This window comes from Salvelinus alpinus, chromosome 13 (assembly GCF_045679555.1).
Source record: "Salvelinus alpinus chromosome 13, SLU_Salpinus.1, whole genome shotgun sequence".
Taxonomy (NCBI): domain Eukaryota; kingdom Metazoa; phylum Chordata; class Actinopteri; order Salmoniformes; family Salmonidae; genus Salvelinus; species Salvelinus alpinus.
Genome location: NC_092098.1, coordinates 21,601,906 through 21,673,241, shown reverse-complemented (window position 1 = coordinate 21,673,241; position 71,336 = coordinate 21,601,906). Strand labels below are relative to the sequence as shown.

General features: G+C 42.4%; 5 protein-coding genes across 14 annotated transcripts in view; 2 read left to right on the top strand and 3 right to left on the bottom strand.

The window, feature by feature from the left end:
* The first annotated feature begins 18,980 nt into the window (after positions 1-18,980).
* On the top strand, positions 18,981-30,358 carry hsd20b2 (hydroxysteroid (20-beta) dehydrogenase 2). 3 transcript variants are annotated; one of them, XM_071338567.1, is made up of 11 exons: positions 18,981-19,164; positions 21,178-21,224; positions 21,351-21,426; positions 21,545-21,655; positions 23,427-23,494; positions 25,266-25,310; positions 25,764-25,798; positions 25,894-25,975; positions 29,328-29,393; positions 29,504-29,653; positions 29,810-30,358. In XM_071338567.1, the coding sequence occupies exons 1-11, from the start codon at positions 19,083-19,085 to the stop codon at positions 29,912-29,914; spliced, it is 867 nt and encodes a 288-aa protein (XP_071194668.1). In that variant the 5' UTR covers positions 18,981-19,082; the 3' UTR covers positions 29,915-30,358. The 3 variants fall into 3 exon arrangements, with proteins under 3 accessions (XP_071194668.1, XP_071194666.1, XP_071194667.1); XM_071338565.1 differs by having other exon boundaries at positions 19,062-19,428; XM_071338566.1 differs by lacking the exon at positions 29,328-29,393 and having other exon boundaries at positions 19,115-19,428.
* A 327-nt stretch (positions 30,359-30,685) lies between these two features.
* Positions 30,686-38,951, bottom strand: LOC139537348 (solute carrier family 12 member 9-like). 3 transcript variants are annotated; one of them, XM_071338562.1, is made up of 14 exons: positions 38,583-38,951; positions 37,859-38,114; positions 37,499-37,633; positions 36,532-36,669; positions 36,038-36,337; positions 35,721-35,828; positions 34,861-34,972; positions 34,558-34,715; positions 34,355-34,437; positions 34,136-34,260; positions 33,756-33,948; positions 33,318-33,492; positions 32,892-33,038; positions 30,686-32,672 (listed from the first exon to the last, which is right to left on the bottom strand). In XM_071338562.1, exons 2-14 carry the CDS (start codon positions 38,058-38,060, stop codon positions 31,822-31,824), a joined length of 2,727 nt encoding a protein of 908 aa, XP_071194663.1. In that variant the 5' UTR covers positions 38,061-38,114; positions 38,583-38,951; the 3' UTR covers positions 30,686-31,821. The 3 variants fall into 3 exon arrangements, with proteins under 3 accessions (XP_071194663.1, XP_071194664.1, XP_071194665.1); XM_071338563.1 differs by having other exon boundaries at positions 38,587-38,951; XM_071338564.1 differs by lacking the exons at positions 36,532-36,669; positions 37,499-37,633.
* Positions 38,952-41,558: 2,607 nt separating this feature from the next.
* On the bottom strand, positions 41,559-44,361 carry LOC139537347 (uncharacterized). The gene is made up of 2 exons (XM_071338561.1): positions 42,987-44,361; positions 41,559-42,885 (listed from the first exon to the last, which is right to left on the bottom strand). Exons 1-2 carry the CDS (start codon positions 43,609-43,611, stop codon positions 42,140-42,142), a joined length of 1,371 nt encoding a protein of 456 aa, XP_071194662.1. The 5' UTR covers positions 43,612-44,361; the 3' UTR covers positions 41,559-42,139.
* Positions 44,362-50,810: 6,449 nt separating this feature from the next.
* On the top strand, positions 50,811-67,166 carry gnb2 (guanine nucleotide binding protein (G protein), beta polypeptide 2). Its single transcript, XM_071338560.1, has 10 exons — positions 50,811-51,657; positions 60,387-60,490; positions 61,149-61,187; positions 61,330-61,436; positions 61,567-61,630; positions 62,043-62,205; positions 62,654-62,720; positions 65,078-65,279; positions 65,489-65,705; positions 65,963-67,166. Exons 2-10 carry the CDS (start codon positions 60,434-60,436, stop codon positions 66,067-66,069), a joined length of 1,023 nt encoding a protein of 340 aa, XP_071194661.1. The 5' UTR covers positions 50,811-51,657; positions 60,387-60,433; the 3' UTR covers positions 66,070-67,166.
* A 795-nt stretch (positions 67,167-67,961) lies between these two features.
* The window catches only part of mink1 (misshapen-like kinase 1), a 58,106-nt gene continuing 54,731 nt past the window's right edge, over positions 67,962-71,336 (bottom strand). For all 6 annotated transcript variants that reach the window (XM_071338550.1, XM_071338551.1, XM_071338552.1 and 3 more), the window contains one exon: positions 67,962-71,336. This exon is cut by the window's right edge and continues 5,966 nt beyond it. The gene's annotated coding sequence lies outside the window, so the exon portion shown is untranslated.

Sequence of the window (71,336 nt, the reverse complement as noted above, 5' to 3'; positions counted from 1 at the left end):
AGTTAAACAATTTAAAAGGCAATGCTTCCAAATACTAATTGAGTGCATGTAAACTTCTGACCCACTGGGAATGTGATGAAAGAAATAAAAGCTGAAATAAATCACTCTCTACTATTATTCTGACATTTCACATTCTTAAAATAAAGTGGTGATCCTAACTGACCTAAGACAGGGAATTTTTACTAGGATTAAATGTCAGGAATTGTGAAAACCTGAGTTTAAATGTATTTGGCTAAGGTGTATGTAAACCTCCGTCTTCAACTGTATGTCATGACTAAACACATCTTGCTTTCACAATTTCATATTTGCTAAACAGCACCCGCTTTAGGGTTCTGCAGCCTCACTCTAGCCGTGATAAAGTTATTTTTGATAAGGTGCGAAAATGAAAGAAGCGATTTGGTATCATTTTTATTGTGAAAGATTGAATAAGTGTGCTTCAAACTGTTTGCTTGAATGAGTTGTGAAAGTGCATCCAACTGAGTTCCCCTACCAGAAAACACGTGATATCGTAAAGTGTTGTGTATTCGGGTACTCAAATTCAGGAGGAGACTGAAGCGCGGATGACTTGACTGCTTTTTGCAAATGTCTACTCACTTTACCGCAATGATATTTGCAGCTTTTACTGCTGGACTTTACCTCACTATTCAGCCTATTGTGCGATTTGGACATTCATATTGCAATGTACAGACTTAGCTATGAATCTTGGGTCCATGAAATGGGGTATCACGCTGTACATTGCAATATGAATGTTTAATACACATAGGTGTCACGTTCGTTATAAGGAGTGGACCAAGATGCAGCGTGGTATGGTTCCATCCTCTTTATTTGGAAGTGAAACTCACAGAAAACAATAGGGCGCAAAACGAAACGTGAAGCTAATGTAGTGCTGGCAGGCAACTATACATAGACAAGATCCCACAAAGCACAATGGGGAAATGGCTGCCTAAATATGATCCCCAATCAGAGACAACGATAAACAGCTGCCTCTGATTGGGAACCATACGAGGCCAACATAGATATATAATCACCTAGATAACCCACCCTGGTCACACCCCGACCTAACCAACATAGAGAATAAGGTACTACGCCCCTTTGCGGGGCGTAGTACCCACTCCGCTCGTGGATACGTCATCTTCAGTGGCGGCTCTGGTGCGGGGATCGTCGCCGGGAGCTCCGGACCGCGGATCATCACCGGAGGAACCGGACCGCGGCTCGTCGCCGGAGGAACCGGACCGCGGATCGTCGCCGGTGGAACCGGACCGTGGATCGTCGCCGGAGGCTCCGGACCGTGGATCGTCGCCGGGGGCTCCGGACCGTAGATCGTCGCCGGGGACTCCGGACCGTAGATCGTCGCCGGGGACTCCGGACCGTAGATCGTCGCCGGGGACTCCGGACCGTAGATCGTCGCCGGGGACTCCGGACCGTAGATCGTCGCCGGGGACTCCGGACCGTAGATCGTAGCCGGGGACTCCGGACCGTGGATTGTCGCCGGGGACTCCGGACCGTGGATCGCCGCCGGAGGCTCTGGACTGGGAACCCTCACAGGAGGCTCTGGACTGCGGACCGTCGCTGGAGACTCTGGACTGCGGACTGTCGCTGGAGGTTCCGGACTGCGGACCGTCGCTGGAGGTTCCGGACTGCGGACCGTCGCTGGAGGTTCCGGACTGCGGACCGTCGCTGGAGGTTCCGGACTGCGGACCGTCGCTGGAGGTTCCGGACTGCGGACCGTCGCTGGAGGTTCCGGACTGCGGACCGTCGCTGGAGGTTCCGGACTGCGGACTGTCTCAGGAGGTTCCGGACTGGGAACTGTCGCTGGAAGCTCTGGACTGGGAACTGTTGCCGGAAGCTCTGGAAGCTCTGGGCCATGGATCATCACTGGAGGTCTGGAGCGTAGAGCTGGCACAACGCGTCCTGGACCAATGACCACCTTCGCACGGCAAGCGCCGGGAGCTGGCATAGGACGCACTGGGCTGTGAAGGCGCACTGGAGACACAGTGCGTAGATCCGGCACAGGATGTACTGGACGGTGGAGGCACACTGGAGGTCTGGAGCGTAGAGCTGGCACAACGCGTCCTGGACAAATGACCACCCTCCCACGCACGGACTGTGAAGGCGCACTGGGGACACAGTGCGTAGAGCCGGCGCAGGATGTACTGGACCCTGGAGGCATACTGGAGACCAGGAGCGCTGAGCCGGCACAACCCGTCCTGGACAGATACCCATTTTAGCACGACTAGTGCGGGAAGCTGGCACAGAACGCACGGGGCTGTGGAGACGCACTGGAGACATGGTGCGTAGAACCGGAAAACATGGCACCTGAACGGTGACCAACTCCACACGGTGAGTACAGGGAGTTGGTTCTGGTTCCCATCTTGGCTCCGCCAACCACCCCGTGTGCCCCCCAAAAATGTTTTTTGAGGCTGCCTCTCGGGCTTCCGTCGTGGCCGCGAACCCCGGTGTCATCATTGTTGCTCCCTCGCTCCTTCCGCCTGCTTCCATGGCAGGCTTCTGTCTCCTGCCATAATCTCGTCCCACGTCCAGGATGTCCTCCACTCCTGGCTTTCCTCCCAGGCCCAGGATCCCTGCTCCTCCTGGGCACGCTGCTTGGTGCGTTGTTGGTGGGATCTTCTGTCGCGTTCGTTATAACGAGTGGACCAAAACGCAGCGTGGTATGGTTCCATCCTCTTTATTTGGAAGTGAAACTCACAGAAAACAATAGGGCGCAAAACGAAACGTGAAGCTAATGTAGTGCTGGCAGGCAACTATACATAGACAAGATCCCACAAAGCACAATGGGGAAATGGCTGCCTAAATATGATCCCCAATCAGAGACAACGATAAACAGCTGCCTCTGATTGGGAACCATACGAGGCCAACATAGATATATAATCACCTTGATAACCCACCCTAGTGACACCCCGACCTAACCAACATAGAGAATAAAAAGCTTTCTATGGTCAGGGAGTGACAATAGTTTGATTTATGAGCTTAATGTTGATAATTTCAGTGGTTTCAGAGTCACGCAATTAGAGCTATGATGCTAATATTTGTGAAAACTCTTCACAGTTGTGCTCTGTGGGAGAACTTCATTTCATGGACCGAAGATCCATAAATTAGGCTGAACATTGCGCACAATAGACTGAATTGTGAGGGGAAAGTTAAAGTCCCACAATAAGAGCACACTAATATTTGTGTAAACTCATTACAATTGTAATCTGGCACTGAGTAGGCTGATACTCAGGAGGTACAGTGTGGCAGGCAGGCTCGAGGTCAGGGCAGGCAGAATGGTCAGGTGTCACGCCCTGGCCTTAGTTATCTTTGTTTTCTGTATTATTTTAGTTAGGTCAGGGTGTGACATGGGGGATGTTTGTGTGTATTTGTCTCGTCTTGGGTGGTTGTATTGTATAGGGGGTTTTGTAGAGTGTATGGGGTTGTGTTCAGTGATGGTGTTTAGGAAAGTCTATGGTTGCCTGGTTTGGTTCTCAATCAGAGACAGCTGTTTATTGTTGTCTCTGATTGGGAGCCATATTTAAGGCAGCCATAGGCATTAGGCTGTTGTGGGTAATTGTCTATGTCTAAACGTTAGTAGCTTGTGTGTGCACTTTTGTTTTGTAGCTTCACGGTCGTTTGTTGTTTTGTTAGTTTGTAAAGTGTTTCGTTTCATGTTCATCTTCTTCGTATAATAAAAAGAGGATGTATTTATATCACGCTGCGCCTTGGTCCACTCTTCCTCATCAAGACGATTGTGACAGAATTACCCACCATAACGGGACCAAGCAGCGTGATAAGCGGCAGCAGGAGCAGCGCAAGGAGGAATGGCAATGGGAGCAAAATCTGGACTACACTACGTGGGAGGAGATCGACAGGTGGGCGATCGACCCAGGGAAAATGCCGGAGCCCGCCTGGGATTCTCTGGCGCAGTGTGAGGGATACCGGCGAATGGAGGCAGCACGACGACGTGGTAGGAAGCCTGTGAGTCAGCCCCAAAAAAATTTGGGGGGGGAGGGCTACAACGGAGTGTGGCGAAGTCAGGTAGGAGACCTGCGCCAACTCTCCGTGCTTACCGTGGGAAGCGAGAGTACGGGCAGACACCGTGTTATGCGGTAGAGCGCATGGTGTCTCCTGTACATGTGCATAGCCCGGTGCGGGTTATTCCACCTCCCCGCACTGGCAGGGCTAGATTGGGCATTGAGCCAGGTGCCATGGAGCCGGCTCAACGCGTCTGGTCTCCAGTGCGTCTCCTCGGGCCGGCATACATGGGACCTGCCTTACGCATGGTGTCCCCGCTTCGCCAACACAGCCCAGTGCGGGTTATTCCACCTCCCCGCACTGGTCGGGCTACGGGGAGCATTCAACCAGGTAAGGTTGGGCAGGCTCAGTGCACAAGGGAGCCAGTACGCCTGCACGGTCCGGTATATCCGGCGCCACCTCCCCGCCCCAGCCCAGTACCACCAGTGCCAACACCACGCACCAGGCTTCCAGTGTGTCTCCAGAGCCCTGTTCCTCCTCCACGCACTCGCCCTAAGGTGCGTGTCTCCAGCCCGGTACCACCAGTTCCGGCACCACGCACCAAGCCTCCTGTGCGTCTCCAGAGTCCTGTGCGTCCTGTTGCTGCTCCCCGCACTAGCCTTGAGGTGCGTGTCCTTAGCCCGGTACCTCCAGTTCCGGTACCACGCACCAGGCCTACTGTGCGCCTCAGCCGGCCAGAGTCTGCCGTCTGCCCAGCGCTATCTGAGCTGCCTGCCTGCCCAGAGCCGTCTGCGCTGTCCGTCTGCCCAGCGTTGCCTGCGCTGCCCGCCTGCCCAACGCCGTCTGAGCTGTCCGTCTGCCAAGCGCTGCCAGCGCTGCCCGTCTGCCCAGAGCCGCCTGAACTGCCCGTCTGTCCTGAGCCTTCAAAGCCGCCCGTCTGTCCTGAGCCTTCAAAGCCGCCCGTCTGTCCTGAGCAGCCAGAGCCGCCCGCCAGACAGGGGCAGCCAGAGCCGCCCGCCAGACAGGAGCAGCCAGAGCCACCCGCCAGACAGGAGCAGCCGGAGCCGCCCGCCAGACAGGAGCAGCCGGAGCCGCCCGCCAGACAGGAGCAGCCGGAGCCGCACGCCAGCCAGGAGCAGCCGGAGCCGCCCGCCAGCCAGGATCTGCCAGAGCCGCCAGCCAGCCAGGATCTGCCAGAGCCGCCAGCCAGCCAGGATCTGCCAGAGCCGCCAGCCAGCCAGGATCTGCCAGAGCCGCCAGCCAGCCAGGATCTGCCAGAGCCGCCAGTCAGCCAGGATCTGCCAGAGCCACCAAAGCAGGTATTGACTATGGTGGAGTGGGGGCCACGTCCCGCACCCGAGCCGCCGCCGTAGGAAGGCCCACCCGGACCCTCCCCTTCTGTGTCAGGTTTTGCGGCCGGAGTCCGCACCTTTGGGGGGGGGGGGGGGGGTACTGTCACGCCCTGGCCTTAGTTATCTTTGTTTTCTGTATTATTTTAGTTAGGTCAGGGTGTGACATGGGGGATGTTTGTGTGTATTTGTCTCGTCTTGGGTGGTTGTATTGTATAGGGGGTTTTGTAGAGTGTATGGGGTTGTGTTCAGTGATGGTGTTTAGGAAAGTCTATGGTTGCCTGGTTTGGTTCTCAATCAGAGACAGCTGTTTATTGTTGTCTCTGATTGGGAACCATATTTAAGGCAGCCATAGGCATTAGGCTGTTGTAGGTAATCGTCTATGTCTAAATGTTAGTAGCTTGTGTGTGCACTTTCGTTTTGTAGCTTCACGGTCGTTTGTTGTTTTGTTAGTTTGTAAAGTGTTTCGTTTCATGTTCATCTTCTTCGTATAATAAAAAGAGGATGTATTTATATCACGCTGCGCCTTGGTCCACTCTTCCTCATCAAGACGATCGTGACATCAGGCAGGTGGGTACAGAGTCCAGAAAACAGGCAAGGGTCAAAACCGGGAGAACTAGTAAAACAGAATAGAAAAGGAAGGAGAACGGGAAAAACACGCTGGTTGACTTGGAACATACAAGACGAACTGGCACAGAGAGACAGGAAACACGGGGATATATACACCAGGGATAACAAGCAACGCCTGAAGGGGGTGGAGACAATAACCATTACAGGTGAAACTGATCAGGATGTGACAGTACCCAATGCAATTCTGAAGTCTAATAAATCCACAGTGCCATATCAACAGATTTGTTACATTATTTTTGTGTAAAATTAATTATCTTTTATTGAATTTATTCAACAACATTCCAACCTACAAATGCATTATCTAGTCCAATTGTGGCATGCTTCCACTTTTTTTTATCTGTTTGCATTAGTTTCAATGGGGACTTTTATTTTGAATGCTCTTTTAATTCTGAAGTCTGAAGTCTAATACATCCACAGTGCCATATCAACAGATTTGTTACATTATTTTTGTGTAAAATTAATTAATTATTATCTTTTATTGAATTTAGCAGTAATAAGCGTACAGATTAAATGTAGATACCTTTAAATCCATAGGAAGCAAATAATCCTGTGCTAAAAATAGTGGCGACGTCCTGTTAGTTCAGATGTATAGGCTATTTAAAGTGCCACCACCAGGAGTCAGTTATGTATGATAGTTATAACATGGCTGTATATAGACATGTCAGAGGCCAAAAATATGACCACTCTCAGAACACTAGTCAGATGTAATAAGACTGGAATGGAGGTTCCACCATCTGTGGATGGGAGGAGCGTTTATAAATGGCCACCTGATTATAGACTGTCTGTGATATGATTCCTGAACCCATCATAGGCCACAAAAACATGTTAATCTCCTCCCCCCTGATATTCCGAAACTCATGACTGGTCTCAGAACACAAATTATAACTTTGGGATTTATTCATCTTTTACTTGAGTAGCATGCAGACAACTGAGGAAAAATGGACAATAATGAAGCATAGCAATTTACTGTCTTTGTACAATATATTTATATTTCCAGGAGTAATTACAATCAATATGGTTTCCTTTTGCAAGTGATAATGAATGAGGCATTAATTAATGTTCCAAAGACCATGTGCCATAGCCTCTACATTCCCAACTCTCTGAGAGACTGACTGTTACCCACCACAGTGCATTGTAGATGGGACTCAAAAACATAATCATACTCAAAATAGCACTTCAAGCAGCGGAAGCAGAACACTTTATGGCAGTGTGGACAGATGATATTGGGACATCCCTTTCCGGTGTGAGTGAGGAGGGCCTTGCAGCCAGGACAGGCCCTGAAGAAGGGGCATCCCTTGGCTGAACTGCAGGGATCAGCTATGACCTCTGGGGAGAGGAGGGCAGTCCTGAGGGCACAGCCTGGCAGAGGGCAGGAGGAATGGCTCCCTTGGCCCTCCAGGGTTCCTCCTGAGGCCACTCCCTCCCACAGGCCCAGCAGAACTGGTAGACACGGTGCAGGGCCTCGGGGCAGCGTTGACACACAGCACGCTGACCTTTGACCTTTCTGGCCCCAGCCTGGTGGCAGCAAGGGCACTTCAGTGGGGATGGAGGAATGGACTGGTGAGGAGTGGGGAGGGGAGAGGTATACAATGTCATAAACCATTATCTGTGAGATTACCTGTTATCTACAGTGCATCTGGAAAGTATTCAGACCCCTTGACTTTTTCCACATTTTGTTAAGTTACAGCTTTATTCTAAAATGGATTAAATAAAATAAGGTCCTCATCAATCTACACACAATACCCCATAATGACAAAACAGAAACAGTTTTTTTTACATTTTGCAAATGTATACATTTGTCAACACAGTTGACAGTTCATGTCAGAGCAAACACCAAGCCATGAGGTCGAAGGAATTGTTCGTAAGGCTCCGAGACAGGATTGTGTCGAGGCACAGATCTGGGGAAGGGTACCAAAACATTTCTGCAGCACTGAAGGTCCCCAAGAACAGGGCGGCAGGTAGCCTAGTGGTTAGAGCGTTGGGCTAGAAACTGGAAGATTGCTAGATTGAATCCCTGACCTGACAAGGTAAAAATCTGTCGTTCTGCTGCTGAACAAGGCAGTTTAACCCACTGTTCCTAGGCTGTCATTGTAAATAAGAATTTGTTCTTAACTGACTTGCCTAGTTAAATAACAGTTTTTTTTAAAGAACACATTGGCCTCTATCATTCTTAAATGGAAGTTTGGAACCACTCAAGACTCTTCCTAGAGCTGGTCGCCCGGCCAAACTGAGCAATCGGGGGAGAAGGGCCTTGGTCAGGGAGGTGACCAAGAACCCGATGGTCACTCTGACAGAGCTCTAGAGTTCCTTTGTGGAGATGGGAGAACCTTCCAGAAGCAAGAAACTTCCATCTCTGCAGCATTCCACCAATCAGGCCTTTATGGTAGAGTGGCCAGACAGAGGCCACTCCTCAGTAAAAGGCACATGACAGGCTGCTTGGAGTTTGCCAAAAGGCACCCCAAGACTCTCAGACCAGGAGAAACAAGACTCTCTGGTCTGATGAAACTAAGATTGAACTCCTTGGCCTGAATGCCAAGCATCACGTCTGGAGGAAACCTGGCACCATCCCTATGGTGAAGCATGGTGGTGGCAGCATCATGCTGTGGGGATGTTTTTCACCAGCAGGGACTGGGAGACTAGTCAGGATTGAGGTAAAGATGAACGGAGCAAAATACAGAGCTCCTTGATGAAAACCTTCTCCAGAGCGCTCAGGACCTCAGACTGAGCGAAGATTCACCTTCCGACAGGATGACCCTAAGCACACAGCCAAGACAACGCAGGAGTGGCTTCGGGACAAGTCTTTGAATGTCCTTGAGTGGCCCAGCCAGAGACCGGACTTGAACCCGATTGAACATCTCTGGAGAGACCTGACAATAGCCGTGCAGCAATGCTCCCCATCCAACCTGACAGAGCTTGAGAGGATCTGCAGAGAAGAATGAGAAGAACTCCCCAAATATAGGTGTATCACGCTTGTAGCATCATAACCAGGAAGACTCGAGGCTGTAATCGCTGCCAAAGGTGCTTCAACAAAGCACTGAGTAAAGGGTCTAACTTATGTACATGTGATATTTCAGTTTTGGATTTTTAATAAATTAGCAAACATTTCTAAAAACCTGTTTTTGCTTTGTCATTATGGGGTATTGTGTGTAGATTGATGAGTAAAAAAAACTATTTCAGCAATTTTAGAATAAGACTATAACGTAACAAAATGTGGAAAAGGTCAAGGGGTCTAAATACTTTCCGAATGCACTGTACCTCGTAATAACTTAATGCTGTCAAAAAAACAGGGAAATCAGTTTTCATAGACGATAGTAGGCTATAATTTAGGTGCTGTATTTTGGATACACTTGTATGTTGTAGTGGAGATCAATATATATATATTGTGTGTTATCAGTGGTGGGAAAAGTACTTAATTGTTAATACTTGAGTAAAAGTAAAGATACCTGATATAAAATAACTCAAGTGAAAGTCACCCAGTAAAATACTACTTGAGTAAAAGTAAAAAAATATCTGGTTTTAAATGTACTCTGGATTTAAATGTAGTTAAGTACAGTGGTGGAAAACGGAAAAAGTAACAGTAAATGCTATAAATCAAATTCCTTATATTAAGCAAACCAAACGCCCAATTTTTGGTTTAAAAAAAACATTGTATTTATGGACAGCAGGGGCACACTGCAACACTCAGACATCATTTACAAACGCAATATTTGTGTTTACTGAGTCTGCCAGATAAGAGGCAGTAGGGATGACAACACGTTATACTGATAGGTGTGTGAATTAGACCATATTACTGTCCTTTCTGAACATTCAAAATGTAACTTGTAGGCCTACTTTTGGGTGCTAGGGAAAATGTATGGAAGTAAGAAGTACATATTTTTTTTTGGGGGGGGTGTAGTGGAGTAAAAGTAAAGGCTGTCAAAAATATAAATAGTAAAGTGAAATACAGAAAACGAAGTAGTACTTCAAAGTATTTTTTCTTAAGTTACTTCACTCCACTGTGTGTTATTAAGCTATATAAAATGATGGTTGTTGATGTGTATTGCCGCATTTCAGATACATTTTTGTACATTTGAATGTCGCAGTAGTAGGACCTACAGTAGTAGGACATTTATTATGTCTGGTACTTTAGCGTTAAATCGAGAGAGAAAGAGTAAAAAGAACTGCAGGTTTTCACTGGATTTATGTAAATCACGAGGCTCATTTGAATTTCCTGAAGCTCAGATAAAATCATAGTGACAACAGAGTGATGAAATTAAGAATCCCCAACTGTGACAATCTCTGACACCTCAACTACTGGCACCTCAACAACCTGTTTAGGTGCCAGTAGGCTCCCTATCAGTCTCTCTGTTGGCTGCTTCTTGACTGAGGTGCCAGTAAAGGCAATTCTGCTGGCTCCCTCTAGTGTTATATAGCATATATGGTCAGATGTTTAGATTTTTTTTGTGAATATTAAAACATACAATCTACCTGCAGTGAAGCCGCTCAACATTTACATTACAGTCAGTCATCTAACTTGACTCCCATTCAGAGCGACTCTCCCTCCATAACTGTTTTTATTTTTATATTGACTTTATTTTTTACTTTTATCTTTGACCGTCATAATGATCTAACTTTGATTATTATAGTAATAGGCCTACATAGCATTGTGCAGTACTGTATTAATTTGACTGAACAGAGCTTCCATTCTTCATTCCACTATTTCCATACATTAATACACACTCCATACTGCAACAACACTTTGAATGTTATGTAAAAGCCCTATCCAAACCATAGGATTGACATCTGATTGTTTGAGGGACTGGCAGTACAATCAGATTCTATCACATTCTCTCTCTCAACATGAACTGCTCCACTAACATGCACCTATAGGCTCCAGTAGTAGCATTGCCAAAACTTGAATATCCTGTCCCTATTAATTCTTCTTCATTAACCTTTACCCGAGTGCAAACGTTCTTTTTTTCAAATATAGTGCTTAACAAATGTTTCATGTCAACCTTTTGCAGGGGGCAGAGGGTATCCATGTTTTAAGAATATGAAACATCTCAATGATATTAGTAGGCCTACAAGTGTATTACCTTATCATAAACCAAGGACTATGGGGGTTATTATAAAACTATGGAGATTGCATGGAGGGGAAGCACACAGTTTGTACAGTGAACAAGCCCTAAAGCTATCACAGGGATGAATGTACAGCAGAGGAGAGACGTCACACTCTCAATTATGATAATGAACACTTACTCATGCACATTTTTAGCTTATCTATAAGCATAACATAAACATGTTGTTTTTAAACATCACCGCACACAATGAGTTAATCTGCCACTATTGCGTTTGGTCATTTATCTGCATGGGACAAGCAAGTGATACAAAGTACATAACAAGCACAGCCTCTACAATGGAGCCACGCAACTTACAGATAACTGATTGCTTGTTACACTGTATTGATACGACTGCAATGCCACATGTGTAGATGATGTGAAAGAGCCCATGTTGTATGTTCCCAAGTTTTAAACACGGTCAAAACTATTTCAAAGTAGTTCTGCTCTCACCTACAAAAGGTAAAATTGTGAACTTTGAACATGACATTGTAATTGATGTCATACCAATAGAGCTCGCCAGCTTGAAGTCCAAAAAAACGGATATGAGTTACCTCTGGTTCATTCAGCCATTCATATGGGGAAAAGGAATGGGGAAAGAATAGGGTTTTGTAATAAACATCATACGTTTTGTTCTATGAGATAATATCAGTCAGTTAACATGGACTTTATGAATTATGAAGCCTTTTATGTGCTTTATGTCCTTTTTTTATTACATAAATGCTTAAAATAAAAAAAATAAAAGTGAAGTTAGTTGATTAAGATTATCTCATAGATCAAAACAGATAAGATCTTAAGCCTGTGTTTACCACAGACATTATTTTCAGCATTTATTCAAAAACACTATAAAAACTCCATTCATTTCCCCCAGTGGTGTATAGTATTTAAGTAAAAATAGTTTAAAGTACTACTAAAGTAGTTTTTGGGGGTATCTATACTTTACTATTTATATTTTTGAGAACTTTTACTTTTTGTCCACTACATTCAGGGTTGGGGGGGTAACGGATTACAAGTTACATGTAAGGGATTACAAAAAACGGTAACTGTAATCTGTTACATTAGCAGCAAAAATATTGTAATCAGAAAACGGATATTTTGGAAAAACTAGATGATTACTTCGTGGATTACTTTTAAATTCTGAAAAAAAATATTTGACAGTTCTGTTTTCTCAAAGACATTCAAATCAGCATTGAAAAAAGGCGCAACTTTAAGTTTGTTCCACCTGAGCGAGTCTGACCACAAATCAGAGACCACTGATGACACACCAAATGTGTTTGATGGATCGCGGGAAAAGAGCAGGAGTAGGCTTTTGTAGGCTACACAGGGGCGAAAATCTGATATCAACTTTGGAGGGGACAATTACATGACATTTTCTCAAGAGCAATTCCTGAGGGGGACACCAAAAGTAGTGCTGTAACACATAGCCTACGTTGTAAAATGTAAAATGTATATTGAGGAACCATAATCACTACTACTGGATAATTGATAGGTACAGTAGTTAACTGAAGGGTTGTCCCAACTTGTTCAAATGTTTAAATCATTATAATACTACTACTAATAATAGTTATAGCAGTGTTGCTTATCAGTCCAGTATGTATGCAGGTATTTGTACTTAAAACCAGCAATACCAAGAAAGGCCAGTAGGTGGCAATGGTACTGTACACTGTATGGGTGCAGTTTTCGTAAATACAATAAACATGGTGTGATCTCGTCTTAAATAATCTCCATTGAGAACCATCACAAAGTTGGTCTCCACTGGCCTGAGTCTACTACAATAGTTTTACAAGAACAAAAAGATACAAATAAGTACAGTTCTAAAAGCAAAATAACTACTTCAATGAATAACCCAACTAAATCAACCAAAATATCCTTCAGTCAGTGTCTCAACTCTTCAAACAGCAGCTATGTACAAGTATGTCACACAAAGTATGCAATTTTAAATAAAATAACATTAAATAATTAGTAAGTGTACTGTCATGTACTAAAAACTGAAAACTACTAAACAAAAGAACAAATATCATACTATACACCAGGGGTTCTCAAACAGGGGTCCATGGACCCCTAGGGGTCCCTGGTGTAATTGAAAGGGGTCCGTGAAATAAAAAAGTGTAATGAACGTATTCAGTACCACAAGGGTTCCAGTAACTTTACATATAATAGAGGGGGTGGAGGTCCCTGAGGACCGCTCAAAACCTTGCCTGCCTTGCCTCAAAATATGCAGGGGTTCCAGTACCCCAAAAAAGGTTGAGAACCACTGCTATACACACTACTGAACAAAAGAACTGAACATATGTTTGTGGGTTTCAATGGATCCAACAAATTGCTGGCAGATATTTTCCCTCTTGAGACTGTCCAGCCTGTCTTTATGTACATTACAGACAACTACGCCGTTCAGTATCTCTTGGCCCATGCTAGCCCGTAGCCAAGTCTTTAACCTGCGGAGTGCACTGAAACTCCTCTCAGCCTCACATGAAGACACTGGCACCACAAACAAAATTCTGATCAGCACCTCAACTTGGTCAAACAACCCCCGCACCTCCACTGAAAGCCTCCTGAGGACCTCTGCTGCCTCTCCACTGCTGCTACAGGGGTATTTGTTGTGAAAGAGAGGGATCTGCACTGAAAGAGAATCTATGTTCAGCTCTGGGTACTGATCTAGAGACTCATCCAACTCCCCCGTGAGAAGCGCTCTTTCCAACTTTTGCAGGACGTTTAGACTGTCCTGGTCAAAACGGTCGACAAACTGAACCTCCACACAATCCAACACTTAAAAGAATTCTGCCCTATAGTGATCCACTGCTTTGCCAGCAAATCGTCTTGAGTGCGTCTCAATGGATTCAATAGTCAATCAATGCTGTTGCTTTCTCATACAGTCAAAGGTAGCTTTCGTCATTTCTCTTGCCCCTAAGAGATGACCACACACACTCGACTGCAGCCTGCATACCAGAGACAGTCTGAGTTTTCTTCTGCAGTGAAATGTTTAGACATTCAAGCTCTCCAAGAACAGCAGAGGCAAGTGTGAGGCCCAACACAGTCTTGCCTTTGCTGAAGTGCTCGAACAAGCCACTGGCAGTTGAAGCTGTCTTGGATGCAGTTTTTGCCATCTCCTCTAGGCTGCTTAGTACCCGCTCATACTGCCCTAGCACAGCTCTAATAGCAGTATTCCGCACAGTCCACCTTGTTGGACATAGGGGTTTCAGGGTGGTCAGATTTGTATCTTTGGACGTGACTATTGATTCAAACATGCTCTTAAACTTTCCTGACTGGCCATAGAGGACACCTAACTGATGGACCCAAGAAAGGGAATCCCGGATCAGTGGGGAGGCTGAGCAGCCAGCCCGTGTAATCAGATTTACTGTGTGCTCCACAATGTACATAGAGGGCTAATGGCTGCTGCCTCCTCACAATTTCCTGTGCACCTGTGTATTTTCCTGCCATGTTTGAGGCACTATCATAACTCTGCCCACGTAAGCCAGACATGGGCAAATTGAGCCTCAACAACACATCAGTTGCCACTTCCGCAATGCCCTCGCCTGTTGTCTCCGACACCCTGTACAGCCCAATAAACTCCTTGTGAGGGACAAGGTCATGGTCAACATAACGCAGACAGACACTCTCCTGTTCAGCACCAGAGACATCTTGAGTACCATCAACAATTACTGAAAATTGTACAATCGGAAGAGACCTAATCTCAGCTGCAATGGCTCGAATGACTGTATTGGCCATGATGTTCAGAATTTCATTCCGTGCTTTGGGGCCTTTGTACATTGTGGTACGCTCTGTTAACCACTTCAGTAAAATGGGATCATCCTCTTCTGCCCTAAGTTTCAAAAGCTGGTATAAATTCCCACTGTCATCCGTGTGGCCTCTAAAGGCTTGTACCTGTCTTACTACATGCCGCACCGAACTAACAATTTTCATCAAGCAATGCCTTGCGTCATCCTGCTGTTTACCCCACGCGCTGGATAACTGGACACTGATTGGATTTAGCTGGTGTGCTGTTACAATTACAAAGTGGCAGTGGGTTTGGCAGTTTTGATGTGCTGTGAATTTTTCAATGGCTTTTCTCCAGTTCCTAAATCCTGCACTAATGAAGGCAGCATCTGCTCTTTGGCCAAAAGATGGCTGGCTTGAAAACCCTTTGCTACAGTGAAAACACAACACTCCTTTTATTGATGGATTATAATGTAGCCAGGGGAAATCGCGAAACTATCTCTCTTGAAACGTCAACACTCTGTTGGCAAGAGTTTGCGGTTCTATAAATTGTGGGTGTGGCTGATATAGTTTTGTGCCATCACTGAGGTAACTGGACAATGCTGTGCCACTGTCCCCTATACTGGTGCTGCTGGCAACAAGGGTGACACCTGGTCCTGCCGTGGCTGTGACATTGTTCTCTGAAGTCTCTCTCCCTGGCTCTTTCCCTTTCACCACCCTCAATGACTCACAGTCTGTCTCCTAGAAAATAAATAAGGTGTTTGCCGTACTCATAACTACCGGTACCCAAAACAACACAATTAATCACAACAGCAATACCATTGCCTTAAACTGGTGACTGAACTAAGATTTGTTTAAGTTGAGAGTGGGGGTATCCATAGCATTTTCCAATTATGTCCCTATTTACAAAAACAAAAATGGAGAACCTTTCATAATGTTGCCAAACAAAGACTCAACAAACTTACCTGAGACGCCCTGTCTCTGCCAGTCTGTCCCTGCATATCTGTCCCCAACTCTGCTGTCTGTGTGCCATCTGTTGCCTGCTCTGCCTAATGACATCATTGTGAAACATTTCCATTAGCATTTCACTTCTTTCTTATGAACATTTTATCAACTAGTCTTTGAGATATTAGGCTACTAGGGTTCTTACTTTGTGTTTTGGTGTACTGAAAAATACTCTGATGTCCGTCTTTTTTCTGCCATTTTTCTACCTGGCTGGCTGGCTACACACACACATTGTGTAGGTTATTTACAGTAGGAGATGGGCTTCTATCATCTTATCTTCTATCATTCTATATGTGCTTCGATCTAAAAGGTAGCTAGCAAATGTGAAACGGATTGCAGTGACTAGAGTTGACAGCTGTATGAGTTCACCATTTACACAACATATGCTGCAACCTTTCGTAATTTTAATATAGTTTGTTTCATATTGGCTGGCTTCCAACAATAGCTGAATTTGCAAAGCGAGCGAGCACCAATTCCGTTTCTGTGGTGTTTGCTATAATCTTTGCTACCTGGTTAAATAAAGGTGAAATAAAAATAAAAAAGTTCACTAGCGACAATTTAGCTTTTGCAACGAGACCATTAAATATATTTAAGACAATGGTAGAAGAGAGTGTAGTTCTGTTCTGTTCAGTTTGTACTTCAGTTTATCGCTAACCTTATCACGGGGACTTTGAAGCACTCCAGCTGCATGCTAATCTCGGAATAAACTGACGATAGCAAAGATTCCATCTTTGACGACGCCACATAAATGGAATAGGTACTAGCTAGCTTGATGGTTAACGTTTGCTTTAGTTTGCGTGCTAGCTCTGCAAATTCAGCTAGTGTGTGTGTGTGTGTGAACCCTGTGTGAACCCTGCCAACAGAAAAAAAACATTGCTATGGCCGATTGACTAGATAAACCTCACGTCAGTTACGTGCATTGAGTGCCTTTCACACAGTAGATATGAACCCTCTTTCTTGGAGGTAAGGATGACAATAGTGGTGTAGTCTACGACGATACGGATTTTACTTATTGATATTTACATAACGTTAGCGCATTGGTGTGAATCACACTGCTGCTCTCTCATTTAGCTATTTGCGCCTTACGGATTGTGGATGGCTCTTCACAAATCTAAATGTGTATTTGAACCCAATAATGGTTGAATTCAAAAAGTTTAAGCTGCCTATTAATCATTGTTTTTGAAACCAGTGGACAGCCAGTGAAAAATGCGCTCTTGCAACAGCTGCATATTGCGGATCCAAGCCTATGGAATAAAAGCGGGGCTTTTATTGCTCAACCTAATTCATGCTGATAAAAAAAAAATCCATAGGCCTAATGGACACATTCTCAAACTTGCACACATTTGATAGACTTAAATTGGCAATCTGTAGTTGCTACATTTATTTTTGGACTTATAAATTATATATACACTACCGGTCAAAAGTTTTAGAACACCTACTCATTCAAGGGTTTATCTTTATTTTTACTATTTTCTACATTGTAGAATAATATTGAAGACATCAAAACTATGAAATACCACATATGGAATCATGTAGTAACCAAAAGTGTTAAACATACAAAATATATTTTAGATTCTTCAAAGTAGCCACCCTTTGCCTTGATGAAAGCTTTGCACACTCGCAGCATTTATTTTTCAACTCGAATCAATGAACCCAATCAGTCCTCCATGACATCAAAATCATAAACAACAGAGTAGGGCTAGCTAAAAAGTCCTTAGTTTTGGGGTCATGCTCAAGTAAAACAATTAATCTAATCTATACTTCCATATTTCCAAGTCCTATTCTTGAAGATCAAGGGGTATAACATTTATTGGAATGACTGGAATTCTGATAGACTGGTTTTTAATGTAAAGATATAATTTAATCGTATTATTATATGTAGTAGAAAGCGATGGGTTAGAAGAAGCCACATAACCAACCCATAAAGTACATTTTAACATCCATGTATGGCCAGCTATGTAAACTTTAACATTGATTTATCCTGCAATAGATGTATTTCAATTTGTAACATACATTTTTGTCTTCTTCTAAAGCCGCTTAAGAGTAAAGTAATCTAAAAGTAATGAAATGTAATCAAATTCATTTACTGAGTTTGGGTCATCCAAAAGTTACGTTACTGATTACAATTTTGGACAGCTAACTTGTAACTGTAACGGATTACATTTAGAAAGTAACCTACTGTAACGGCCGTCTGAAGAAGAAGGTGACCAAAGCGCAGCGTGGTAAGTGTTCATGATTTATTAATAATACTGAACACTGAATAACAAAACCAACAACGAGAACGACCGAAACAGTTCTGTCTGTTGCAGACACACAAAAAAAACAGAAAACAACTACCCACAAACACAGGTGGGAAAAGACTACCTAAGTATGGTTCTCAATCAGAGACAACGATAGACAGCTGCCTCTGATTGAGAACCACACCCAGCCAAACACAGAAATAGAAAACATAGAACACAAAACATAGAATGCCCACCCAAACTCACGCCCTGACCAAACCAAAATAGAGACATAAAAAGGATCTCTAAGGTCAGGGCGTGACACCTACTCAACCCTGACTGCATTCCTAAAGAAAATAATGTACTTTTTACTCCATACATTTTCCCTGACAACCAAAAGTAGCCTACTCCTTACATTTTGAATGCTTAGCAGGACAGGAAAATGGTCCAATTCATGCATTTATCAAAATAACATCCCTGGTCATCCCTATTGGCTCTGATCTGGCGGACTCACTAAACACAAATGCTTCGCTTGTCAATTATGTCTGATTGTTGGAGTGTGCCCCTGGCTATCTATAAAGTAAAAAAACAAGAAAATCGTGCCTTTTGGTTTACTTAAAATAAGACATTTGAAATGATTTATACTTTTACTTTTGATACTTAAGTATATTTTTGCAGTTACATTTACTTTTGATACTTAAGTATATTTAAAAACAAGTGTTTTTAGACTTTTAGACTCAAGTAATATTTTACTGGGTGACCTTCATTCTTACTTGAGTGACTTTCTATTAAGATATCTTTACTTTTACTCAAGTATGGTAATTGAGTAATTTTTCCACCACTGATTTTCCCATTGGCTTTACAAAACGCCATTATCATTACTCTCTATACGGTTCAAGTGGCGTAGAAGGAGGCGGGAACATTGGACAGGAAGCTATAAACTGTAGTATTTGTATAGCCAGAGCTCTATAAATATCTATATTTTGGGGCCAGAGTAAAACCTCTCGCGTCGCATTTTCCTCTTTGGTATTACTCTTGTGGGGGACGATGAATACCGTGCGGGGAAGCGTCATACTGCTTTTGCCTATTGATTTGCTGAGATGACGCACCAGGAAATATTCCTGACCAATGCGCCGATTAGATTAAGATTCTTGGGCGGAGCGTTGCACGTTGTATGTCTAAGTAAGCATGTTCATTTCTACTATAAAACCAGCCAAAGTTCATATTTTTGAAGAACTGTCTGCTAAAGTGTGAGTGAAATTTGCCCAGACATGGATACTGTCACTGTATCAGACTCGATACTTGTGAGGGGACTGGTGTTCATAGGTGGCTTCACAGTGCTGTATTACATGCTAAAATGGTCCTGGATTTGCTGGTGTGGATTCAGAGTGTACGTGCTGTCAAAAGTTTGGCAAACTGATTTAAAGGCATATGGACAATGGGCAGGTAAGGCAGGCTACATGCTATGTAAAGGAAGCTATTTTTACAGTAGACTGATATTTGTTTATTTATGAAAATAAATGCATTCTCTTTTTAGTCATAGTAATGGCTATGTTACATGATTCTTTAGACGTTCTCTACAAGATAAAAAAAAACTACAGTAGACTGAGGGTGGGTTGCACCAACATGGATGAACTCTTAAACTGGGTTAAATCAAGGTGTATCTATTAATATTGTTGCACCAAATGTTAAACCTAGTTTTAAATTAATCCTAGTTAAATTACATCCTTCCTCTAATCTAAGTTTAATTTTCACTTTAAACCTAGATGAATTGTAAGCCTGTTGCTCAATTAATTAAAAAAACTATATACATTTAGATTGGAGATTAATTCTAAACTGCCACTTGAGGTGGTTTAACTGATTAAATGACAGCATATCTACTGCGGAGAGACCATAACGAGTTCCTCAGAGAATAATTAGAGACCTGTTGAGTTTTCTGATAATTAACTCATTATTAGTAGGCTATTTATGTGCCCATTTTGTACAACAATTGAATTGGGGTTTATGATATTGCCTTGGTACGAATGATGATGTTATGCAACATGCTGTAACGGGCCTGACAACGGTAACATTGTAGCATTAACGTTAGTTTTAACGTGTATTATAGGCATTGATATTTAACAGTTATTTATGCTTACTAAATATTGGTGGGTCAAGTTGTCCGTCGTCATCATAGGGGTTATGGAGAGGGGCAAACTGCTGAGGAATCATCTCGCATATCTTCTGGGAGAGAGGACCAATTCCATTGGACCGATGCTCCCCTCCGGTCTGAAAGAGCCCCCGCCTCTCCGCTGCAGCATCCTTTTTGGCTTTCGCCTTTAATTGTTTTCCAGCACGCTTTCATCCAATTTGGGTCCCTCTTCTCTTTAATCCGTGCCGATCCATTACATTTGTCGCATAAAATGGCCCAGGCGTCTCACTTCTTTTTGACAGTCGTGTTGTCTGTCTTTATATCCTCCAGTATGTTACTAAATTCCTCCATCAGCTCAATAGTTTTTTTTCATAAGCGGGGAAATTTGAACTTCTTTGACGTGCCATGATCAGGTGGCTAGCGGACAAATAATAAATGGGTCAATAATGTTAAGTAACGACAATAATAAATAATACAAAAAACAAAACCTACATTAATTTAAACCATGTTGGTGCAACCCACCCTGAGTGTATCATGTGTCCCCTGTGCACCTTACCCTAGCCCTGTTCAATGGAAGACTGAGAGAGGCAGGTCACATTCCACTTTACAGCTCACTATTTTGCCCTGTGCCCAAGATGATATCTGCTGTTAGGTGGAACAGGATTTGTGTGGGCACTGGTCCACTTCAGTCTCATTTGGAAACATAACTTTCCTGTTGGTTATTGCAGCACATAATTTTACACTTTTGGCAGCAGTTGGAGAAAAGTTGTTGCCAGTGCTTGACAATGGCCACTATAAAACAATTTTACAAGTATCTGATGACAAACGATAGTATGCTTCCACCGAGCAGACCAGGATAGCAGCATTCCTGCCAGCATTGTGAAAGAAAGGAAGAGAGAGTGAGATCCTTAAATGTTCCTCCATCCTGCAGTCACATCCAGTGTCCGACCTGACCTCTCTGAGACCTCTCACTGCAGAGGATGAGGAGACACAACAATAGTAGTAATATGTAATTATGGAAGTCTGCAGACTAACTAATTCTGACCATGATCTCCTTTCTACAGTTGTCACAGGGGCTACCTCAGGGATTGGCAAAGCTTATGCAAATGAGGTGAGTCTTTACTGATTCTCGCCTGTGTACAGACAAGATTGATGCATGCATAAGCATGTAATTCAAGTGCTTTGTAAAATGAGTCTTTACTCACGTAACAGTTGCCTTTCTTCCTGGACACTACAGTTGGCCAGAAGAGGTCTGGACATTGTACTGGTCAGCCGGTCAAAAGATAAACTCCACATTGTCGCCAAGGAAATTGGTGAGTGAAGGGCTGAGATGGAAAAACAGAACTAAATGAAGAGTTGAGGTACAAAAGATCAATATGCAAATGTAATTGACCCTTTAAATGAAATTGTACGTCAATATGTTTGTTCCAGAGAGCCAACATGGACGCCAGACCCAGATCATCCAGACAGACTTCACAGAGGGCCATGACATCTACCCTGTTATAGCTGAGGCACTACGGGACCTGGACATAGGCATCCTAGGTAGGGAACCTATGGCAATGATATATAGGAGGAGGAGAACAAGGAGTCATTAAGGGAACGACAATCAGGAAATGAGAAAGGAACTAAAGCTAGTCTGCAATTAAATGTAGAATGTGCTCTTATTACCGTCAACATACAGTGCCTTCAGAAAGTATTTATACCCCCACATTTTGTTGTGTTACAGCCTGAAATCGAAATTGATTTGAAAAAACACAATACCCCATTATGACAAAGTGAAAACATGTTTTTAGAAATGTTTTCAAATGTATTGAAAATAAAATACAGAAATACATAATTTACATAAGTATTCACACCCCTGAGTCAATACATGTTAGAATCACCATTGGCAGTGATTATAACAGTTCGTTTTTCTGGGTAAAGTCTCTAAGAGCTTTGCACACCTGGAATGTAAAATATTAGCAATTTTTTTTAATTCTTCAAGCTCTGTCAAGTTGATTATTGCTAGACAGCCATTTTCAAGTCTTGCCATAGATTTTCAAGACGATTTTAAGTCAAAACCGTAACTAGACCACTCAGGAATATTCAATGTTTTGGTAAGCAACTCCAGTGTGTTTGAGGTTATTGTCCTGCTGAAAGGTGAATTTGTCTCCCAGTGTCTGTTGGAAAGCAGACTGAACCATGTTTTCCTCTAGGATTTTTCCTGTGCTTAGCTCTATTCTGTTTATTTGTTTCATTAAAAAAACTCCCTAGTCTTTGCCAATGATAAGCATACCCATAACATGATGCAGCCACCATGATGCTTGAAAACAGGAATAGTGGTACTGAGTGATGTGTTATGTTGGATTTACCCCCAAAAACACTTTGTATTCAGGACAAAAAGTAAATTTCTTTGCCACAGGTTTTGCAGTTTTACTTTAGTGCCTTATTGCAAACAGGATGCATGCTTTGTAATATTTTTATTCTGTACAGGCTTCCTTCTTTTCACTCTCATTTAGGTTAGTATTGTGGAAAAAGTACAATGTTGTTGATCCATCCTCAGTTTTCTCCTATCACATCTCCTTAAACTCTGTAACTTGTTTTAAAGTCACCATTGGTCTCATAGTGAAATCTCTGAGCTATTTCCTTTGTCTTCAGCAACGGAGTTAGGAAGGACGCCTGTATCTTTGTAGTGACTGGGTGTATTGATACACCATCCAAAGTGTAATTAATAACTTCACCATCCTCTAAGGGATATTCAGTGTCTCCTTTTTTAACATTTTCACCCATCTACCAATAGGTGCCCTTTGCGAGTCATTATGAAAACTTCCCTGGTCTTTGTGGTTGAATCTGTTTTAAATTCACTGCTCAACTGAGGGACCTTACAGATAATTGTATTTGTGGGGTACAGAGATGAGGTAGTCATTCAAAAATCATGTTAAACACTATTATTTCACACAGAGTGAGTTCGTGCAACTTATGTGACTTGTTAAGCACATTTCTACTCCTGAACTTATTTAGGCTTGCCATAACAAAGGGGTTGAATACTTATTGACTTGAGACATTACAGCTTTTCATTTTTAATGAATTTGTAAACATTTCTAAAAACATAATTCCACTTTGACGTTATGGGGTATTATGTGTAGGCCAGTGACAACACATCTCAATTTAATCCATTTTAAATTCAGGCTGTAACACAACAAAATGTGGGAAAAGTCAAGGGGTGTGAATACTTTCTCAAGGCACTGTAGCTTTTCTCTCTTTCAATGGATGTTAGTAGTGAAATTTAATAATCAATTACATAGAAATATATTCTGACACTCCACATTTACAGTTAATAATGTAGGCATGAACTATTCTGACAAGTTGGTACATTTCCTGGACATTCCCAACCCTGAGCAGGTAGGATTCACACACACCCCACTCACATAAATGGTCTATGTATACAGTTGAAGTCGGAAGTTTACATACACTTAGGTTGGAGTCATTAAAACTCGTTTTTCAACCACTCCACAAATTTCTTGTTAACAAACTATTTTTGGCAAGTCGGTTAGGACATCTACTTTATGCATGACAAGTACATTTTCCAACAATTGTTTACAGGCAGATTATTTCACTTATAATTCACTGTATCACAATTCCAGTGGGTCAGAAGTTTACATACACTAAGTTGACTGTGCCTTTAAACAGCTTGGAAAATTCCAGAAAACAATGTCATAGCTTTAGAAGCTTCTGATAGGCTAATTGACATCATTTGAGTCAATTGGAGGTGTACCTGTGGATGTATTTCAAGGCCTACCTTCAAACTCAGTGCCTCTTTGCTTGACATCATGGGAAAATAAACATAAATCAGCCAAGACCTCAGAAAAAAATGGTAGACCCCCACAAGTCTGGTTCATCCTTGGGAGCAATTTCCAAACACCTGAAGGTACCACGTTCATCTGTACAAACAATAGTACGCAAGTATAAACACCATGGGACCACGCAGCCGTCATACCGCTCAGGAAGGAGACGCGTTCTGTCTCCTAGAGATGAACATACTTTGGTGCGAAAAGTGCAAATCAATTCTAGAACAACAGCAAAGGACCTTGTGAAGATGCTGGAGGAAACAGGTACAAAAGTATCTATATCCACAGTCCTATATCGACATAACCTGAAAGGCCGCTCAGCAAGGAAGAAGCCACTGCTCCAAAACCGCCATAAAAATTCAGACTACGGTTTGCAACTGCACATGGGGACAAAGATTGTACTTTTTGGAGGAATGTCCTCTGGTCTGATGAAACAAAAATAGAACTGTTTGGCCATAATGACCGTTGTTATGTTTGGAGGGAAAAGGGGGATGCTTGCAAGCCGAAGAACACCATCCCAACCGTGAAGCCCGGTGGTGGCAGCATCATGTTGTGGGGGTGCTTTGCTGCAGGAGGGACTGGTGCACTTCACAAACTAGATGGCATCATAAGGAGGAAAATTATGTGGATATATTGAAGCAACTTCTCAAGACATCAGTCAGGAAGTTAAAGCTTGGTCGCAAATGGGTCTTCCAAATGGACAATGACCCCAAGCATACTTCCAAAGTTGTGTCAAAATGGCTTAAGGACAACAAAGTCAAGGTATTGGAGTGGCCATCACAAAGCCCTGACCTCAATCCTATAGAAAATTTGTGGGCAGACCTGAAAGTGTGTGCAAGCAAGGAGGCCTACAAACCTGACTCGGTTACACCAGCTCTGTCATGAGGAATAGGCCAAAATTCACCCAACTTATTGTGGGAAGCTTGTGGAAGGCTACCTGAAATGTTTGACCCAAGTTAAACAATTTAAAGGCAATGCTACCAAATACTAATTGAGTGTATGTAAACTTCTGACCCACTGGGAATGTGATGAAAGAAATAAAAGCTGAAATAAATAATTCTCTCTACTATTATTCTGACATTTCACATTCTTAAAATAAAGTGGTGATCCTAACTGATCTAAGACAGGGAATTCTTACTTGGATTAAATGTCAGGAATTGTGAAAATGTTTTTGGCTAAGGTGTATGTAAACTTCCGACTTCAACTGTATATATCATGTTTTGGGTGCCATTTTGATTCTAACAAGGTAATAATGTACTATGGTTGGATTTAAAGCTTCAGGTAATAGTTGAGTTAATTTGTGTTTTCATTCCTCCCTAACACAGAGAACCACCCAGGTGATCAACTGTAACATCCTCTCTGTCACCCAGGTGAGATGATCTGACGGTCCCGTGTGGCTCAGTTGGTAGAGCATGGCGCTTGCAACGCCAGGGTTGTGGGTTCATTCCCCACGGGGGGACCAGGATGAATATGTATGAACTTTCCAATTTGTAAGTCGCTCTGGATAAGAGCGTCTGCTAAATGACTTAAATGTAAATGTAAATGTAAATCTGTCAGGACTTATATAGACTCCCTCTGTGAAGTTCTATGCATGGTCCATGTCTTAGTTTTTGTTTCTAAACTAGTGTATGGCTCATACAAAGTCATAGCTTTTAATATTTGGTCATTATGTGAAAAATATAATGGTAACGTTTAGGAGATTAATGTTGGTGTTGTTGATCATGATGATCATGATGCGGATGATGATGATGATGGGGGTGAAAGAGGATTCTGGTGATTATGGAGATGTTGGTGATGGTACTGATGGTGTTATCATTCCTCAGATGACCAGACTGGTTCTCCCACGCATGGTTGCAAGGTACATATGCATCATGGTGATATCAATGAAACGTGAATCTTAATGATTTCAATCTATGAAATTGTCCCTTTATTTACCTGTCCTGTCTTTCCCAGAGGGAACGGTCTGATCATCAACATGTCTTCAGAGGCAGGTGCTCAACCACAACCCATGCTGTCTCTCTACTCCGCCACCAAGGTGCCTCTCCCTTTCACTTAACTTTCTCTCACTCAAGCATACACAATGTATCACACACATACACGCTCAACCTCATGTACATACATACACTGAACAAAAATATAAACGCAACATGCAACACTTTTACTGAGTTACAGTTCATATAAGGATATCAGTAAATTGAAATAAATTCATTAGGCCCTAATCTATGGATTTCACATGACTTGGATGGGGTGCAGCCATCGGTGGGCCTGGGAGGGCATAGGCCTACCCACTGGGGAGCCAGACCCAGCCAGTCAGAATGAGTTTTTCCCTACAAAAGGACTTTATTACAGACAGAAATACTCCTTAAAACCCCCTCCCCCCTCCAACGATCACGCAAGTGAAGAAACCGGATGTGGAGGTCCTGGACTGGTGTGGTTACACGTGGTCTGCGGTTGTGAGGCCGGTTGGACATACTGCCAAATTCTCTAGAACGACTTTTGAGGCGGCTTATGGTAGAGAAATGTTGTGGAATATTCTAATCAAGTGAGAGAGACTTTGTCATTTTTTCAAACAATCATCTTTATTCAATATCGATTAATTATTGCAATAATGAAGCTGGTCGACCCAACACCTTGAGTGTTGGACTGAGAGTCTAACCTTTACAAAAAATGCTGTTTCTTATATGGCTGACACTAAGAATGCTGGTTATAGCTGACACTAAGAATGCTGGTTATAGCTGACACTAAGAATGCTGGTTCCACACCTCCCATGCAGATTGGGGTCACCATAAGCCATCTTGGGTTCATCTGGTTATCTGCACCTGATGTTTGTTCTACTCCTCCAGATTATCTCTATCTCGAGTCACACACACCACATCTTATCTATGGAATGCAGGCTGTCAGCCCAGAGACATATGTCTCACATGCACCACTAATTATAGAATGGAATGTGGCTGTTTAGTTTTCATCACCAAGACATCAATCAATTGACAGCTCAAGCTATCTCTAGTAAAACCCATGTCCTCGACACCCAGACCAGCTGCAGGAAGCTAGAGTGGAGACCATAAAAACACAGCATTAGTAGGACAGAAATGTCTTACTATTGTTAAGTATATATTGTTAACTATTAAAATCAAACAAATCAGGTGAATACGTAATTTCTCTCACAGAAATTAACATTCAAATCTCTGGCAACAGCTTTGGTGAACATTTCTGCAGTTAGCATGCCAATTGCACACTGCCTCAAAACTTGAGACATCTGCGGCATTGTGTTGTGTGACAAAACTGCACATTTTAGAGTGGCCTTTTATTGGCCCCGAAGAGGGAGGTTTAAAAGAAATACTTAGTAGTTGCCAAAGGTCTGGAGCATGTCTTTAACCATTCAAATGTTGGTTTGGTTATTTCTGTTTAAAATGTTTCAACATTAACAAGGCGCACCGGTGTAATGATCATGCTGTTTAATTAGCTTCTTGATATGCCACACCTGTCAGGTGGATGGACTATCTTGGCAAAGGAGAAGTGCTCACTAACAGGGATGTAAACTAATTTGTGCACAAAATTTGAGAGAAATAAGCATTTTGTGCGTATGGAAAATGTCTGTGATCTTTTATTTCAGCTCATGAACCATGGGACCAACACTTTACATGTTGCGATTATATTTTTGTTCAGTGTATATACAGTTGAAGTCGGAAGTTTACATACGCTTAGGTTGGAGTCATTAAAACTCTTTTTTCAACCACTCCACAAATTTCTTGTTTATTATTATTATTAATTATTTCACTTATAATTCACTGTATCACAATTCCAGTGGGTCAGAAGTTTACATACACTAAGTTGACTGTGCATTTAAACAGCTTGGAAAATTCCAGAAAACAATGTCATAGCTTTAGAAGCTTCTGATAGGCTAATTTACATCATTTGAGTCAATTGGAGGTGTACCTGTGGATGTATTTCAAGGCCTACCTTCAAACTCAGTGCCTCTTTGCTTGACATCATGGGAAAATAAAAATAAATCAGCCAAGACCACAGAAAATAGTAGACCTCCACAAGTCTGGTTCATCCTTGGGAGCAATTTCCAAACACCTGAAGGTACCACGTTCATCTGTACAAACAATAGTATGCGAGTAATAACACCATGGGACCATGCAGCCGTCATACCGCTCAGGAAGGAGACGCGTTCTGTCTCCTAGAGATGAACGTACTTTGGTGCGAAAAGTGCAAATCAATCCCAGAACAACAGCAAAGGACCTTGTGAAGATGCTGGAGGAAACAGGTACGAAAGTATCTATATCCACAGTAAAACGAGTCCTATATCAACATAACCTGAAAAGCCACTCAGGAAGGAAGAAGCCACTGCTCCAAAACCGCCATAAAAAAGCCAGACTACGGTTTGCAACTGCACATGGGGACAAAGATCGTACTTTTTGGAGAAATGTCCTCTGGTCTGATGAAACAAAAATATAACTGTTTGGCCATAATGACCGTTATGTTTGGAGGAAAAAGGGGGATGCTTGCAAGCTGAAGAACACCATCCCAACCGTGAAGCACAGGGGTGGCAGCATCATGTTGTGGAGGTGCTTTGCTGCAGGAGGGACTGGTGCACTTCACAAAATAGATGGCATCATAAGGAGGATAATTATGTGGATATATTGAAGCAACATCTCAAGACAGTCAGGAAGTTAAAGCTTGGTCGCAAATGGGTCTTCCAAATGAACAATGACCCCAAGCATACTTCCAAAGTTGTGGCAAAATGGTTTAAGGGCAACAAAGTCAAGGTATTGGAGTGGCCATCACTAAGCCCTGACCTCATCCTATAGAAAATTTGTTGGCAGAACTGAAAAAGCGTGTGCTAGCAAAGATGCCTAAAAACCTGACTCTGTTACACTAGCTGTCAGGAAGAATGGGCCAAAATTCACCCAACTTATTGTGGAAAGGTTGTGGAAGGCTACCTGAAACGTTTGACCCAATTAAACAATTTAAAGGCAATGCTACCAAATACTAATTGAGTGCATGTAAACATCTGACCCACTGGGAATGTGATGAAAGAAGTAAAAGCTGAAATAAATAATTATCTCTATTATTCTGACATTTCACATTCTTAAAATGAACTGGTGATCCTAACTGATCTAAGACAGGGAATTTTTACTAGGATTAAATGTCAGGAATTGTGAAACTGAGTTTAAATGTATTTGGCTAAGGTGTATGTAAACGTCCGACTTCAACTGTATATGCCATTCAGCAGATGCTTTTATCCAAAGTGACATACAGTCATGCATGCATACATTTTACATACGGATGGTCCGGGAATCAAACCCACTATCCTGGCATTGTAAGTGACATGCTCTATAACAGCTACAGAGGATCAATGTTATCCATTCTTTTCTTGGCAGATTTTTGTGACATATTTTTCCAGATCTCTGAATTCAGAGTACAGGTCAAAGGGAATAACAGTTCAGGTAAAATACTTTAAGAATGTTGTATCACATGCACTCCTGTTTCAGTATCCTTCCTTGCATCTTTGTGTTTCTTCCTATCTCTTGTCCTTTCTTAATTTCCTCTCCTTTAGTGTGTGGCTCCCTTTATGGTGTCCACTAACATGACCCACAACTTGCCCCCCAACCTGTTGTTGAAGAGTGCCAGTGCTTTTGCCCGTGAAGCTCTGAACACAGTGGGTCACTCTAGCTACACCAGCGGCTGTGTGTCTCACGCTCTTCAAGTAGGAACTCCTCTTATCCACGCAAATATTCAAAACAAACTACTCTAACGGTTTTGTTACCTTAGCCAAAAATGAGCCATGCAGAATGAACAGTATATACTATTAGACTATTGTATGTGATTGTAAATGTCTCGGTCTCTCTTTGCCGTCCCACAGCACATTGCTCTGTCCATTTTCTTCCCTGATTGGCTGCGCCTTTCATCCTACTGTGTGAAGCAGACAGAGAAATTTGCACAGAGGACACAGGAAAAAAAAATATGAAATGACAGAACATTCTGCAAGCAAAGAGGACTAAGGAGTGCAAAGGAGGTTGCTACTGAAACGTTTGTGGTGCTTTAAAGAGGTCATATTGGAAATTTGTGTTTTACTTCATATGTAGAGAACTAATTTATCAATGTTACTGTTTTTGCATTGACTGCCATTTAAAGGTATTGGTAATAGGAAAGAGATTGTGTAATGTTGATGTGACGTAAACAAGCTGACCCCAAATCCATCAGGAACTATATAGCCTGAGTGCAGCAGAGTATGATCTGTGGGAGACGCAACTCTCAAACAGGCTTCTATAGTACATATTAGGGATATAGACTACAACATAACTGAACATCTTCTGGTTGATTTGGACTTTTAACATAGTACAAGTTTTGGTATCAACTGTCACAATTATTGTGATCTCTATTTTCTTAAAAATAAAGACAATTACTATTATTTATTTTATTGCCTTTTGCCAACCCATTCACAAATGACTGTCAAATAGTTGTAACTGAGTAACATATGTGTAGAGGAAACCGCATGTTTAATGTAATTACTTTGGTTTTTGACATTTTCTATTGAGTAATTTGCTTGGACAGAGTCCTGATTAACTCACAAGCAGCCTGTCTGGCACTCACTGATCAGTCCACAGACTCTAGAGAACAGTCTGTGTGGCACAACCTGAGAACAGCACATGGATTCTGAGCAGAGTCAGAAATATACAGTAACTTCATAGGACTGTAAAGAGGAAACTATTTCTGCTTAAGCACAAACATCCCACCACAAGTTGTGAAATGTTTAATCTTTCATATATCGTCAACTACCTGCCTCTAAATTAGTAAATCGTTTTCATAAATACCAAACTCCTTGCAGTAACATTCTGTTTCCAAAATCTGTACATAAGAAAAGCATAGCAAAACAGCATAAAAATATAATACTTTCCCCAAGTAACAAATGAATGGCATGATCCTTAGCATTTGGCATAAGGGTGATGCATTATAAATTAGACAAAATAAATGAGCAATCCATATTTAGTCTGCCTGCCAGTGGCTTAATGCTTGTGTATTATGACAATATTGTCAAGCATTAGGCACTAATGTAGTTCAGAGCGGTTTCAGGAAGTTTGAATTGATGTTCCATCATGAACCACATAGTAGTCCGAAGAAGCAGCATTCCAAGCACGACCAATTGGTGAGTGACCCAAAATCCTAAGAGATCATTTGGTCCAAAGACACTGGGAAAAGGGGTCAATGGAAAGCGATTGTACCAGCATCAAATTAAAGAACACAAAATTCTAGTTTCCATAGCTAGTTAGCATATGTTGCCCTTTCTGTATTTCAGAATCCATTTTCCCTCCATCACCATTCAACCTATCATATGATTCTTCTTTGGTCCAGTGCTGCAGAACAGACCATTTGATCTACTGACATGTAACATTCACTCACACTGAATCAGTGACACTCTCAGGCCACACGGTCAATTCCATAGCGGAGGTTTTTTTATGAAAACTACATCTGTGTACACAGCTATATCAGGCACAACATAAATGTATTTATATTATTACCCAACCAACACAAAGGCATGAGACAAGTACTCCATTAAATTACAGTTAACAAATAAATATATTACAGAAAGTAGGTAGGTACCACTGTGACTGACTAGATGTTGAATGTGTTCATTTGTGAAATGAGTGGATGTGTCAATGAGTTACAATACAAGATGTGAAACTACATGCCCAGGGAACAGAGCTATACTTATAGGTCCCGTTGTGTAGTGTGCCTGTGTGTTTATTTTCTAACTAAAAAGTATGTTATGTAAAGTAGCTCATATTGTAAGCATTTAGACTGCCCTCTCTATCATGTTCAGGATTAAGTTAATTACATTACATTTTGATCCCATAAACACACAGAGTGACACACTCAAAGCTCAGTGCACGTGACAGGGGTGAGACCATGAATCAAGAGGGTTGGGCCTAAACCGTAAGTCACAGCTTCCAGCTGACTGAGATATTTTTGTGATTGGCTGGAGTGAGCAGGGGGGCGTGGTAAATACAGGAAGCGGACAGCAGCCTCAGCACTGTGCTCCATCAGCATCCTGTTGACTGCAGACAGGAAGTCCTCTGAAAGGGCCTGGGCCGGCTTCGTCAGGCCCTCCAGCTCTGGGTCCTGTGTCCGTTTCTGTCCGTAGAGCTGCACCACAGAGTCCCAGGGCACTATCTTGATGGAGGCCCTGATCCTCAGCTTCCTCAACAGCTCCCGGTAGGTCTCCTCTTTAACCACCCAACCCTGGTCGCTGGACTCTGCCTCCACACACAGGAATATTCTCATTCTGGCATGGCGCCATCTGCTGGCCATGTTGAGAACACACGCCATCTGCAGCAGGAAGAGACTGCAAACGTCCACAGAGGCTGCAGACGTGCTGCTCGGCTGCAGCAGGTTGAGGGGCCACACGTCGATGATCCTCGTGGCCCCGTCCGTCTTGGTCCCCATGCCCTCTCCCTGCAGCTGGAAGAAATAGCGGCCCAGACACACGTTCTTACTCATCTTGATGGCATCTGAGATGATTCCCACATACTCCTCTGACGTGAGCCAGCGTGGGCTCTCCACATGGCGGACTGGGGGGAAGTGGGCTTGCAGAGAGGGCAGATCCACCCCAAAATCATCCCCTCCAGACCCTTTTGACTCACAGAAGGCATGGTCTTGGAGGAAGTAGTCCTCAGGGGTGCAACTGTCGTAGAACCCCAAGACCAGAGTGTTGGGCTTCATGCCGCCTTGAAGAGATTAGAGTGGAGGAGGATAATGAAATGCACTAAAAAGTATACTGCTTGACGGGTAAAGCTGTTTTATGTTCCATTTTCCAAAGTAGTAATATTATAATGAATATGTCGTGTCAATACTCTTTCCGACACCGTTGTGTGTGAAGAGGAGGAATCAACAGGAAAACAATAAACAACGACCCAGAATGGTAAGCAGGAGGATATGTAACTCACCCAGGCCTGTGATACGGAGCAGATGCTGTGTTCCCTGCCTCACAGAGGAGGACAGAGTCAGGTCCACGAAGGCCTTCACCCCCAGCTTATCCACCAGACTCAGCCAGAAGTTATACTGCTGCTGGACAGGGTCAGAGGGCAGGGTGTCTGAAACACAGATGAGAGGCTGGCTGAGTGACTGGACTGCCTTGATTCCCAAACAAAAGAAGAGCCTGACTAGTTTCCATAAAATGTTCTATGAATTGTCTATGAATATAAATGTCATCATATTTCTAGGAATATCACACTTACTGTAGATTACTCATTTTTGTATCAAATAGTAGAAGCTTTAGGTTTCATGTGGTCATAAACATGGCAAGCATTTATTGTAAATTAATCACGATTCCGCTGGTACCAGAACTCCCGTCACCATCCATATAATATTACCCAGATCTCCCAGCTTCACGTGTCCCAGCACAAACAGCCCACCCTTCTTCAGCTGGTTGACAAAGTTGATGAGCTGGCAGGAGGAGCGAGGGTTGGCCACCATCAACAACACCTGGGGCCTCCAGAATTTCACATGGTCCTTCCTCACATCCAGCATCAGCAGATACTTACGCACCTACAGGAGAGGTGGAATGGGTGGAAACCAGATTCAAAGCATCAAGTATGACAGCAGTGACACACCCCAGGGCCCTGTTAAGTAGGAAACAGCGTAGAAAATCATTTTGCATCAGAAAATTAAAATCTGTTTTCTAAATTGGACAAGTTCAGGTAGTTCTTCCCCATTGCAAAATGTTTTCTCTACTGAACACGAACCAGGAACTGGCCCATAAGTGTGTGTTTGTATGTACTGGTACAAGTCTGTGTGTGTGGTGTGGGTACCTGATGGAAGATGAGAGCCTGGCTGATGTATCCCCAGCTGCTGGTGGGTGATCTGTAGTGCAGGAAAAGCAACAGCAGTAAGAGGAGGACGATGCTGGCTGAGGAGTAGACCGGGTTAATGACGAACATCATCACCAGACAGCTCAGGATGCCCAGCAGACACGTGTGCCAGGAGAACACCTGGAAAGTGGGCCTGGTGAAGACAGGGAGACAGGTAAAACAAGTGAAAGGTGAAAGACAGGCGAAAACTGGACATTGATGGTCAGAAGTATTCTAGTTAAACACTACTTCACTAAGGACAACATCATCATCACACAATAAAGTCAATGTCTTCTTTTTTTTATAACAGATTGTACAGCATGATACTAATGTCTGATTACCTGAAGTTGGGGGCCGATGCCCACTCCAGAGCCAGACAGGCCAGGTCGACAGCAGCATAGGCCAGCAGGTAGAATACTGTCACCAGGCCAGCTATGGCATTAAGCTGGCCTGCAAACACCACACACTACACAGTCACACCAAAGACAGTCTCAGAGCCCGTAGAATATCAAAAGTAGTACTGCATAGCTCAATACGATACACCCATCGCTTCCCCTCACCTGTGCCAACCCCCAGGTGTAGAGCACTGCCACCCATGGGTTGCCTGAGCTAGATGTGATAGCAGCAGGAGCCAATGGAAAACCTATGGGTAACACAACATCAAAGCATGCTCCTTATTTTATATTAAACAAAAACATGTCCTTTACTCTGTTGCAGAAATAGACTGTATTTTAATTGTGAAACTTGTTCAACAACATCTTACCAAAGAGTTGGTCCAGTGCGAGGGCGTGGAGGATCCGGGACGCCCCAATCAGAGAGCACATGGCTGCTGACAGGGCGGAACAATAGATCCCGATGGTGACAAATGGAGGCCAGATGTTTATACGCTGGAAGAACCCGTAATCCTGAGCCAACAGGGTCCTAAACAAAATACATTAATTAGTTGACTGTATTAAACTACATTGTTTCAGTATGATTAATATGCAGGCATTAAATTATGAGCAAATTAGATAGGTGACAGAGTTCCAACAATTCCAACCCTCAATAACAGCCCAGCCATTCAGACCTTTCACAGGTGGAGCTGGCCAGGATGAAGAGCAGGACATAGACTATGAAGGTGTAGAGGACTGCAATAATGGTGCCTTTGGGAATGGCAGCACTGGGGTTCTTCAGCTCTCCTACAGACAACAGATTGAGGGGAAGATGGTGGAACATGTCAAGTTTGAGTCTATGTGAAGATTAATGAGATGTTAAGTAATGGAGGGCAATTCCATGGTAACACAATTATGCTAAGACTCAGATTTTTCACTTTAAAATGTATACCAAACAAAAACACATTGATTTCCAAGTTGAACAAAACACAAGACTACTTTTAACAATTTCCATAGAAAATTGTACAACTGTGCAGATATAAAGTTTGGTAACTGAATAAAACAGAGGGAGATTTTACTGTAATTCTGTTTACAAACTCTGCATCTGCACAGTTTTTCCAGTAAAAGTTTTTTTTTTAACAGTGTAAATTGTTCAAATCAAATTGTATTGGTCACATACACATGGTTAGCAGATGTTAATGCGAGTGTAGCGAAATGCTTGTGCTTCTAGTTTGACAATGCAGTAATATCTAACAAATTCACAATGACTACTTTATACATACAAATGTAAAGGGATGAATAAGAATATGTACATATATAAACGTGGTCATTGTGTGTAGAGTTGTAAACTTTGAAATCAATGGTTTTTGTTTAGCATACATTTTAAAGTAAAACAAAATCGGAGTCTCAGCATAATTGGTTACCGTGGATTTGCCCTGGAACTAAAAGATTCCATTACCTTGATTCAGAATGCATATGGAAAGTTGTTAATGACAACTATTTGTAGTTGTAATATCCACCAGCGGGCATGAGTTTTAATGTGTGTGGACAGTACCTGACATGTTGGCTCCGGCCATGATTCCGGTGCAGCTGGTGAACATGACAGCGAACACGGTGGCGAATGACATGACTTTACCAGTGCTGTAGTCCACAGTGTAGCCCGCTAAAGAGAAGAAAGAGGAAGAACACTATTTCTACAACAGCTCTCTCAAACCATAAAACTAACGACTTTTTACACATCCAGTTCAACTTCCCTATCAAGGCTTACTATAACTAGAATGCATCTGAAATAGCACCCTGTTCCCTATACAGTGTACCTAAGTACTATCGCACCGTCCCCCCGACCTTTGACCCCAGGCAGCCAGTACTCACAGCCCAGGTTGTCCTTCAGCGTGGTGCCGTTGAAGCCTGTGTAGCTGGCGTTGTAGGTGAGGGTCTGGTTGCCAGGGCCCTGGTGGGTGATGAGGAACTTTAGGGGCGTGGTCAGCGCCAGGGGGCTGATGTAGATGGACAGAAGGGAGATGGTCACCACCAGCAGGATGAGGAAGGAGGTGCGGGCGAAGATGTGGGCGCCCACTAGGCACACCATCAGAACCAGCAGGAGAACTATGGAAGAGTACAGCACTGTGTACCAGTAGCCCTGGGGAAGCACTCGAAATGCAGAGGAGGACACTGAGGTGGGAGTGGGACATAGAAGTTGATAAGATGTCGGATGAAACACATGGTGGAATGACTCCTTTGAATGCATGAGGCACCAACCTTTAAGAAATATTCAGTAGATTTTTTAAAGCAGTACCACAAAACGTGGCATGCATGCTAGGAATTACAAGGTATTGGGCTGTTAATTATAGAACGTCAAAACTAACCTGGATCCTGACCAAATATGTCAAGTAGTGCCTCTACCAGACCAAGCACATACACTCCACATGCACACACTTTGGCCAGGAAGAACATGAGGCCAATGCTTCCTCCAAACTCTGGGCCCAAAGATCGACTGATCATGACTGGCAGACATTAGGTCAAGGGGTTAAATATCACTGATCTGGAGTGAATCATGTGGTTTTAAAACTATGAGCAGGCAAAAGTCAGCATTGCAACCTGCTCAGTTGGTTAAATCATATGATGCACACAGGGCTGGACTAATGCATTTCGGGGCCGGGGCACCTACCTCCAAAACACATTTTTAAGGGGAGGGGGACAGCTAACTTCCTGAATTTCAACACATTTTGCCATGGGGCAAAGAGAAAATGTGCAGTTTTATAATGCTATTCTAAACATTTTGTAATGAGGCTGAGAGAACATTTAGCAGTTTTAAAGCAAATGTTCTGCAATTATACACAGTTTGCCATTGCTTATGACATGTTCATAATTTTATTTTGTTGTTGTGGGCCCCCTGGAGGTCGGGGGCCTCGGGGCATGTGCCCTGCGTGCCTGTTCGGTAATCTGGGCCTGGATGCATCAGATTATGTTTTATTTAGTTTATTAGGATCCCCATTAGCTGTTGAACATGCAGCAGCTACTCTTCTTGGGGTCCACCATGTCTTTACCGTATCCAGATGTCATCAGAAACAGTTATCTTTTTGACTACAAAACATAGAATCCCGCCGTTTTCACCATGTTGGGTTGGTGCTGGAGATGATGAAAATTATGTTGAAACGTGGTGAAATTTCCCTTTAAAGATAAGGGCTAGAATTACTGTAAAGACTGTGGCATCAAGATTGAATAGTAAAAACATAGCTGTTTTAAACTGCACTAATACTTAAGAGGAATACAAACACACTTGCTAAATATTTCTTTTGGGGGGGTATGAGAACGAACCGGTGTTAAGGATACAATAGGCCCCACCTCCCTGCACAGCACCGTTGGTGGAAATAGCACAGATGGACAAGATGGTGAGGGAGATAATGGTGTAAGCTACAAGCAGCATCACAAGACCCTGCAAGAGCCCCGCATGACCAACCACAAACCCTATAGGAGACATCATTACACAGTATTAGTCTTGTTACAGGACCACAATATATTAACCTAATGCATTCACAGTTACACACACAAACATTTAAAATAATATAGCAGAGCTTGAAGCCAACAGCAGCTTCTGACTATCAGCAAGCATCACTGTACATCGCACTGTAAATAAATTCCACATTCACAGCCTATATTTGTAGTTGTCTGACATCTAGATGCTGCACTCACCAGTTCTGAGGAAGAGGACAATGCTAAACATGGAGAGGACAGTGGGCACCATCACCCCGAAGAAGGTGTTGAGCTTTCGAGGTACAGCATTAGGAGTGCTGGCCTCCCCAGTGCCCTCTGACTCCCCTATGCCACACACTGCATTGTCTGCTGACAGACCACATACCCCATGGGCGAGGAGGGGTGTGTGTTCATTAGACATGGCTTTCAGCAGAGTTTTTAGATGGTTCAGACGTCCCCTAAACCTTTTGTAACCCTGTTAAATGGAGTCATTATTTGTATAAGTTCGTAACAACGCTGACAATAGGACATGTTCCTGAAAACACAGTATGGCTTTATATTTACAACGACAACAAAAAAATCAGGTTTGCAAATAGAAGGGGCGAGCGGAGGGTTTTAAATAATAAAACTACGAGCCACCAGAAAAGCATCAGACATTCTACATAAACATGATGCTTCAAAGTCATGCAACATCAACATAGAATTTGTTACCAAGTAACGTTAAGAGTTGCGCGATTATATTGAATTGATGTTTATTTCATGTATCCACAAAGGGGAAGTGAAACGGCGATACACAGCGGTTCTCAGCGAGGTCATTCTACAATTCAACCTCGCAATTCCGTAAAATTGTAGTTTGACTAATGATAAAACATTTGTTTATATTGTTGTTTGCTTTGCGATAATGCCGTATTGTAGGTATAGCCAGATGAAAACAGAAACTCACCTACACTCCGTCAGCAAGAATCAGCGCGCGCACTTCCGCTTTTAAAAAACCCTCCTCAGTCGGCCTCTGGCTCGGTGACTGCTCGCTTATTGCCCGCTTATCAGTTTACAGCAAAATGATGACGTAATTTAACACCATTAACACATGCGTGTTTTGTTAGTTAATAGTTGATCTTAGTAGATTTGAAAACTACTGGCTATAGGTAGCATAGGCGACATACAAATGATCCAATAGCGCATAAGATATAAAACAGAAATGCCTAAATCTAAACAGCTGTAATTCAAATGTACATATATATTCTCCATATGCCCATAGACATTGACCAGTTTGCAGGTATGATGCTGTCTACTTGCCGCCTCTATTTGTTCTGTGCAGGTCACGGGACAGTAGAAACTGTTCATGTGACTGCCAAAAAGGGGAGGGTGAAAATACCACAAATATATGTCATGAATGATTAGTGCCCTGTGTTTTGCGCAATCATGTGACATGTTTGCATTTTAACCTTTATTTTTATTAATCACACGGTACCCTTTTTCTTATGTCAGATGGTCCACCACCATCCATAGACAACTGCTTACATTTTGGGTGTAATTCTCATCTGGGGCCCTGTGTTTAGTTATGATTGTACAAAACACAGGGCCCCAGATGAAATATTGTAATAACTATATTTAAGATTATGAATAAACTTGGTGTCTTGGGTCCCTTTCAGAAGTTGTTTTACTGTAATAATGTTAAAAGGATCCGACCCTTTACCCCCCAATTTTCACCTAAAATGTCATACCCAAATCTAACTGCCTGCAGCTCAGGACCCGAAGCAAGGATATGCATATTCTTGATACCATTTGAAAGGAAACACATTGACATTTGTGGAAATGTGAAATTAATGTTGGAGAATATAACACATTAGATCTGGTAAAAGATCTTGTACCATCATCTTTGAAATGCAAGAGAAAGGTCCTAATGTATTATTCCACCCCAGGCGCAATTTAGGTTTTGGCCACTAGTGTATGTGCAACATTTTAGACTGATCCAATGAACCATTGCATATCTGTTCAAAATGTTGTGCCTAATTGGTTTATTAATACATTTTCAAAGTTCATAATTGTGTACTCTCCTCAAACAATTGCATGGTATTCTTTCACTGTAATAGCTACTGTAAATTGTACAGTGCAGTAAGATTAACAAGAATTTAAGCTTTCTGCCCATATCAGATACAGTTGAAGTCAGAAGTTTACATACACTTAGATTGGAGTCATTCGTTTTTCAACCACTCAACAAATTTCTTGTTAACAAACTATAGTTTTTGCAAGTCGGTTTGGACATCTACTTTGTCCATGACACAAGTAATTTTTCCAGCAATTGTTGACAGATTATTTCATTTATAACTCACTGTATCATAACTCCAGTGGGTCAGAAGTTTACATACACTAAGTTAACTGTGCCTTTAAACAGCTTGAAAAATTCCAGAAAAGGATGTCATGGCTTTAGAAGCTTCTGATAGGTTAATTGACATAATTTGAGTCAATTGGAGGTGTATCTGTGGATGTATTTCAAGGCCTACCTTAACTCAGTGCCTCTTTGCTTGACATCATGGGAAATTCAAAAGAAATCAGCCAAGAATTCAGAAAAAAAAATCTAGACCTCCACAAGTCTGGTTCATCCTTGGGAGCAATTTCCAAACGGCTGAAGGTGGCATGTTCATCTGTACAAACAATAGTACGCAAGTATAAACACTATGGGACCACGCAGCCGTTATACCGCTCAGGAAGGAGACATGTTCTGTCTCCTAGAGATGAACATACTTTGGTGTGAAAAGTGCAAATCAATCCCAGTACAACAGCAAAGGACCTTGTGAAGATGCTGGAGGAAACAGGTACAAAAGTATCTATATCCACAGTAAAACAAGTCCTATATCGTCATAACCTAAAAGTCCGCTCAGCAAGGAAGAAGCCACTGCTCCAAAACCGCCATAAAAAAGCCAGACTATGGTTTGCAACTGCACATGGGGACAAAGATCGTACTTTTTGGAGAAATGTCCTCTGGTCTGATGAAACAAAAATAGAACTGTTTGGCAATAATGACCATCATTATGTTTGGAGGAAAAAGGGGGATGTTTGCAAGCTGAAGAACACCATCCCAACCGTGAAGTACAGGGGTGGCAGCATCATGTTGTGGGGGTGCTTTGCTGCAGGAGGGACTGGTGCACTTCACAAAATAGATGGCATCATGAGGGGGGGAAAAGATGTGGATATATTGAAGCAACAGCTCAAGACATCAGTCAGGAAGTTAAAGCTTGGTCCCAAATGAGTCTTCCAACTGGACAATGACCCCAAGCATACTTCCAAAGTTGTGGCAAAATGGCTTAAGGACAACAAAGTCAAGATATTGGAGTGACCATCACAAAGCCCTGCCCTCAATCCTATTGAAAATTTGTGGGCAGAACTGAAAAAGCGTGTGCGAGCAAGGAGGCCGACAAACCTGATTCAGTTACACCAGCTCTGTCAGGGGGAATGGGCCAAAATTCACCCAACTTATTGTTGTGGAAGGCTGTGGAAGGCTACCCGAAACGTTTGACCCAGGTTAAACAATTTAAAGGCAACGCTACCAAATACTAATTGAGTGTATGTAAACTTCTGACCCACTGGGAATGTGATGAAAGAAATAAAAGCTGAAATAAATCTCTACTATTATTCTGATATTTCACATTCTTAAAATAAAGTGGTGATCCTAACTGACCTAAGACAGGGAATTTTTACTAGGATTAAATGTCAGGAATTGTGAAAAACTGAGTTTAAAATGTATTTGGGTAAGGTGTATGTAAACTTCTGACTTCAACTGTGTCTATGTCCTGGGATTTTTTTTGTTTGTTACTTACTTACAACCTCATGCTAATCACATTAGCCTACGTTAGCTCAACCATCCCGCAGGAGGGGGGAAACACTGATCCCATAGACGTTAAACAAAATAATCAAATAATACTGTGAAAGTGTCACTTTTTATTGGTAAATTGTCAAAAACTTAATGTAAATGCATTGCTGTTCAAATTGAACAGACTAACTCACACAGTTCAATATAAAAACAATACACCAGAAGAATAATTTAAAATACATATCACCTCCCTGATATGGGCTATTTATGGCATTTAGCTGTTGATAATGGTGATGTGATACCAACAAAAATACACCAATGATTTCTGCCTTGTGCTCCCAACTCAGCTCAAGTATTCTGTATTTCCATTTTATACAAAAAATGATATTTTTAAAGTAAATGGAAATCAACCCTTGATGCCAAATGGCTGTATAAACCTTTCCAGGTGGAATCTGCAAACCTCTCATATCTATGACAACATAATGAACACCCTTTTATGCAAATGAAGAAAATTGTGAACAAGTAGAAAAGAGAATATATATTAGAATAAATATGACTCTATACACAATCAGCTTGTCTACATTATCAATTTAATAATATTAACTTCTGATTAGGATGACCTTAACACAAATAATATCTCCATCACATTTATCAAATGTGTGTATGAATGTGTACCAAATCCACCCTGATCAGGAATCCGGGGACTGTGAGTGGAGGTGTGGCCATGTGTATGAGGGCCCTGCTTGAAGTAAAGACAGTGACGGGTGGGGTGTGGTGGGGGAAGGTGAGTGGGTCAGCCTGTGCTTCTTGAGCTGGCCCAGCTCTCTGAAACAGCAGCCACACTGGGCACAGCGGTAGGGCCTCTCCCCAGTGTGGATGCGCTGGTGCTTATGCAGACTGTCCAGGTGGCGGAAACGCTTCTCGCAATACCTGCAGGGATATGGCCGCTCACCCGTGTGAATGCGCTGGTGTGTCTTCAGACAGTAGAAGCGACGGAAGCCCCGGCCACACACGTTGCAGCGATGCACCTTATCTGAGCTCTCCCTTCTGACTTCAAAAGCCCCAATAAGAACAGGGTCCCCTACAATAGGTGGGACAAAGCCCATGAAGTTACCATCATTGTCACCATCATGGTTATCGATGTGAGTTGGCATCTGTGGCGGCAGTTGTGATGATTCAGGGAGGTGTGACTGCAGCATACTAGGTAACTCAGGGTCGTTTTCAATTTTAACTGTTCCTTTGACTTCTTGCACCTCATCCAGCACCTGGATCAGGCCCAGGTCATTCACATTGCCTGCTGGGTGACTCGGACCCATCTCAAACTCAAAGTTGGTAATAGAGGTTCTGTGAGGGACCTCTGCTGCCACTGTTTCCCCCTCCTGCTCGTGTGGAATTCTTCTAGAGTCCTCTGATCCACTTGCACTGACTTTGTACTCTGAAAGAGATGAATGACATCATCATGACCAGTGAGCAGGATACTTTTCACTTATTGAGTGCATGCAAGTATTGATGTCTATGTGTCCGGCGTAAGCCTACCTTTCTCTACAACTCCATCATCCGTGATGTAGAATTGATCCTCTGTATCCTCCTCAGTGTGTTGAGGTGAGCTTTCAACCTCTACTTGTGGCGCTTTGGATGTTTGTGAAGGATTGGAGCAAGAGACAGTGGAGGAGGATGTCCGTATTCCTCTCAAGCTTGAGCTGCTCCTGGGCCATTCATGCTGCACTGTTGGTAAGCAAAGACCTACACTAGGGAGTGACTTCGAAAACTGGGATCTTGTGGATGAGGCTCGAAACGACTTGGGCACACGGGTCGTGCCCCTATTCAGTATGCTGGATGGACTCCCCGTACCAGGACCTAATGTACCTGATCTAGGATGGTTGGGATTAAGGAGTAAACACTGTTTGATGTTGTTCTCGGCTGCTGTCATGTAGTACCGTACAGCGTTGAGTTCACCCTCTGATAGCTCAAGTCTCTCTCTCAAACTTTGGTTTTCCCGATGAGACTCAGCAGCAGCAGTCCGAGCTGCGGTCATTTTGATGCCGACTACTCTGGCAGTTTCCTTTAAAACGGTTTCAACTGCACACCTTACTGCCCGTTCGATGGTCGATGCAAGTTCATATTGGAGGAAAGAGACACTGGCCTCCATCGTCAGACTCATGGTAGTGATTAGCTAGATGGGACGTTTCCCAACAGTTCTAATAAGCAAGCTACAACAAGAGGCTCAGGATTCAGTCCTTGTTTTGTAAGCAAGGTAGCTAGCTAGGTAGCGTTAGCTACGTAACTCCGCTACTTAGCTAACTAACGTTAAATATCTAGCTAGCCGCTCTGGCATGATACACGAGTTACAGTCATTTTAAAGTTTTTAAATCAAACAACTAAATTACTCATACATTGAGTCAACTTGTTTCTCGGATGTTCTTACTCAAAAACGTGGTAATAACTTGTGTTATATGTTTTGCTAGCTCACCTTTCTTCTTCTTCTTCTCTGAGGTTTTATGACAGCCATGCAGACTACAAATTGTGGTCCACAACTATAAACTGTATTTCCGCCACCTACTGTACGGAGTAGTGAACTGTGGGAAAAAATATTTCAGGAAAAAAACTCAAATAAATAAATAATAACGCATCCCACTCCTTCAGTCACATACCGATCGATATCACATCCCTGCACAGGCTCAGGGGCCTGGGAGAGGGAACATTTGCGGCCAGTAGGCCTATTCCCTGCAATGTTTCAACCGTTCGTTCCTGAAACCCAAAAACATTTCTGCGCAGATTATCGGCGCGTTCCTCTTCCCAGGCGTTGCTGACGCATACCAGATGTTACAATGCCTGAATATGTATTTAAGTATCAGCTAACCACACCATATGTTATATCAATCTGGAGCCCGACGGCACAGTCGATGAGGCTAGTAGCGTAGCAAAGTCTATATTTTTTTATAACTAACCCAATTTTTATAATTGACCAGAGCCTGTCGTTTCAAATGGGAGCAAATTAATCATAGTGGGCAGAACAAGCAAGGCGGTGGGCTGAGCCAAACACGAGCTAACGAGGTCCTATTGGCGCGTTCTAGCATTTATTTGCATATTTCCGTTAGGGAACGTCTACGCTGTGAAGTGCGCGTGTGCAATAACTCAATTCGCCTTTGCGCTCCTTCTAAACAATGCCATTTTTACAAACAAAGGGTGAAGTCTACCTTACAGATTCTAATTTTAGATACAGAAAACTGTGTGTAGATCAAATGTTTCATCAATTAATTTGCAGAATGTCCGCCAAAATCCCATTTCGCCACATCTTCTCCCACTGCTTGCCACTGGGCTTCCTCTCATCACCATATTTGGTAGGTAGTTGAAATGCCAACCAGATGTTTCACATATTTCATCCGGTGAAATATCTGGCTCATTGTTGTATCTGTGATTATATCCTGTTTCTTGGACTTCTTGTTTGCCTGCTCACCCAGAGATAAAGTGGAAGAGAGACGCCCAACTCGGTGGAAGATCTCTCTCCCTCCAGCAGGTGGCGGTTTTTCGTTGTTTCTCCCTCCAAGCAAGGAGTTTTTGTATGGAGGTCAATGAGTGTCGAATTTGGTCAACAAAAAAATTTATGGATTCATTTTTTATTTAACATTTATTTAACTAGGCAAGTCAGTTAAGAACAAATTCTTATTTACAATGATGGCCTACACCGATCAAACCCTAACCCGGACAATTGTGCGCTGCACTATGAGACTCCCAATCACGACCGGTTGTGATACAGCCTGGAGTCGAACCAGGGTCGGTAGTGACACCTCTAGCACTGAGATACAGTGCCTTAGACCGCTGCACCACTCGGGAGCCCTATTTTCTACGTGAGATTTATTTGATCAAATAGAAATGTCCTAATTTTTTTTATTGTTAAGAGTGTACTGATATAAATAGGACACGTGTCATCCCGGGCAACTTTGAGAAAAAAACACTTTATAACAGTTGTCTCGAGATGGCTATGCATATTATGAAATGAGGCTAGTAACATAGCAACTCTCTCCATTGAATACAAGCGGTTGAGGTCAACAACCCTTATCGAATATTCAAATAATTATTACAATAATGAGATGTATTTGGCACGCCTTACCATGCAACAACTTTTGTGTGTCGCTTAGTTATGGAGTCAAACGAGGTACAGTGGAGGAGGAGCTTTGTGGGCTTTGTAGTTCTAGCAGAGGGCAGACAGACCCCATGTCGTGCAATGACCATACAGTCATTTTAACCAGCATTACTTACATAACAGCATAGAGAGACAGCTAAAATAGGGGAAAGTATAGTATAGGTCTAGTACTGACAGAAGGTCAGATGTTACGGGTCTAGGATGATAGGTGGGATTCTCTATATCTTTTCAAAAAAGCCCAAATGCATCTAACATAACTAGCTAGCTCCTCGAATATCACATAGAGACATTATTTGATGGACTATGACACTGTCATATCATGTTTTTTAATCCCTCCAGGTGCGAAAGGCCAATAATGAGTCTGTTCATTTGTTCTGCAATTAGCCATTCCCAGAGCCATGTATTTAGAAAGCTGGGCCAATGCAGTTTCTGCAATATGATACATTTACATGTGTTAGGTTCTTATTTTTCAGAGTAAATAACTCACAGACACTAGAAAAGCTTAACCAAGTTTAATTCTTCCCAAAGGGTCGTTACAGCTGTAATTCAGACAAAGACATGTTCCCATCATCACAAGTATATATACTCCAGTTTAGACACTCCTCCTTCTCTCCAATCCTTACATCTTATGGTTCCACAGGAAGAGGGTAACATGATAATATAACCATTATTTCTCCCTTCAGGGGATCTGACCTGACCTCCTGACCTCAACCCCTCCTTTGCCTAATCCACAGATGTCCTCTCGTATCACCTATCACACTCCCGTGACTTTCTCCCGTCCACCCAGTACATTCCACAGCCACTCTGTCTTTCTACAGATCTCTCCTTTATATACTATGCGTCTGATCTTTCATGTCTTTAATATATCAATGTTCAAAGTTTAGCCCGAATCCAACACATGACACTTCAACACTGTATGGAAGCCATGTTAACTCCCCATTAACATCACATGAGGAATATTTAATCAATGATATTAAACTGAATGTCTAGAACTAGAACAATATTCAAAATTCTAAAAGTTGGCCCGACTTTCTAAATACATGGCACTGGCCATTCCTATCATACTCTTGCATTCAGTGTCCTTGGGAACAAAGCTTCCTATTGATGTGACCCAACAACGTCTCCAGGGACTAGTAGGTGACATTCTCTTAAAATGGGAATACATTATATTTTAGGACAATTGTGGTCTCTATGTTTTGTTAAATGTTCCACTGCCACCCACTGTTTAAGCAAAGAATTGAACATCAAATCAGCCTCTTGGACTTTGGACATTTCTTGCATGCAAAAATAGAGCGCAAAATGCGCAATTGTGTTTATCTAAAGGTTTAATCAGGAAAAGCTTTATGGTCAAAAGATAAGAGCAGTCACCCAGTTTTGGAATTTACTCCAGCTAACCATGCCTTTTTACGTAAAGCATATTTACTGTTGTGGGCTAAATCAGGGTAACACAGAGTGTTTCCTGGTAGCCTCAAACAAATCTACTTTGAAACAAAAGTATACACCTCACACACGTGGTTATGGGCTTAAAATAAAAGATGACACCTGTACCATATACAGTGCATTCGAAAAGTATTCAGACCCCTTGACTTTTGCCCCATTTTGTTACATTACAGCCTTATTCTAAAACTGATTAAATAGTTTTTTCTTTCTCATCAATCTACACACAATACCCCATAATGACAAAGCAAAAACAGTTTTTTCAACATTTTTGCAAATCTATTAAACATAAAAAAACGTAAATGTCACATTTACATAAGTATTCAGACCCTTTACTCAGTACTTTGTTGAATCACCTTTGGCACCGATTACAGCCTCGAGTCTTCTTGGGTATGATGCTACAAGCTTGGCACACCTGCATTTGGGGAGTTTCTCCCATTCTTCTCTGGAGATTCTATCAAGCTGTGTCAGGTTGGATGGGGAGCCTCGCTGCACAGCTATTTTCAGGTCTCTCCAGAGATTATTTCAGGTCTCTCCAGGCTCTGGTGGGGCCAATCAAAGACATTTAGGGACTTGTCCCAAAGCCACTCCTGCGTTGTCATGGCTGTGTGCTTAGGGTCGTTGTCCTGTTGGAAGGTGAACCTTCGCCCCAGTCTGAGGTCTTGAGCTCTCTGGAGAAGGTTTTCATTTTCTCTCTGTACTTTGCTCCATTCATTTTTCCCTCAATCCTTACTAGTCTCCCAGTCCCTGCCACCGAAAAACATCCCCACAGCATGATGCTGCAACCACCATGCTTCACCGTAGGGATGGTGCCAGGTTTCCTCCAAACATGACGCTTGGCATTCAGGCCAAAGAGTTAAATGTTGGTTTCTACAGACCAGAGAATCTTGTTTCTCATGGTCTGAGAGTCCTTTAGGTGCCTTTTGGCAAATTCCAAGAGCACTGTCGTGTGCCTTTTACTGAGGAGTGGCTTCCGTTTGGCCACTCTACCATAAAGACCTGATTGGAAGGTTCTCCCATCTCCACAGAGAAACTCTGGAGCTCTGTCAGAGTGACCAGCAGGTTCTTTGTCCCCTCCTTGACCAAGACCCTTCTTCCCTGATTGCTCAGTTTGGCCGGGCTGCCAGCTCTAGGAAGAGTCCTGGTGGTTCCTAACTTCTTCCATTTAAGATTGATGGAGACCACTGTGTTCTTGGGGACCTTCAATGCTGCAGAAATGTTTTGGTACCGTTCCCCAGATCTGTGCCTCGACACAATCCTGTCTCAGAGCTCTACGGACAATATCTTTGACCTCATGACTTGGTTTTTGCTCTGACATGCACTGTCAACTGTGGGACCTACCTGTGGGATAGGTGTGTGCCTTTCCAAATCATGTCCAATCAATTGAATTTACCACAGATGGACTCCAATCAAGTTGTAGAAACATCTCAAGGATGATCAATGGAAACAGGATGCACCTGAGGTTAATTTCGAGTCTCATAGCAAAGGGTTCGAATACTTATGTAATTAAGGTATTTGTGTTTTTTCTTTTTAATAAAAAACCTGTTTTTGCTTTGTCATTATGGGGCAGAGGGGTGTAGATTGATGAGGGGAAAAAATATTTCATCCATTTTAGAATAAGGCTGTAACGTACCAAAATGTGGAAAAAGTCAAGGGGTCTGAATACTTTCCGAATGCACTGCAGAGTTGAAATATATTCAATTTTGAGTTTGCATGCCAATATTACACTGTATATACAACACAGAAGACTGAAATGTAACAAAACTGTTTGACATAGAAACACTGGATTTCTAGCATTAAAAATAAATAAATGTTTATTCATTATGAAATTATGAAAAATATTAATGACATTCCACCCATGAGGACACTAAAGGTAATTTGACTGCAGAAAAGGGCTATGTGTGGATTTTGCTCTGATTAAGGGGAACCCCTATTGGAACTAAAAAATCTGACGATGTATGCTTCTGAGTAGTTGAAGTAAGACATTTTTAGTGGCACGTATAATATGTGCATGCATGCGTCTTTTCAATCTGTGGATATATGGCTCCTTGTGTCCATCTCTTTGCTCAAGCCCTTGCTGTTGCTAGGCAACCTATCCTCATTTACTACAGTCCCTTATGGGGCCTGCAGAGGGACAGGGCAGGTGGGATGTACCATTGCCTTACTTTGTGTAGGGGGAGGAGGCTCGTCCCTGCCTCTAATATTGCTGCCTTGCTGTTTCACTAACTTGCATGTCCAAGCCCTATCACCCCTTTGTCTGAAACTGAGTGCACTGCAACCAGACCCAAAGAAGGTAGTCTACTGTATTATGTTGAACTTCAAAGCACACCTTTCAGCTTTTCCAATGACTTTTTGGAATGCACTGACACACAAAGTGTCAAATAAAGCAAATCATGCATTCCCTTTAGATGTGTGTTGATCATTCACCTATCCACAGACTATGGCAGGTCCTGACACCAATTCAACCAAAACCAGTCACTGGGTTTCTGGGGTAAGACCTCCAAAAAATATTGTTTTAGCTGGGAGTAAGCATACTTATATAGAAATTGAGAGCTTTTTTGTTATTGTTTTGTTGATTAAAATGCATTCTCTCAGGAAATCCAATCTTTTTTGTTGTTGTCTTTCTTTGAAGAAACAGCAATTTTGACTGATCGAAGGCCTAGGTTTCCCCCTACCCTAGGGTCATTATTATAAATAAGAATTATTGGTTTGTTTGGTCCAATTTTGAACAATGGTCTACTCCAGTTAAACCATAGAATATATTTATCAGGCCTATATGGCCATTTAGAACCAGCTGCTTGTTTCTAGTTTACTCCTGTCTTACAAATGCATTACAATAGAAGGATATAATGATTATGCATATTTTGTTTGTGTGTGTGTGTGTGTGTGTGTGTGTGTGTGTGTGTGTGTGTGTGTGTGTGTGTGTGTGTGTGTGTGTGTGTGTGTGTGTGTGTGTGTGTGTGTGTGTGTGTGTGTGTGTGCATGTGCACGCCTCTCTGTCTCTCTATCATACTCTAAAGTGTATACAGTTCAATGACAGTTTAAAAATGCATTATATAGCCTATAAGAATATAATTATTATGCAAATGACGTGTGTATTCTGTATTGTGTGTATTTGTGTGGTGTGTGTGTACACACAGGCCTCTGACCTCTCTATCGCACTGTAATGTTCACACAGTCAATGACAGTAAATAAAGCAAAAGTTTAAAAAAAAATGTGACAGACAGATGATTTCGAAATGAGCGGATTACTCCCTATCATGAATATAAAACCATGGCTTGATAAAACCCCAGCAGCTCTCACCAGCTTATGGCCTTGCACTTTCTCTCTCACAGACACACATCTGCTAATTATAAAAATAATTAAAGGAACCCTTAGTTACATCTCCAGAGTAATTAGGTTACTCTGAGGTATTAATTACACAAGTAGTTTAATCAAAAAGTGAAGGGGAAGAAGTAAGAAATCTGCTATACTGAGTGATGAGTTGAGGCCCATTGGAGCAACTTCAACAGTTATTTGGTTCTTGGTGGGTGGGCAGTCATTTTCCTGTAGGCTAGTGGAAGTAGTTAACGCTATAAGCGCACACTGCACCGAGGGATAGTCTGATTAGTCAATAACTACGACGCGAAAGAGTTATCATAGAGTAGACAAACGCGACCCTGTGATGATCTAAATCTGCAGTAGACCGAGGACCTTCTGACAGTCCTCCCACCCGTATCCAGTAAGACACCAGAGGGGGGTTCTAAAATGGTACAGCCCGAAATGGGTGTGGTTGAATCGTGTTTATGAGATCTAACGTTAGCAAGCGCAGATTTAATCTGAAACTACGTTATTGTGTGAGATGTATTAGAATTCTGCAATTTAGAGATAAAAATAAAATAACACCTCATGTGAATATATATTATTGCATGCTATTATTTTATTTATTTATTTGTGTACCGATGGGTGGGTTTCCTGTACCTCCGGCAAGATAGCCCTTTTTAAATTGTATTTATATTTTTCTCTCAAGAGCTTAAGCCTGTGTTTTGCAATTTATTTAATAATTCATTTTTGACGAGGAGGCGGCGGTCATTACGAAGCGAGGGAGTGAGAGGAGAGAGGGAGGAGGAAGAGATCCGCGAACTAGCAAGGGAGGAAGGAAGCGAGGATCACGAAAAATACAATCAAGAGAAAAGCGGAGTATAGAAAACCCATTTATTAATTTCATAAGGTTCAGTGCATTTTCTTTGATGCGTGGACAGACGGCAATTGTGTTCAACTCGCTCCAACAAAGATGTTTTCGAGTTTATGAAGGTCTCGGGCGTAGAAAGGCAAACCATTCTGAAGAGGAAACGGGAACACAACAGCAGATCTCATCTTTTCAAGAGGTCCAATCAAACGGAGATATGGTGTCTCTGTACTTCGATCTTTAATATTTATTTGTACAGCCTACATTGGAGATACTCTGAGCAAGAATCTAGAAGAAAAGGAGCAGAGAGGATATTGAAAATATCTACATATTTTTGTCCCTATTTCGTTTTCTAAAGAAAAAAGGGGACAATAAACACCCCCAGCCTTTTTGAAACATTGCATCCAGATATTATTTCGAGAAAGACCAGCAACCTCATCGGAAGCATTAACTAACAGGTAGCCATCCATTATAAAATGCTGTCAGAATTGTCTTGGATGTAAGATGGCTGGATGATGATGGGCCTATTCATGACTATGCTCATCATTTCGATGAAATTGTTTTTCATCTGTATTTTTTGGTAAATATATACATATGGACAAACATGCCCACTGTACAAATTGTTTTATATCTGCATATAGCATAACTTGCTGTACATTATTACGATAACCTATATTAATAGACAACCCCTTAAGCGTTTGCATATTTAGCGGCTTGGAAAAATGCCAGGGTTGCCAGGGTGTCAGTGCCATTAACCGTGAATGCCCATGGCTCACTGCTGTAATAATCGAATTATGGCCTTAAATTCATCAAGTAACTGCTACATATGTCAAGTAGCTCTATACATTTGTGGGTAGCCTAGGCTACTGTTGCTTGCAGTGAGGGAGTAGCCGTCTGAGTTGCGCCGCAAGGCCGATGTAGGCAACCTATTTGTTGATCAGGGAGGGCTGTGTTACAGTGTCTATGCTGCTATCTGACCTTAAAATGGATTTCACATTCAATGCAAGGAATTTGTTTAGAATTCTAGAAAATTATACCGAACATCAATCCAATAACGCTAATATAATGTGCTTAATATGAGTTTACCAGTCGTGGTTCTCTGTGAAATATCAACCGAATAGACCAGTAGGCCTATCATTTACTGTGCATGAACATAAGGGGTGTGGCCACATTGTCATTTTGCATAATTCTTCTAAATCAGAAGCATGTCTTTGACCCATAGTTTAGGTCAATTATCATTGGTTATCTCTTGTCTTTGAGAAAAGGCTTAAAGAGCTATTATGGTTACATTTTAGCCCACATATTCTAAGCACTGGACACGTGGGTTGTTCGGTACAATATATCATCATCACTATTCAGCAGTGTTCCATCATCAGGCCTTCTGTAACAATCTGTCTCTTTGTGATGGGCGTACAGGGCCCTGCGCACATGTGGATTGGAATAAGATTGGCTACAGCAGCACCATTTTAACAATTATTACATATACAGATTAAAGTGAGCGTTAAAATATAGCATTCCATTCCCAGAGAATTCATTAGAGGAACTGTGTGGAACACATCCTGGCCTAGATGGGGCACTTTAATATCTTGTCTGCTGTGTATTTTACAATTGTTGTACATCTGCAATAGGCCTACAACACTTATTTATGTAAATTATGCCTTCAGTCTACAGTATCAAGAACAACCTGTGCACCCCTGTATCCCCCCACACCTGAGTAGAGGTCCACAACCAGTTGTATTCAATAAGGAACATTTCATCCAGCCGTGCTCTGTGTTTTGTGTCCTTTTATACAGCTTTCTAAATGATTTTAACAGTGGACAAACACTTAAATTCTACCAGAAATCCTCTCATACAGTGATTTTCTTGCGGAAGGGTTAGGAACAGGAATTTGTGTCCAGACAACATGGGATTGGTTTGGTTACTACCTGATGAGGTGAATTGCATTGTGATAACAAAGTCCAAGAAATTTGATGATGTCAATGGGCGATTGCGTCTCATCACTTTTCATGATGCCCACTCCTCTCCTCTCCCACCCTGGTCTCTGGTGATGATGCACCACCACCACCCCCTTTAGTGCTTTATTGGCTAAATGAGCAGCTGTGCCAGGAGACTGGGACCCACTAATTTCCTCCTGTCGCCTTCCATTAGTGCTGTGTGATCCATCTGGTTGGAGGTTTCCCCCAGGGAACAATGACCCAGCTAATTGCTCGTCTCCCTAGCCTAGTAGATGGTGATGATGTGGATGTTTCTGGTTGTTTGTGCATGTGAAGTTGGAAGCCTTTAATAACAAACATGGAACATGTGATGTGAGTGTTAGGTAATGCTAACTAACTTTGACGCACTGGGATTAGAGGAATATATGCAAAATGTGAACACTACCTGTGATACTACCTGATACATGCAGTCTACAGTCTACTTGTGATACTACCTGATACATGCAGTCTACAGTCTACTTGTGATACTACCTGATACATGCAGTCTACAGTCTACTTGTGATACTACCTGATACATGCAGTGTACAGTCTACTTGTGATACTACCTGATACATGCAGTCTACAGTCTACTTGTGATACTACCTGATACATGCAGTCTACAGTCTACTTGTGATACTACCTGATACATGCAGTGTACAGTCTACTTGTGATACTACCTGATACATGCAGTCTACAGTCTACTTGTGATACTACCTGATACATGCAGTCTACAGTCTACTTGTGATACTACCTGATACATGCAGTCTACAGTCTACTTGTGATACTACCTGATACATGCAGTCTACAGTCTACTTGTGATACTACCTGATACAGGCAGTCTACAGTCTACTTGTGATACTACCTGATACAGGCAGTCTACCTGTCTGTGAAGGCATTTTCTTTGTTAATATCTGTGTTTTCCAAGTACCGTTGCACCGCCACCGACAGAGGTATGGTATTGACAGTGATGCAAATCTAATGTGCAAAACAGAGTAGAATGGTCAGAGGTATTTCATCGGTGTCTAACGGATTTGAATAGGCCCACCAACTCATGTAAATACTAGTGCCCAATTTGGGATAGAATTTGAATGTGAAACCTCTCTCGCTCTCGCTCTCGCTCTCTCTCTCTGGGTTGGATGTAGATGGGAGGATTACTTATTACCCCTGGGTCCAATTTCTAATTCCTTGTGCATGTGATCAAAAACACACCTATAGTGCTAAGCATGTTGATATGGAAGTGCATGGTACAGCAAATACTGTTTTGGTGAATTTAAAGTAGTGCTGCACACAAAATATAATACAAATAGGCCTACCATATTATTGTCAGTCACATTCAACTGTGAAAATCAAATTGTATTGGTCGCGTGGGCTTTATTTTGCAGGTGTAGCGAAATGCTTATGTATTTATTTCCAACAGTGCATTATACCTAACAAAACAATACACACAAATCCCAAAAATAAAGAAATTAAGAAATATCAGAACAAGCAATGTTGGAGTCTAGAATATTAATACGCTACATGACCAAATGTATGTGGACACCTGCTTGTCGAACATCTCGTTCCAAAATCATGGGCATTTGCTCCCCCCTTTGCTGCTAAAACAGCCTCCACTCTTCTGGGAAGGCTTTCCAGTAGATGTTGGAACATTGCTGTGGCGACTTGCTTCCATTCAGCCACAAGAGCATTAGTGAGGTCGGCCATTGATGTTGGGCGATTAGGCCTGGCTCAGAGTCGGCGTTCCAATTCATCCCAAATACGTTCAATGGGGTTTAGGTCAGGGTTCTGTACAGCCCAGTCAAGTTCTTTCACACCGATCTCGACAAACCATTTCCATATGGACTTCGCTTTGTGCACAGGGGCATTGTCATGCTGAAACATGAACGTGCTTTTCCCAAACTGTTGCCACAAAGTTGAAAGCATAGAATCGTCTAGAATGACATTGTATGCTGTAGTGTTAAGATTTCCCTTCACTGGAACTAAGGGGCCCAGGCCAAACCATAATAACAGCCCCAGACCATTATCCCCGGGCGCCGAAGACATGGATGGCGATTAAGGCAGCACCTCTCTGAATCAGAGGGGTTGGGTCAAATGTGGAAGACACATTTCAGTTGAATGCATCCTTTCCCTTTTCTCCTCCACCAAACTTTACAGTTGTCACTATGCATTTGGGCAGGTAGCATTCTCCTGTCATCTGCCAAACCCAGATTAGTCTGTCGGACTGCCAGATGGTGAAGCGTGATTCATCACTCCAGAGAACGCATTTCCACTGCTCCAGAGTCCAATGGCGGCGAGCTTTACACCACTCCAGCCAACGCTTGACATTGCGCATGGATGAAATTAGGCTTGTGTGCGGCTGCTCAGCCATGGAACCCCATTTCATGAAGCTCCCTGCTGACAGCTCTTGTGCTGACGTTGCTTCTAGAGGCAGTTTGGAACTCGGTAGTGAGTGTTGCAACCGAGGACAGATGATTTTTACACACTTCAGCACTTGACGGTTCTGTGAGCTTGTGTGGCCTACCACTTTGCGGCTGAGCCATTGTTGCTCCTAGACATTTCCACTTCACAATAACAGCACTTACAGTTGGCCGGGGCAGCTCTAGCAGGGTAGAAATGTGCCGAACTGATTTGTAGGAAAGGTGGAATGCTATGATGGTGCCACGTTGAAAGTCACTGAGCTCTTCAGTAAGGCCATTCTACTGCCAATGTTTGTCTATGGAGATTGCATGGCTGTGTGCTTGATTGTATACACCTGTCAGTAACGGGTGTGGCTAATTTGAAGGGGGTCAACACATACAACACATACTTTTGTATATATAGTGTATATATACAGCACCAGTCAACATTTTGGACACCTAATCATTCAAGGGTTTTTCTTTATTTTTTACTATTTTTTACATTGTATAATAATAGTGAAGACATCAAAACTATGAAATAACACACATGGAACCATGTAGTAACCAAAAAAGTGTTAAACAAATTAAAATATATTTTATATTTGAGATTCCATATGCCATGATGACAGCTTTGTACACTCTTGGCATTCTCTCAACCAGCTTCATGAGGTAGTCACCTGGAATGGATTTCAATTAACAGGTGTGCCTTTTTAAAAGTTACTTTGTGGAATTTATTTCCCTCTTAATGAATTTGAGCCAATCAGTTTTGTTGTGACAAGGTAGAGGTGGCATACAGAAGATAGCCCTATTTGGTAAAAGACCAAGTCCATATTATGGCAAGAACAGCTCAAATAAGCAATGAGAAACGACAGTCCATCATTACTTTAAGACATGAAGGTCAGTCAATCCGGAAAATGTCAAGAACTTTTAAAGTTTCTTCAATTGCAGTCGCAAAAACCATCAAGCCCAATAATGAAACTGGCTCTCATGAGGACCGCCACAGGAAAGGAAGACCCTGACTCGGACTCTCCTGCATAGGAAAAAGTTCATTAGAGTTAACTAGAAAATGCAGCCCAAATAAATGCTTCAGAGTTCAAGTAACAGACATCTCAACATCAACTGTTCAGAGGAGACTGCGTGAATCAGGCCTTCATGGTCTAATTGCTGCAAAGAAACCACTACTAAATGACACCAATAAGAAGAAGAGACTTGCTTGTGCCAAGAAACACGAGCAATGGACATTAGACCGGTGGAAATCTGTCCTTTTGGTCTGATGAGTCAGGTGAACGGATGATCTCCACGTGTAGTTCCTACCGTGAAGCATGGAGGAGATGGTGTGGGGGTGCTTTGCTGGTGACACTGTGTGTGATTTATTTTGAATTCAAGGCACACTTAACCAGCATGGCTACCACAGCATTCTGCAGCAATATGCCATCCCATCTGGTTTGTGCTTAGTGGGACTATCATTTGTTTTCAACAGGACAATGACCCAAAACACACCTCCAGGCTGTGTAAGGGCTATTTGACCAAGAAGAAGAGCGATGGAGTGCTGCATCAGATAACCTGGCCTCCACAATCACCCGACCTCAACCCAATTGAGATGGTTTGAGATGAATTGGATCGCAGAGTGAAGAAAAAGCAGCCAACAAGTGCTCAGCATTTGTGGCAACTCCTTCAAGACTGTTGGAAAAACATTCCTTAGGAAGGTGGTTGAGAGAATGCCCAGAGTGTGCAAGATGTCAAGGCAAAGGGTGGCTACTTTGAAGGATCTAAAATCTCAAATATATTTTGATTTGTTTAACAGTTTTGGTTACTACATGATTCCATATGTGTTATTTCATAGTTTTGATGTCTTCACTATTATTCTACAATGTAGAAAATATTTTTAAAAGACCTTGAATGAGAGCTCAAACATTTGACTGGTACTGTATATGTATATAATGGTGTGTACTGTAGAGAGTATGGACCGTATATGAATAGAAAAGACGTGTACAGCAGTAGTTATATAGGATGAGCCTTGACTAGAACACAGTATATACATATGACAGTAATGGTAACAATGTGATGGTAACAATATACAGTTGAAGTCGGAAGTTTACATACACTTAGGTTGGAGTCATTAAGACTCGTTTTTCAACCACTCAACAAATATCTTGTTAACCAACTATAGTTTTGGCTAGTCGGGTAGGACATCTACTTTGTGCATGACACAAGTAATTTTTCAACAATTGTTTACAGACAGATTATTTCACTTATAATTCACTGTATCACAATTCCAGTGGGTCAGAAGTTTACATACACTAAGTTGACTGTGCCTTTAAACAGCTTGGAAAATTCCAGAAAACAATGTGGCTTTAGAAGCTTCTGATAGGCTAATTGACATAATTTGAGTCAATCGGAGGTGTACCTGTGGATTTATTTCAAGGCCTACCTTCAAACTCAGTGCCTCTTTGCTTAACATCATGGGAAAATAAAAAGAAATCAGCCAAGACCTCAGAAGAAAATGGTAGACCTCCACAAGTCTGGTTCATCCTTGGGAGCAATTTCCAAATGCCTGAAGGTACCACGTTCATCTGTATAAACAATAGTATGCAAGTATAAACACCATGGGGCCACGCAGCCGTCATACCGCTCAGGAAAGAGACGCATTCTGTCTCCTAGAGATTAATGTACTTTGGTGCGAAAAGTGCAAATCAATCCCAGAACAACAGCAAAGGACCTTGTGAAGATGCTGGAGACAACAGATACAAAAGTATCTTTATCCACAGTAAAACGAGACCTATATCGACATAACCTGAAAGGCCGCTCAGAAAGGCCGATTGTACTTTTTAGAGAAATGTCCTCTGGTCTTATGAAACAAAAATAGAACTGTTTGGCCATAATGACCATGTTTGGAGGAAAAAGGGGGAGGCTTACAAGCCGAAGAACACCATCCCAACCTTGAAGCACGGGGGTGGCAGCATCATGTTGTGGGGGTGCTTTGCTGCAGGAGAGACTGGTGCACTTCACAAAATAGGTGGCATTATGAGGAGGGAAAATTATGTGGATAGTTTGAATCAACATCTCAAGACATCAGTCAAGAAGTTAAAGCTAGGTCACAAATGGGTCTTCCAAATGGACAATGACCCCAAGCATACTTCTAAAGTTGTGGCAAAATGGCTTAAGGACAACAAAGTCAAGGTATTGGAGTGGCCATCACAAAGCCCTGACCTCAATCCCATAGAAAATTTGTGGGCATAACTGATAAAGCATGTGCGAGCAAGGAGGCCTACAAACCTGATTACGCTACACCAGCTCTGTCAGGAGGAATGGGCCAAAATTTACCCAACTTATTGTGGGAAGCTTGTGGAAGGCTACCTGAAACGTTGACCCAAGTTCAAGAATTTGAAGGCAATGCTACCAGATACTAATTGAGTGTATGTAAACTTCTGACCCACTGGGAATGGGATGAAAGAAATAAAAGGTGAAATAAATCATTCTCTACTATTATTCTGACATTTCACATTCTTAAAATAAAGTGGTGATTCTAACTGACCTAAGACAGGGAATTTTTACTAGTATTAAATGTCAGGAATTGTGAAAAACTGAGTTTAAATGTATTTGGTTAAGGTGTATGTAAACTTCCGACTTCAACTGCTGGTCTATTGCAGTTTTTCCCAAACGCGATCCTGTGACGCTGTGTAGTGCTAGGATAACAACCAGAACGTGCACCCCTTGGGGTCCCCAGGACCGAGTTTTGGAAACGCGTGTCTAACGGGGGAAAAATGTAGTAATTTGGAAATGTAGTATGTTATAATGCTAGTATCAGCCATTTTCAAGAGGATATTTCACTAGGTGATCCAGATCCTGCTGTAAAATAGTTTTCAGAGCACAGTATGCCTTCATTTTGTAAATGTAATGTGTGAACAACATAGATCACTAGTACGTGAGGCTATTAAAGAGAGAAACATTAGTTTTGATACGGCAGATTGAACAAATTGACATTTTGTGTCTACCAGAATCGACCATAATCGTTGGAATGTTGAATCATTAACAAGTCGTTGTAAAAATATAGTAAGAAACAGGCAATAACATGGTAATTATGGAAATATTCCACTGCCAAATTCCTTGAATGATAGCTATGCTAAATAGAGATTCAAAACTGCTTTAAGAACACAACAAACACACACATTTTGTTCAATGTGTCTGTAATAAATAATAAATGCTGCATGCAGTAATCCTAATCTTGTTTCTGTGCGTTAAGTCATTTGTGGATATCAAAGAGAGCCCATTAAATGATGAAGCGCTTTCTCAGATTATACCAGATTAGAGATTATTCTCCACTGTTAAACCAGACAAGGCTGTACAACCATAAACATACAGATTACAAGCTTTCCATATTTTACATGTGCTATGTTGGTAAACCATGCGCTTAAAATACTGAATTAAGTATTATTTTACAGTTTATATACCCAATTTACTCAATCTAGCTGCCGCTCTGCAGCCATGTTTGTGATGGTGTAAAACAACTATCCTCCGGGTGAAATATGCCAAAATGATTATGATCAGATCACACCCATTGATCAGGTTGAGACCAGCAGAGGACCACAAGACCTCTGATGTAGTTTGAGTCAATTACTCACCATGATAACACTGCAATCAAATTATTCAACCTGATACGCATGCTATGTCATGACCAAACATAGCACATATTACATTACAAGCGGGATGATTGGTTTGTTCTGACGCAGGCACTGTCCATCATTCTATTTTGACGTTTCTTCTCTTGGACGGTTTTAAGTTTCACTTCTCATCCTGTTTTCCATCCTTTGTTCCCACCAGGTGACTGTTTGAGTGACAGAGGATATCGACGAGGCCAGGGATCCAAAATGAGCGAGCTGGAGCAGCTGCGTCAGGAGGCGGAACAACTTAGGAACCAGATAAGAGTATGGCCGCGTTCTCCTGCTCACACGTTGCATGCATCAACCAATGGTTGCGTGTCTTATCAACTGTGCACTGCAGTCGGGCACTAGATTACCATAACATATGATGTCGTTAGCTGACACATAAAATACCTATCCAGGCGAAGTAAGATCAGGCATGCGTCAGCAACGTCTGAGCAGCGGAACACGACCCAAGCGTTGTAGAGAGACTGCGTTTACACAGGCAGCCCAATTGTGATCTTTTTTTGCTAATTGATCTTTTGACCAATCAGTTCAGCTCTTTTGCCCATAATTGGGCAAAAGATCAGAATTGGTGTGCCTGAGTAAACGCAGCCAGAATGTCACTGATCTGGGCCCACATTTACAAAGTCCCAGAGCCTTGGAGTGCTGATCTAGGATCAGTTTTACCTTTTACTGTAGATCATAAAGAATGAGATTACAGGATATGGACAGAAGGACCTGAACCTAGATCAGCAGTCCTACTCTGATGCTTTATGATCTCAAATAAAGCAGTAAAACCATTGGGTTTAGGAGAGAAGGGGGTTGGTGGAAAAGGTAGTTGGCCTAATGAACCATATGGAGAGGTGGGAGGTTGACCTGGGTAAGATTGAGGGAGAGTGCTAATGCTTGTCTAACCACTCTCTGTTTCTCTGTCTCTTAGGATGCCAGGAAAGCATGTGGGGACTCAACCCTAACACAGGTAAGTAGCACACATGCCCACATAAAAGACACCATGATTATAACCGACATACAATATAGCCTACAGTACATTACATTGCCACATTAACCCTGTGATGAACTTGTCTTCACAATACTTTTCTGTGTGTTTGTGTGTCAACCAGATAACAGCAGGTCTGGATCCAGTGGGGAGGATTCAGATGCGGACGAGGCGCACTCTCCGTGGCCACCTGGCTAAGATCTATGCCATGCACTGGGGCACAGACTCTAGGTGGGTGTAACGTTATGCCAACCCCTTAGGGGGCTTGTCCCTCTCTCTTCACACTCTCACTCATGGTGGTACAAGCTGTGCTTGTTTTGAGTAGGTATAATACAATGGTTCTACCTCTTTGTCTCCGCAGGCTCCTGGTCAGCGCCTCTCAAGATGGAAAACTGATCATCTGGGACAGCTACACCACTAACAAGGTGAGAGCTGCACCCAAATAACAATAATAACAACAACAATCTCCACGAGGCCTGACTAGGTTGCCTCACTGTCTGCCTTCAGGAATTGGAAGTTAAATGGGAGCATACTAAAGACCTTCCTTTACTAGGAATGTGTGTTTGACTCATCTCATAATCTGCTTACATCATAACCACCCAGAGTCACTTTGACATTCAAACATTGTAAATGACATTATGCAACGGCACCCAGAAAAGACCCCCACATTTCAGTATAGGGGAAGCACAATGGACTATTATTGTGCTACTTCTGCTCTGTCTGGATTTGGACTTGGAGCAGGACTCATGCCTGGCCCCAGTTGTGATGCTACTGTCCTTCTCCATGGCCATGCCTTTATTCTGTGACGCAGTGACCAACTCTTATCCCCCCCTCCAGATGCATGCTATCCCCCTGCGCTCCTCCTGGGTGATGACCTGTGCGTATGCCCCCTCTGGTAACTACGTGGCCTGTGGAGGTCTGGACAACATCTGTTCCATCTACTGCTTGAAGACCCGTGAGGGCAACGTCAGGGTCAGCAGGGAATTACCTGGACACACAGGTGAAGAAGCACTTCTGCACAAATACCTATGTGACAAAAAGCTTGAGGGATTTTGTGTTAATTTTCCTTTGAGAAACCATGGAAGTGTCTTCGCTAGGTTATGTGATTTTATTTGAACCTCCCTGACTCTTAACTTCCCCTGTGGCACTACATATGGTTGTGTATGCAGTTCAGTTGTGTATTCCTGCCTGTCCCCTGTCCCTCGGTGAGCCCCAGGTTCCAAACAAGGATGACATTAATTCACATGGCTAATTAGTCACAGGGCAACACAATTATAACGACCTGAGACAGAATGTCCCTTAGCTGCGTTACAGTGCTAGCTCACCTGTGGCTTCAAATGAGTCACATTCTGTAGCATACGTATTGTTGTAGTTAAGTCTCTGTAGGAGTAACATGCATTGATATGCTGCAGTCAGTGTTCTAATATATGTTTTTATTTGTGCTACAGGTTACCTGTCCTGTTGCCGTTTCATCGATGACAATCAAATCATCACAAGCTCAGGAGACACTACCTGGTGAGTCCTGATGGATTAGTTACCAAGGCTGATGGAGAATGCAAATATAAATATACTATACCTCCCACATTTTAGCGTCCCCCCTCGTGACAGCGAAGATACTTATTTTTTTAATTTAAAGTTAATTTCCTGCAATTCCTACACATTTTGCCATAGGGTAGAGGAAGTTGTTTACAGTTTTTATATGATAACTGATGATCAATTAGTCCCACCACAGTTTGTAATTCAACCATGCTTACTACAAGTTTAGATAGATTGGTAAATTAGTCTAGCGGCCAGCTAAAAGTGTTTTGCTGACATGGGCTAATTGCGCATGGCCACAACCACATGTCCCAATTGCACCTTGTGTATTCTATTATTCTAACTCTCAACAGTAAGTTGAGACCCCGACCTGAGTTCCAAAAAAGATATAGAGTACCAGTCAAAAGTTGGGACACACCTACTCATTCCCGGGTTTTTTCTTTATTTGTACTATTTTCTACATTGTAGAATAATAGTGAAGACATCATATAAATATATTTTGATATGTTTAACACTTTTTTTGGTTACTACATGATTCCATATGTGTTATTTCATAGATTTGATGTCTCCACTATTATTCTACAATGTAAAAATAAAGAGAAACCCTTGAATGAGTAGGTGTGTCCAAACTTTTGACTGGTACTGTATATACACTGCTCAAAAAAATAAAGGGAACACTTAAACAACACAATGTAACTCCAAGTCAATCACACTTCTGTAAAATCAAACTGTCCACTTATGAAGCAACACTGATTGACAATAAATTTCACATGCTGTTGTGCAAATGGAATAGACAAAAGGTGGAAATTCTAGGCAATTAGCAAGACACCCCCAATAAAGGAGTGGTTCTGCAGGTGGTGACCACAGACCACTTCTCAGTTCCTATGCTTCCTGGCTGATGTTTTGGTCACTTTTGAATGCTGGCGGTGCTCTCACTCTCTCACTCTCACGGAGTCTACAACCCACACAAGTGGCTCAGGTAGTGCAGCTCATCCAGGATGGCACATCAATGCGAGCTGTGGCAAGAAGGTTTGCTGTGTCTGTCAGCGTAGTGTCCAGAGCATGGAGGCGCTACCAGGAGACAGGCCAGTACATCAGGAGACGTGGAGGAGGCCGTAGGAGGGCAACAACCCAGCAGCAGGACCACTACCTCCGCCTTTGAGCAGGAGGAGCACTGCCAGAGCCCTGCAAAATGACCTCCAGCAGGCCACAAATGTGCATGTGTCAGCATATGGTCTCACAAGGGCTCTGAGGATCTCATCTCGGTACCTAATGGCAGTCAGGCTACCTCTGGCGAGCACATGGAGGGCTGTGCGGCCCCACAAAGAAATGCCACCCCACACCATGACTGACCCACCGCCAAACCGGTCATGCTGGAGGATGTTGCAGGCAGCAGAACGTTCTCCACGGCGTCTCCAGACTCTGTCACGTCTGTCACATGTGCTCATGTGCTCAGTGTGAACCTGCTTTCATCTGTGAAGAGCACAGGGCGCCAGTGGCGAATTTGCCAATCTTGGTGTTCTCTGGCAAATGCCAAACGTCCTGCACGGTGTTGGGCTGTAAGCACAACCCCCACCTGTGGACGTCGGGGCCTTATACCACCCTCATGGAGTCTGTTTCTGACCGTTTGAGCAGACACATGCACATTTGTGGCCTGCTGGAGGTCATTTTGCAGGGCTCTGGCAGTGCTCCTCCTGCTCAAAGGCGGAGGTAGCGGTCCTGCTGCTGGGTTGTTGCCCTCCTACGGCCTCCTCCACGTCTCCTGATGTACTGGCCTGTCTCCTGGTAGCGCCTCCATGCTCTGGACACTACGCTGACAGACACAGCAAACCTTCTTGCCACAGTTCGCATTGATGTGCCATCCTGGATGAGCTGCACTACCTGAGCCACTTGTGTGGGTTGTAGACTCCGTCTCATGCTACCACTAGAGTGAGAGCACCGCCAGCATTCAAAAGTGACCAAAACATCAGCCAGGAAGCATAGGAACTGAGAAGTGGTCTGTGGTCACCACCTGCAGAATCACTCCTTTATTGGGGGTGTCTTGCTAATTGCCTATAATTTCCACCTTTGTCTATTCCATTTGCACAACAGCATGTGAAATTTATTGTCAATCAGTGTTGCTTCCTAAGTGGACAGTTTGATTTCACAGAAGTGTGATTGACTTGGAGTTACATTGTGTTGTTTAAGTGTTCCCTTTATTTTTTTGAGCAGTGTATTTTCTTAGTGTGAAATTGGTCTATACTGGTACTAGCTATGAGCTAACCCAAACTTACACTTAAAATGGTCTAATAACAGTTGTTAAATCCAGTGGGTCCCTGTTCTGTTCTCTCCCCCAGTGCGCTGTGGGACATCGAGACCAGCCAGCAGACCACAGTGTTTTCGGGCCACAGTGGTGACGTCATGAGCCTGTCTCTGTCCCCAGACTTCCGCACCTTTGTGTCCGGAGCCTGTGACGCCTCCATTAAGCTGTGGGACATCAGGGACAGCATGTGCCGACAGACGTTCACGGGCCATGAGTCTGACATCAACGCAGTCTGTGTGAGTGTGCTGACAAGCTGGGGGCCACTGGTGACCTGCTTTCTGGTTCATGTCATGGCATTAAGCCAGGATACCATAGACATGTCACTGTTCCCAAAGTCCTTCATGTTAGCTGCACTAGCTAATGCTTAGTGTTTCATGTACCTAATGCTAGGTGCATGGCCAGCTGATCTACCATGTCTGTCCCTCCCTCTCTTTTTCTTTCCCAGTTCTTTCCCAACGGCAGCGCCTTTGCCACCGGCTCCGACGACGCCACCTGCAGGCTGTTTGACCTGCGCGCTGACCAGGAGCTCAGCCTGTACTCTCACGACAACATCATCTGTGGCATCACCTCCGTGGCCTTCTCCAGATCCGGACGGCTGCTGCTGGCCGGCTACGACGACTTCAACTGCAACATCTGGGACGCCATGAAGGGAGATCGAGCAGGTCAGTGGAGTAGGAGGGAGTGGCTGTCATTTAGGTGGCAGCCATTGTTGTTTCTGACTATTCATCAGACCCATGACTGATAACTGAAAAGACAATGGTATATCTTCAGATTGTATTGCAATGTTAGACTTCAATTCATAAGCTGATCTCAGTAAAGTTTAATTCAACTCTCCACTAAGGGATATTGTTAGATGGGGTAATGATAAGATGGCTAACTATGACACCTGATGACATTTGTTTGTCCCTCTCTGTGTCAGGAGTGTTAGCTGGCCATGACAATCGTGTGAGTTGTCTAGGCGTGACTGATGATGGCATGGCGGTGGCCACTGGGTCCTGGGACAGCTTCCTCAAGATCTGGAACTGACAAGTTACCTGAGCCATGCGTGCACGCACACACACACACACACACACTATTGATCATACAAAGTATTCACATCTCACATTTTGGTACACATAGTTTGCACACTGTATTCACACTGTACGTAAAGATGTACACATACACATTGAAACATTGTACATAATATATATATAACGCCAATTAGGTATGAGTTTACACAGACACACACGCCACTTGCAATTTGACATGTTACCAATCCCATTGTATGCAGGAAGAGTCCACCAGAATTACAAACAAATGCCAACACTACCCACAACTGATATGTACACAGCACACACTCGAGTACCATATGTCATTGGAACCACCGTAAAAGACGTGACCAAATTCAATAAAATCCTCACATCTGCTAAACTAAAACACACACACACATATACAGTACATGTTTATTTCTGAGAGAAACTATCCCTTGAGCTAAATGGGGGAGAGGTAGTTATTGGACAATTCTGTTTTTGGTTTGTTTACTCAGAAGTCCCAAATATCCCTAAAATGGATTTTCTGTGCTACAGTAGATTTGTGTGTCTCTGTGACAGGGTGAAAAAAGTGACAGTAGAGGGAATAGAGTGATGGGCTGGAAAAGCAAGAGAATAAGTGAATCCATTAACACTCAAGAGACTACAGACAGGGAGATAGAGAACCGACTTTCCACAGTGACACTGTTCAAGGAAAATCAAGATAAATCATCAATTCTTAAAGTTTCTCCTGGCTCAAACAAAATGCTATCATGTAGTTACTGTTTTTATAGATATGTACACCCACATAAGTAAATGATAGTTTTGATGTTTTTGTTGTATTAATTTTTTTTTTTTTTTACGCTTATTTTATTCATGTTTTCCCTGTGTGCCTCAGATACACTTTAAGGATAATTAATAGAGAATAATGAAATTAAACTAAATGAAATCAATAAAATGAGAGATTCATAAGATGAGAAAAAAATGGATTATCAAGAGACAACTCTCAAATAAGCAGGGGCAATATTCATACTTTGACTTTGTCAATATATTATGTCAACTTTATGATGGTATACATTGTACATACTATTAATAAATACACGTAGCCTCTTGCCAGTTTCGGCCAGTTGTGTATACTTCTTTTTTTTTAGCATTGTGTTTTAAATGATGCATGCTAGTTTAAGGGAGATATGGGGATCATGTTTAGCACAAAACACATTTTTTAAATGCTTTGATGAACCAATTTGAACCTTTATGAAACCTACCTGATGTCCAGATTTCTGCTCCAGTTTCTAAACAAACTACTTACTACAAACTGATTCATAATATAGTGTCAGGTCATTTTTTAGAATAGTCAGATGTATTCATGAAAATCATGGCTTGTATACCGATTCTCTACCCTTCTTCCAGGAGCGTACACCTGTTCACTCCCACAGATGGATTGGATTGGTGCATGCAAGACCAAGGGAGTTCACCATGTTCTTTACACCAGTCTATTCCCTTTAATTCCACAAGGGGGAGTGTACATGTTCACTTCAGGGATATGGTTGATTAGCACTGTTTCCCAAACTGTCCTGGGGCACACCCCTGGGTGCACGTTTAGTTTTGTGCCTGAGCACTACACAGCTGATTCAAATCACCAACACATCAAGCTTTGATTATTTGAATTAGCTGCGTAGTGATAGGGCAAAAAACAAAACATGCACCCAGGGAGGGCCCCAGGACAGAGTTTGGGGGACCCAAGCCTGGTAAATGTGTAGGTTGGAGTGAAGGCCTGCATGATGGTAGGAACTCCTTATAGAAGACTGGAGGTCAATTATACAACACATGCTTAGCCCATTCTTTCATTGGGTGTAAAACATGAGGAACAATGAATTCAAACTATGAATAAAGGCACAGTAATACAAACAATTTTAAGATTAGATCAATGTAGTTTTATTTTTTAAACAACTCTGCATTAAGACTTTTACAGACTCATGAGTTCATTCAACATAATCTTGAAAGTTAATCAGTCTATGAAATACAATCTGGAGTTAACCCCTCAAAAACAGAGACACTAAACATTGTAAAGACATTTAATTTCTCAAAAACTGAAAAAGGATAAGAGATTATAGACCCGTCCAAAGATACAAGCTTTTTCAGCTTTCTGACTTTCACCAGTCCTATTTCCAACAACAAGCATCTATTAAAAATCACAAATCCATTCATACTTTAAATGTTATTCTACAAGGAGATCCAAGATTTTGTACAGTCTGACTATATAATATCTGTGAATAGAGTGTCTTGATTAATGTGCGACTACATTGGGTGAAGCAGGTCATTGCCTCCATAGCAACAGGCAGAGGCTCAGAGACAGTATACCTAAAACATTTACTACACAGAAGCAGAAAACCCACCCAAATGAGAACAGTGTATTGTAATTCATCCTTCATTTGGGCTGTGTTTACACAGTCACCCTAAGAACACAATTCAGATTTTTCTTCTTCTTCTGACTGTCCACACTCAGTTTTACATGTGCCCATATCAGATTTGTGCATTCACACTGATGTGGGAGAGGCTATAAGGATATTCCTGACCTGTAATCAATCAAATGTATTTATAAAGCCCTTTTTACATCAACAGATGTCAAAGTGCTATACAGAAACCTAGCCTAAAACCCCAAACAGCAAGCAATGTAAAAGCCAAAATCTAACTGACCCTTACCTCATTTGAACACATTTTTTATTAAATATTGTTTTGCAGGTCAGGAGTGTCCGTATAGCCTTTTTCCACTGATGTAACACACAGATACAATGCTTATTTCTGTCACTGTTCCTTTAAATGTAGCTGTGGTTGTCATGGTAATGGCAGGTCATGTGCAAAAAAACAAATCTAATCATCCAGACAGGTCACATATGAAACATCAGAATTATATCACGATTGAGATCCACATGTGGATGTGGTATAAATCAGAAGTCAAAAGATCAGATTCAAATGTGTTTTTGTTGTTGCCGTTTACACATTGGGGAAAATATCAGATGGGTATCAGATATATAAATAATTTACCCACGTTAAGCTCTGCTCCCCTTGGTTACTGTTGCAACCTCTGACAACATTTTCCCTGGAAGCCCAATTCCCTTGTCAACCACTGGCGAAATCCCCTCGCAATGATGTCAAACTGTTTTAATACACAACAATTAAATTAAAACAGACTACCCCTGGCTAATCAGGAATCTCTTGGGTATGTTGTGGTGGACTGTCATTATAATTGCTTTACGGGAACCTGGTAAAATTGTTTGTAGCAGAGGAGGTTGGTGGCAGTCTCATGGTAATGGCTGGAGAGGAATGAGTGGAATGGTATAAAATACATCAAATACATGGTTTCCATGAGTTTGATGCCATTCCATTCGCCCCGTTCCAGCCATTATTATGAGCCGTCCTACCCTCAGCAGCCTCCAATGGTTTGTAGCTAGTGTGGTTAGCCACTGAATGGCTCTCTGAATTCACTGTCAGCATGCAGTCAAAGCTACTAACCACTTTTGGAGTTAACTAGTTAGTGCTCTCAAATCATATCCTGATGTCAACAGCAGATGGAAGTTGTATTAATAGCATGGATAACTTAGCTAGCTCACATACATTGAGAAAACAAGTTATATTACGTTAGGTTGTCAATAGATGCGTTCACACTGCTCCTTAGCCCTGGGCTAAGGAAGATTTTAGCCCAAGGCTAAGAACATTGCAGTTTGAAAAGGCCTAGTGCGACAGAGCCAACCTTGGCTAGACAACCAGTTGACCTAACAAACAATGGAACAAAAGTATAATTTCAGATTAATGCTCCAACAGGCTCTGCATTTCAGGAAACTACGTTTTTCCTCCACTCCCCTCACTGGCATTAATGTGCCGCTACGAAGTCACAGCACAGATTTGCCTAGCTGCGGTCCCCAATGTAGTTTTAAGCTGCGGCCCCCAATGTAGTTTTAACCCACGGCACCTCCCATTGTGCTTCTCTGCCTGTTCTCCAACTCTCAGAATTTACGGGGGAAATTAGCTACATGCTATCAAAACCATGGAAACTCTCGGTGGCAAAACTCCAAATGCAGCCTGAAATTAAGAGTAGCTGAATTTGTCGCTAGCCTCTTCCCAATAAGTCACTGAAGGGGTCATTTTTTATATAACAAAAATAAATCGCTACACATAGCGACAAAGTCACTAAATTGGCAACACTGGCTAGGCCCTGACGACAGTTGCTATCCATGCGTTTGCTTGCCCAAAATTCTGGGGTGGGACTTCGTGAAGGGAAATTGTCAAAAGATCTGAATTGAGCTGCCTGTGTAAACACAGCCTTATGATCCACCTTATAGTTCATCAAAAGGCAATAACTGGATAAACGCATGAATGCAAAACTAGACAAGCATCACAGCTGTTAACGTGATGTATGAATATTATGCAGACTGTGGATTAGAAGGTATATTTTCTTGTGATTAAGACCGCACATTATTTTATTAAACAACATACGGGTATCTCCTTCACTAACGAGACAAGGACAAACAGTCCAGCTTAGATTCAGTCTGCCAAAGGCCACAACAAACACCCTCCCACAAGTCTCACAGACAGACAGCAGAGAATTGAACTTCATCTGTTCTTAACGCTCATATTGCTTATGAAGGAGAAACGTCACAACATTTGATATGGCAAGGACAGCCTTTGTGATATACCGATGTTCTGTGGGGCTGAAACATTAAACAATCCCATTTTACTGTTAGAACTTTGTTGTAACACTACACTTGACTGATAATGAATTTAGATTGGACAATAAAAAAGTTAATGACAACTGTTGACCCTCTCCATTCACCAACCTTTCTGTCTCGGTTGACTATTCCCCCATCTCACAATGACAATACATGTCCTCAATATCAGACTGGTCCCTCCCTCCCTCTCAACTAACAGTATGACTACTAGTTAGGCAGTATCAAGAGGAATCTGCACTTCCACTGGAAATACATACAGCTCCACCATCACGCTCATGCGTCACACCCACAAAGACGGTCCAAACATTTACGTAGACACCCACATTTATAGCTTTGCTTTCTGTGCCGTAAATTAGAATACATTGTGCTTAGATTAATTCATATACCAGACCGTAAAGTATGTTATACAAATACTAATCTGTTTTATAATGTACATTCATTTTGTTAAATCTTTATATAATTTACATATGCTTTAATAAAATAGTCCTTTCAGAATATATTAAGTTAGTTAATTTCCCACTGCATCTCACCCAGTCCACATATCTGATCACTCAAGAAA

What these genes read in the sequence shown, in the direction of transcription:
- hsd20b2 (XM_071338565.1), top strand. Translation starts at nt 19,254, where the DNA reads ATGGATACTGTCACTGTATCAGACTCGATACTTGTGAGGGGACTGGTG. An exon ending in CATTGTCGCCAAGGAAATTG is followed by an intron (nt 21,427 to 21,544) that starts GTGAGTGAAGGG and finishes TGTTTGTTCCAG; the next exon opens with AGAGCCAACATGGACGCCAG. An exon ending in CCTGGACATAGGCATCCTAG is followed by an intron (nt 21,656 to 23,426) that starts GTAGGGAACCTA and finishes CCACATTTACAG; the next exon opens with TTAATAATGTAGGCATGAAC.
- LOC139537348 (XM_071338562.1), bottom strand. Translation starts at nt 38,060, where the DNA reads ATGTCTAATGAACACACACCCCTCCTCGCCCATGGGGTATGTGGTCTG. An exon ending in GCTGAAGGACAACCTGGGCT is followed by an intron (nt 35,829 to 36,037) that starts GTGAGTACTGGC and finishes TCTTCTCTTTAG; the next exon opens with CGGGCTACACTGTGGACTAC. An exon ending in GCATCGGCCCCCAACTTCAG is followed by an intron (nt 33,949 to 34,135) that starts GTAATCAGACAT and finishes TGTCTTCACCAG; the next exon opens with GCCCACTTTCCAGGTGTTCT.
- LOC139537347 (XM_071338561.1), bottom strand. Translation starts at nt 43,611, where the DNA reads ATGAGTCTGACGATGGAGGCCAGTGTCTCTTTCCTCCAATATGAACTT. An exon ending in TGATGGAGTTGTAGAGAAAG is followed by an intron (nt 42,886 to 42,986) that starts GTAGGCTTACGC and finishes CATCTCTTTCAG; the next exon opens with AGTACAAAGTCAGTGCAAGT.
- gnb2 (XM_071338560.1), top strand. Translation starts at nt 60,434, where the DNA reads ATGAGCGAGCTGGAGCAGCTGCGTCAGGAGGCGGAACAACTTAGGAAC. An exon ending in GGGACTCAACCCTAACACAG is followed by an intron (nt 61,188 to 61,329) that starts GTAAGTAGCACA and finishes TGTGTCAACCAG; the next exon opens with ATAACAGCAGGTCTGGATCC. An exon ending in CACTGGGGCACAGACTCTAG is followed by an intron (nt 61,437 to 61,566) that starts GTGGGTGTAACG and finishes TTGTCTCCGCAG; the next exon opens with GCTCCTGGTCAGCGCCTCTC.